General features: G+C 41.0%; 2 protein-coding genes across 2 annotated transcripts; both read left to right on the top strand.

The window, feature by feature from the left end:
- The first annotated feature begins 321 nt into the window (after window positions 1–321).
- On the top strand, window positions 322–15,330 carry bnip3la (BCL2 interacting protein 3 like a). Its single transcript, XM_017702767.2, has 6 exons — window positions 322–478; window positions 7,395–7,656; window positions 8,815–8,896; window positions 11,083–11,189; window positions 12,040–12,195; window positions 12,608–15,330. The coding sequence occupies exons 1-6, from the start codon at window positions 424–426 to the stop codon at window positions 12,654–12,656; spliced, it is 711 nt and encodes a 236-aa protein (XP_017558256.1). The 5' UTR covers window positions 322–423; the 3' UTR covers window positions 12,657–15,330.
- Window positions 15,331–21,599: 6,269 nt separating this feature from the next.
- dpysl2a (dihydropyrimidinase like 2a) lies at window positions 21,600–51,784 on the top strand. Its single transcript, XM_017702768.2, has 14 exons — window positions 21,600–22,143; window positions 38,481–38,569; window positions 38,849–39,033; window positions 40,078–40,242; window positions 41,501–41,562; window positions 42,147–42,227; window positions 42,341–42,409; window positions 43,912–44,032; window positions 45,010–45,166; window positions 46,539–46,680; window positions 46,943–47,113; window positions 48,194–48,373; window positions 49,287–49,452; window positions 49,585–51,784. Exons 1-14 carry the CDS (start codon window positions 22,102–22,104, stop codon window positions 49,674–49,676), a joined length of 1,722 nt encoding a protein of 573 aa, XP_017558257.1. The 5' UTR covers window positions 21,600–22,101; the 3' UTR covers window positions 49,677–51,784.
- The last annotated feature ends 7,655 nt before the right edge of the window (window positions 51,785–59,439 follow it).

Below are 59,439 nucleotides of genomic sequence, written 5' to 3'. Positions count from 1 at the left end.
AAACAAAGTCATTCAGGTGTGATTTGAACTGCTTTTGGACGGGAAAACGATTTTGCAAGTCTGTCATTGGCGGAGAGATAGAGAGAAACAGGGCGTTATCAGGGGAAAACAGCACCCGAAGAAAACCCATTTTACATTTACATCTCGGAGGACGTTTGTAAGGCTCATTGGTCCTTTTGGACGGATAAGTAAAATGCCGAAGTTTGCGTGGCCACCGTGGGTCCTCGCCGCCACTCTGACGCCGCGTACATCTTACCGTCGTTAACCGATTGTGCGAATCAGTGAATCATTGAGTCGGACATTCCGAAGGAGTCGGCTCGATGAACTGAACCGAACAGCCCGTCAACGCCGGTGACGTCGCAGTTCAGGTGGGGCCGCGAAGGCTCGCGTGCAGGAGGGCGCGCGAGTGACTGGAGAGGCAACATGTCCGCCGCAGCCGCCGCGCAGCAGAACAACAACGAGGAGCCCGGGCTGAACGGTAGGACTGTTTATGATGTGCCGCGACTGCAGGACTCGCCCAGATTTAAGCCGCAGCGGGTTGTTTTTCTCTGTCTATCGCTGCGATTCTCTGACTCGAGGTTTTAAACGCGATTATGCAACGCCTTTTGTTTCCCTTCGGCAGTAGCTGGAATTTCCTCCCCGCGCAGGCAGGGCGGGGTCGAGGCGGGAAAGCGCAGTCGCGTCATTCAAGGGCACCAATAGGAATGCGTAGCGTGAAGCCTGGGGCGGGAAGGCGGGGTGATTGACAGACCGTAGACCAATCGTGGTTCAAATAGTGTATTAGCGGTTTGCGGGAGGCGGAGCCAACAAGATACAAAACAAGGCGGGGGGGGGGGGGGGGTGTTGTTGAGGAAAAAGGGGGCGGGGGCGGGGAATTGTAAACAACTAGGCGACTGTTCCAGTTTCATGGAGAAGCTTTAGGGATTGGTTGGATATGTGTTTTTTCTCTTGAGTTAAATGTTCTGTACGTTACTATTCTGACTTCTAACCTACACGTTTTTGTGTTTTGGTTGCATTTACTGTCTGACAAAGGCTTTTTTCATCCCAGCATGAAGCTTAGCAGCGCAGAACAGTGAGATCTAATAGCGTTTTTTAATGTTCATGCAGAATATCTCTACAATGTCTGGGGGAAAAATAAAAACATGCACATAAGAAAGTGTTAAAATGCACGTTGACTTGCTGTGGTTTGGTGCGACAGACACAGCCGGTTTTATGATGTAACAGCGAGTTATGTAGTTAGTCTCTAAACTTCGTCCCTCCGCGGCCTTTAAATGAGCAGATTCTCACTGTTGCCCTCTGTTTCACCCAGCTGTCTGCTTTTCGTCCCTCCTCGTATAAGCCTACCTTGTTTCCCTAGACATGTAAATGATAAAAAATCTGGCTAAATGCTGATTTCAGATCAACACATACACTCACCTGCCACTTTATTAGGTACAGTAAAAGGTTGGACCCCCTTTTGCCTTCAGACCTGCCTTAATTCTTCATGTCATACTTTCAACAAGGTGTTGGAAACGTTCCTCAGAGATTTTGGTTGGTTATTTGAGTTCCTGTTGCCTTTCTATCATCTGGAACCAGTCTGTCCATTCTCCTCTGATCTCTCACATCAACAAGGCATTTTCGTCCACACAACTGACCGCTCACTGGATATTTCCTCTTTTTCGGACTGTTCTCTGTAAACCCTAGAGATGGTTGTGCGTGAAAATCCCAGTAGTAATAAAGTGGCCGGCGAGTGTATGTGTGTGGACATGAGTAGACGTTTTGTGAGGGGGAATTTGAAGCTGCTAAAAGGCTGAAATGTGCCCATCAATATTAGACCTCACCATATGAGTTAATGAGTTAGCTCTGTCAGTAGTTTTTATGCTGCATCTTTGAATAACGCCACACCGGCAGGCACAAAACACGGACATTTATTATCCACTATATTAGTAAGTCAGCACTAATCCTGAGGTTAATCTGCTACACTTCATTTAAAGCTATCAAGGACAGTTTTAGAAAGTATTCTGTTTCTCTGCAGTGGCAGATTACATAAACCAAACATGAATACTTTATGTGAGAAATGGACCTGAATAATAAATTGTTGTATCTGTCTGTGTCTGTGTTTAGTAAGAAGAGGTCTTTATATTAAACTGGATTACACAACATAGCGTCTCATCTTGTTACAGATGCCTGTACTGACTTTAAACATGTAAACAGATGTTTATTAGCGACTCATTTTCAGTCTGTGTGGCCAGAGAGGAACATGTCTACACATGTTTCTGGCTAGAGCTTAAAGTCATTAGCTCTGGCTTTTGTTTACTCAGCCTGCATATGGTCTACAAAGTAATCTCTTGTTTTGAGATGGGAGAGCCTTTGATGACCGTTACTGGGTCGTTCTAACGAAAGAGGACGATTTGTGTCCTGCAACTTCTCAAAAAAAAAAACTATTTTTTTTCTGCACTGTAACTGATTAGGTATCATCAAATCTAATCAAATTTATTTGTAGCGCTTTTTACATCTGATGTTGTCACTAAGCAGCTTCACAGAATTCCAGAAAAGACAGTTTTAACATGAATGTAAAACCCCCAGGTGAGCAAGCCAGGGGCGACGGTGGCAAGGAGAACCTCCCTCAGAGCTGAGGAAGAAACCTTGGGAGGAACCAAGGCTCACAACCCGTCCTCCTCTGGTCAGACTACCTAGAGAGTTATTATACTATTAATATTAATAGCAGTAGTATTAGTAGTAGCAATAGCGAAGAGTCCATGAAAACTTCAATGCAGTTTTCCAGGCAGCTAGTCCAAGGCAGGTGGCGGAAGCAGGAGAGCTCAATGGTCAAAGTCGACAGGTACCCACTGACCCTCCAGAAACAAATGATTACTCACCTCAAGCACTTGTATTCTTAAAGTAGTATACATTTGTAATGCAAATACATGGTGTAATGCATCAACCCTGTTACAGTAGTTGCTGTAAAGACCAAATCTATATTTCCTTAAATATCATATATCCCTAATGCAGATTTAAAAGCAAATCATTCCTTTTGGATAACAAGAACCCATTTAATGCAGAATTTAATAGAACAACAATAACAGGCTTTAGGTTCAGTCTAAGGTCCAATCCCATTTCACCCTTTGTCTCTACCACTTAGCCCTCTGTTTAGTGAGTTCACGTTTAGGGGTATGGTGTCCCATGTTTTGTTGTATTATAACTGTATTGTATTAGTTTAATGACGTTTGATGTATTATGGTCTTCATAACAATCATTAGAAATCGCTAATAGCATGCTTATGTGTCGGTAGGTAGAGAGCTAGCTTTCCTGTTCCACCTTAAATAGTCCAGCAGTTCTGAGGTTTTTGCAGAATGTAACTTTTACACCGTTTAAGGTGGAGCGGGAGAATTTGAACAAGAAGTTGACTTCAGCTTCGTATCACCAAAGAGTTAACAGTGGGCGATGATAAATGATTGTCTTTGAAAGCATATGATGCCCTAAATGTGACCAAAACCCAGCAGCGAGGTTACTGAGCTATCCCCTTCTCTGAAGTCGGGCCGGGTCGCCTACAGAGCACCGCTGGTAGCTGTTAATGAAGCAATGCTTTTGGTTTTTTGTCCCATTTGGGGCAAAGGTGACACTGGACAACGAGGGGTAAAGGTAAAAGAGAAGAAATGGGATTGGGCTTAAGTCAGCTATTACTCAGCTTGTGTTGAAAGCTGTTAAACCATATGATGCCCATGTGGTAATGGACATAATATATGTTTATTGTTATGTTTGGAAATGTAATAAAATAACACTTAATCTGTGTTAAATTAAAATAACAGGGACAACATGATTAGATGGACAACACTATCCAAAAATGGACAAAAATAATACAAATAGTAAGACTTCATCTTTTTCATCAGATTCAGATGATGACATTTCACGGGAGTCATCCTAAATTTAGGAGTTATTAGAACATTTGGAAGGGACAAAGACGCATTAACAGGGCCGACATCGTGTGTGTGGATGCAAACAAATGATCAGTTGAATACATTTTTTGTTACTAATATTTAATTCATTTTCATGGCAAAAGAGGACAATTTGTTGGATTTAAAAGCAGGAAACAAATGTTTAAACTTAAAAATGTTCGATATATTTTTAATCAAAATGCAGCAAAATGAAATGTAATGACGTTAAAATCAGAGTTCATGAATGTATATGTTCTGTAAATCCAAAAAAGGAACTTAGTTTTGTCCTAAAATTGAGAAATATTGTACATTAAATCATTAAAAAAAGTTTTTGTTAAAAAAAAAAACACTGCGCAAAAGTAACACAGTTTTCTTTATGTAATGGATGCAAATTTCCTTGGTAGAAGAACCCTAACCCATGTCATTGGGAGTGTAATAAGTTCCCCTGACCTTTCCATCTAACACTGGAGAGCTTTCCATAAGGGCAAATCTGTAAACATGACATGTCGCCATGCTTCCCAGCCTGAACTGGGTGTCGAGACACACTGTGGGAGGCTTAGCGACCTTCGTGGCACACACAGACAGAACTGGGTTACAGAGATAGTGGGGGTTGGATTTAGGGAGAGAGAGAGAAAGAGGAAAAGAGAGCAGTTTGATTTACCTCAGCACAGCACGCCAGAGATTACATAATCCTCTTCCCCTCCCCGTGCTGATCCTGCGGCGGATTCCGTTAAAGCTCGTCTGGAAGCTAGGCAGTAGGGCCGTCGCAACCAGTAGCGACAGAAGCCACCAAACAGGCTGTTGTGTAACTTGACCCACATGGCTTGAATTGCATCGGAGTAATAATATATATTATGTATTGGCCCGAATCTGTTTGCAAACACGGAGTTAATATTTCTCTGTAGTGATTTTATTTGTATTGTTCAGGAATTTGGCATTTAACCCTTTCTCCTGAAGCTCCTCAAGCCTCCTTTTGAGCAAATTGAGCTTTCACCCAGTGGACTGATCTAGCCATATCTTCGCTCATATTGTCATCGCCGGCGAAATCTAATGCAAGAAAATAAATAACTAAATAACTTCAAATGTGCCTGATGTTTGTAGGACTTAATTGTAATATTGTATTTTGCCCAGCTTTGCTATAATTATCTCAGTCAGAATCAAGAGGGCTGTGGGACAGCTAGGTCAGTAAATGAGCACAGCAAGGCTCGGCTCCATGGTCTTTTGTGAGGCAGCTGGGCGGAGTGTATCCCCGAGGTTTTATTGTTTTAATGCAGGGTGACAAATGATGCCTCTCTGATGAAAAGCCTGTGGAATGTTGGACTCATACACTGCCATGGCAACTGGTCTAGCTGTGGGTAAATACAAGAAGGCCCTACAGTAGTGTTGGCTGAAAAAGACAAAAAAAAGTGTGAAGAAATGAAGGATGCGGTCTTATCTACAGGATCAGATCCGGATGTTGAAGCAGAGATGGCGGCCCAGTGCTTAGTCAGTGGAAGCTTGCCAACTTTTCCTTACTGTTTGTTCCGAACTTGCACCAAGACCATGGGATAGCCCCTTTTTTGTTGTTTAAGAAGCATTGGCCTTTCATGTAAATGTCAGGTCCTTATTGTTTCTAGTCCAGTCCTATTCATGTTCTTTGTGGTTGAAGGAAATATCCGTCTTGTGCCCGTACTTCAGTATTGTTTTTTTGAGGCGATTGTGTCTTGGTTGTTTGATCTCAGTAATATCTTAGGCCAGAATTGAATAGCCAATGGAGTCATTCTAAAAGGATAACATACCAAGAAAGCAACCGCAATATAAATGACATTTATAAAACATGTCTAAAACATAGCTTTGCCAGTGACTCTTATGTAAGAGGTGCTTCTGCCCATAGACAGTGTTGCTTAGCAACAGCAAGGGTCAGGCGGTACCCAGACATGTCTCATGTATATGCTAAAGCACACAGCACAGTGTAATCTCTTGTTAATTGACTTCGTATATGAACAATGTCTCGTGTATACTAGCCTGCTTTTAAGGGTTCCTCCCCTTTTTGGGCAAGTTTGCAAATAAAGTGTCTTTGTTTATATAACATCCTGGTGCTAAGACGAGTGGATCAGGCACAGCAGTGCTGCTGTAGTTTTTAAACACGGTGTCCACTCAATGTCCACTCACGGTCCACTCTGTTAGACACTCCTACCTTGTCGGTCCGCCTTTTAAATGTCGAGTCAGAGACAGTAGCTCGTCTGCTGCTGCACAGTTTGTGTTGGTCGTCCTCTATTTCTTCATCAGTGGTCACAGGACACCGCTGGCTGGATATTTTTGGTTGGTGGACTAATCTCAGTCCAGCAGCGACACTGAGGTGTTTAAAAACTCCAGAAGCACTGCTGTGTCTGATCCACTCAGACCAGCACAGCACACACTAACACACCACCACCACGTCAGTGTCACTGCAGTGCTGAGAATGACCCACCACCCAAACAGTACCTGCTCTGTGAGGGTCCAGGGAGGACCTGACCAAGAACAGGGTAAAAGGGGGCTAACAAAGTATGCAGAGCAACAAAGTTCACCTATTTAGTAAGTGGAGCTGATAAAATGGGCAGTGAGCGTAGAAACATGGAGGTGGTCATAATGTTACGCCTGATCGGTGTAAATAACGAATTGATTATTATAGATAATGGCACTGAGGTGGGCTAATATCCAATCAATAACTTGTTACTATGCAGTTTATCCATTCACACTGGTTCATGTTGTAAACAGGCTCTCTATACTTGGTCTAAACCAGGGGTGTCAAACTAAACCGCCATATAAAAAAATCTTAACAAATCTGTGGGCCAGAGAGCGCTCTTCTTCATCTCTGCCACTTTCTGATGTCTCTGCTTAGCACTTAGTGTGGTATTCGGCCACACCATCCCCCGAAAATGAGGAAGATCCTTATTGAAAGTTAAAAGACATTTGCATAGCTCCTACCTGTCTTCAAATCCCCAGCCTTTGCTGTCCATTTTTAGTGAAATAGGTGTTTTTTGGGTTTTTTTTTAAAGCAAGCTGTGTGTTTATATTGGTTGGGCTGCTGTGGAAACATAGCTAGTGTGTTTGGTATAACTGGTGTAGTGAAATGGTGGTGTGACTGCTGTCCCATAGATTGTTTTGGGGGAAGGGGGTTGGAATATACATCATATTGCAGTACATGCCAGATTTTCATGCAGCAATTAGAATAGAAAATAAAAGTTAGAAATATTTGTTTATATTTAATGGATAGGCTTGTGTTATGGGCCTGACCTGGCCCATGGGCGTTGTGTTGCACATGGGCTCTTTTAATATATGGAGTTGTTCCATATTTTATAATTACTGACAATATACATGCTATACTCGGAAAAGTTTATTGCCTGGTAATTTATCATTGATAACATTTTGTTATATTGCCTACTCCTCTCTTCACGTGACCCCTGTTGCTTGTTACATAGAGGCATGTAAAATTCAGCCTTTCCTTGGTTGGTTTCTCAGGCTCGTGGGTGGAGTTGGAGTTGAATGGGAACACAGGGCCTGTGTCCCAGCAGCTGACCCCCAGCCTGGCCTCCTCTGCAAGCAATGGAAATGAAGGCGAGGCTTCAGCTCCCCTGCAGGCTGTGCAGGAAGTGGAGGAGGAGAGCCTGGCTGGCGGCCTTGAGCATGTCCCTTCATCCTCTTCCATCCATAATGGAGACATGGAGAAGATCCTGCTGGATGCTCAGCATGAGTCCAGCCCCAGCAGCTCCTCCTGTAACAGGTAAGAGAACAGAGAGAAAAGTAGCCATGTAGGCAGACCAGTTTTATCAAGAAACACAAAGGCCACATGTTTTGCCATGCAACAGTACTTGTGACCTATAGTGTAGATAAAGAGATTCATGCCTGAAGTGTAGATCTGAATCAACAGCACCTTGTTTGGGCCTTTTTTTTAACAGAGAGGTGGTCAAACGACCACTACATCAGTCATAAATTAGCTCATTTGAAAAAGAAGAGAGCAGTGAGAGGAGAAGGCACATAGATTGCCCACTGTGCTTTTGGGGCAAACTTGTTTTTGCCAATGAAGCCACAGGCAAGGCCAAAATAAAGTACACTCATTTAGAGTTTGAGGTTAAACCCTGCCAGTGGATGCATTAAACTCACTGTCAGCACCTCAGACAGCCCTGTCAGTGGATTTGAAGGATTTCAAGGGGCCATAAGAGCTTTTAGGAAATCCTTTTGTTTCTTTAGATTAAATGATGTACCACTAACCAAGAATCACTTCATATTTCTTTGCTGTAAATGTGCTGAGGGTAGTCATATTATTGTTAAGTATGTACACTCACCAGCCACTTTATTAGGTACACTAGTAAAAGGTTGGACCCTTAATTCTTAATTCTTCGTGGCACACTTTCAACAAGGTGTTGGAAATGTTCCTCAGAGATTTTGGTTGGTTATTTGAGTTCCTGCTGCCTTTCTATCCCCATTCTCCTCTGACCTCTCAGATCAACAAGGCATTTTTGTCCACACAACTGACCGCTCACTGGATATTTCCTCTTTTTCGGACCGTTCTCTGTAAACCCTAGAGATGGTTGTGTGTGAAAATCCCAGTAGATCAGCAGTTTCTGAAATACTCAGACCAGCCCGTCTGGCACCAACAACCACGCCACGTTCAAAGTCAGTTAAATCCCCTTTCTTCCCCGTTCTGATGCTCGGTCTGCACTTCAGCAAGTTGTCTTGACCACTTCTACATGCCTAAATGCACTGAGTTGTGGCCGTGTAATTGGCTGATTAGCTATTTGTGTTAACAAGCAATTGAACAGGTGTACCTAATAAAGTGGCTGGTGAGTGTATACAGGTTTGCTTGTCATGTCTGATCACCTTTGTTAGAATATCTGTGATTAATATATCACTCTCTCTGTCTGTTTTGTGTACTTTACAGTCCTCCCCGACCCCACAGTCCTGAACATGATGAGGGTCTGATCACATTTGATGTGGAGATGCCCAGTGAGAGAGATTGTCAGGTAAGAGCAAGAGGCCTGAAGTTTTAGCAGATGACTGCCAGATAAATAATTGCAATTAACACTTGAATTGTCTTTTTAAAAACTCTTGCTTTCTATATGTTTGGTATGAGGTACTTTTGTTTGAATGCAGTTTTCACCAAACATGGCTTCTGGTACTATGGCCATTTTTTCATTTTTGATTTGCCTGTCCTAAGCACATTGTTTCAGACATTGTGGTCCTTTCTACACATTGATTGGCAATTTTTAGTCTTGCCCTGATGTTCTTTTTAAACAGCAAATGCTTCCTCCTGGCACACTTCCCATGTAGGCAAATTTGTGTTGTGTCATTCTAATGGTAGATGCATACACAGCTGTGATGAAATCTGATGTTCTTCAAGACCTCTTTTAGCATTTTAAGATTAAGATTAGTCCCACAACAGGGAAATTTCACCTCCACATTTAACCCATCCGGGAAGTGAAACACCACATACACTCTAGTGAGCACACACACACACACACACACACTAGGGGGCAGTGAGCACCCTTGCCGGGAGCGGTGGGCAGCCCAATCCACAATGCCCGGGGAGCAGTTGGGGTTTGGTGTCTTGCTCAAGGACACCTCAGTCATGTGCTGTTGGCTCAGGAGCTCGAACCAGCGACCTTCCGGTCATGAGGCTGGTTCCCTAACCTCCAGCCCATGACTGCCCCAATACGATCCTTATAGTCCCTTCTTGGTTTATATTTGCTGGGGCCACCTGACCTGGACATGTTGGCAGTGGTCTTAAATCATACATACTCATAGATGATGTACCAGACAGTGGAAGGATTGATTTCTAATGTTTTAGAAATACTTCTCAAACCCCTTCCTAAACTTGTCAACATCTGCAACCTTCTTACCTTAAATGATTTGCATCCCTCCATTTACCACTTTGTGCAGCCTGTCCTTGCAAAGATAATAGCTCTGACTCTTCTCTCACAGTGCTTAATGAGAAGAAAAAACACACAGGAAGGGATCTGAAACCATTCCTCTTTACAGAATCTCTCCAGATCTTTCAGATTCCCGAGGTTCATGCTTGTGGATTCTCCTCTTTAGCTCATCCTACTATTTTTCTGAGGGTTTAAGTTACTACTGGGATAGCAAAACCTGATTCTGTGGTCAGTGAACCATTTTTATGTTCACTTTGAGGTGGGCTTAGTTTAAGCTTCCTGACTGAGGCAGTCAGGTTTTGATTTTTTATCTGCTGGTAGTCCATTGTACCATGCTTCTGAAGAAGTTGTCAAGGGCCTTTGGAAGAAGAACGCCTCTACGACATCACAGATCCAGCTCTATACTTATATAACAGTAAAGATGAGGTACTTTTCTGCATGACTGTCTTTGTGTCTATGCTACCTCTAGTGTTTTATGCTAAAAACAACTGTAGATGTCTGAGTTTGTAGGTCCTTGACAGCAGAGGCTCACTGCTGGCAACCCACCTTAACAACTTTTGACTATGTACATGATGATTGTAGTTTGGGAAACATTCTGACCCCAAAACGTAACTAACACCTGCAATTCAGCTGTGTTCTTTAGAGATTCTTTGGCCACTCATGGCTTAGAGAGCTAGTAAAAGGTTGGACCCTCTTCTGCCTTCAGAACTGCCTTAATTCTTCGTGGCACACTTTCAACAAGGTGTTGTAAACGTTCCTCAGAGATTTTGGTTGGTTATTTGAGTTACTGCTGCCTTCCTATCATCTGGAACCAGTCTGCCCATTCTCCTCTGACCTCTCACATCAACAAGGCATTTTCATCCACACAACTGACCGCTCACTGGATATTTCCTCTTTTTCGGACCGTTCTCTGTAAACCCTAGAGATGGTTGTGTGTGAAAATCCCAGTAGATCAGCAGTTTCTGAAATACTCAGACCAGCCCGTCTGGCACCAACAACCACGCCACATTCAAAGTCCCTTAAATCCCCTTTCTTCCCCGTTCTGATGCTCGGTCTGCACTTCAGCAAGTTGTCTTGACCACCTCTACATGCCTAAATGCAGTGAATTATGGCCATTTGATTGGCTGATTAGCTATTTGTGTTAACAAGCAATTGATGTATTTATTTATCATTTTGTGTAGGTTGTGATTATTTCCTGACTGCACATAGACATGTGTCTCATCGTTGTCAGGAAACATTGCAGATGGTCTCTATTTTTCTGTTGCTGTTCTTCTATGCAGTCAGATGACGACAGCCTGGAGAAGGACAGAGAGGACGACATCCTCATGAATAAAGGCGAGAGCTGGGTGGCAGACTGGTCCAGTCGACCTGAAAATATACCTCCCAAGTGAGTGACCCTGAATGTAAAACCCTGTTTACAAAAAACAGAATGTAATGATGTGCCAATCGTTTGAACCCTATATTTAATTGAAAATAATACAAAGACAACAGATCAAATGTTTACACTGAGAAATGGTACTGTTTTTCAAATATATGCCTGTTCTGAATTTGATGCCAACAACACATTTCAAAAAAGTTATGACAGGGGAAATAAACAGCTGGTAATGTTTATAAAAACAAAAAAACCCACAGATTATGCATGTATTGCAACAGCATATCACACACTGAAAATATTTGGCACATTATAAAACGAAAAAAATAAGACAAAGGAGACTGAAGTGTTGAGAGCTGAACCCCTTATCAAGCAAGAATGGGGAAAACGTCATTTCACTTTCAAGGCTACAGCAATTGGTCTCCTCAGTTCCCGAACATTTACATTAAAAGTGTCATTAAAAGAAGAGGTGATGCCACACAGTGATAACATGCCCCTGTCCCAACTTTTTCGAAAATTTTTGCTGTCATCAAATTCAAGATGGGCATATATTCTTCAAGAAACAATAAAAATCTTATTTTCAACATTTGATTTGTTGTCTTTGTACAATTTTCAGTTAAATATAGAGTTTATTTATTTGCACATTGCATTGCATGTTTTTATTTACATTTTGCAGCATATTTTGGACTTTATTCAAACTCAAATGCATATTTTAAAATACTACTTCAATTTTCTATTAATGGTTGCGTTTCCAATGTGAGTATGGATTATTTAAGGCAAAATCCATTTTCCATGCATAATAGTTGTTAAAGTTAATATGGATATTCCCATTCGAAACTCATTCGAAATGGTCTGCTTTTCTCAGGGAGTTCCAGTTCCGACACCCAAAGCGTTCCGGTTCAGTCTCTCTGAGTATGAGAAAGACTGGTGCCATGAAGAAAGGAGGGGTCTTCTCAGCTGAGTTCCTCAAAGTGTTCATACCCTCTCTGCTGCTCTCTCACATTCTCGCCCTGGGACTGGGGTGAGTGTCAACACAAGTTAGAAAGCTGACTGCTTTATGTGACCTTAAATGAGCATAAAATCAGTTTAAGCGAACATTAGAGAGAGCAGTGAGGTATTACTGAGAAAGACAGAGCCTTAACTATGGAAATCCATCTAACTAACTATCTATCTATCTAACAGAGGTTTCAAAAAGAGGTGATAGTTCAGAGGTCTTTAAATCTCGACCTTGAATCCAGTGTCCAGTGCTGTGTTTTGTTTTGAGTGGTACTTAATTGAACCACTGATGAAACTGATTGGCCACCCAGTGTCATACCTATCAATGAAACCGAGGAGTGAATACTGGAATCGAGGTCTCGATTCGAAGACCTCTGGTTTAGATACAGTTTATTAATCTAAAATATTTATAAATGTATGTACTCTGTTCTTTCTAGGGTCTACATTGGGAAAAGGCTGACCACACCTTCCACCAGTTCATTTTAAGCCCAAACTCATACCAGTGCCTGGAAATTCCATCTGACGAAGTTGTGTCCAAACACCTCTAACTTGTTTGTTAGATACTCTCTCTCCTTCTCTGCCTCGTCCTCTTCTCCCCATACACTTTCTCTCTCTCTCAACTTCCCACTCATGTTTCTCGTGTTTATGACCTATCACCAGAAGAAGCTGGGAGATCTATTTGTCAATCTAGTCTTGTGTTGATGTTTTACTTTGCATCTTATGCTGTGGGTAACTTAGTTGTTTTAGGTGTTTCATCTTGCTTTCCTGTTTTAACATGTAATTAGTACTTATTAACTGACCTTTCTTCCTTTCTTTTACACTGGTATGCAAGGCAGACAGGGGTAACACCTGTGGTTCCCAAAACCTACACAGCAACTACTACTACAACCACCAGCACATTACCAAACTGTCACTTTTTATCTTCACAGTGTGCTTTGTACCTATGATACAGGTTTGGTAGTCTTGTTAGGTTTAGTAGTGCATAAGATTGTGAATGGATGATCTTGCAGTTGCATTTGGAACTTGCCTAGAATATTCAGTACTCAGCTCCCCTTTATTTTCCTTTTAAGCGCCTTTAGACAAAGAGATTGTGTTCTGTAAAGCCAACCAATTAAGATAGCTGTGCCATCTTTGGAGCGAATCTACTCCCAGCATGTAGTTTAATTCTGGTCTTAAAACTGTGGTCTCAAGTCAAGTCTTAATTTAATCACTCCCAATACAAATGTGTCCTCCAGGAAAGACAAAAAGGCACACACATTTATTTTTTAAATTATTACTTTGGTACACTTTATTAAGCGTACCTTAAAACTGAGAGCTTTATGTAGACTGTTAAAAGCAGCTTTACCTGAACATGGTGATTCACCAGAATCAAATGCTCTCTGCTTTACATAGCATCATGTTAGCTTGTATTAGTTATATGCTGAGACAACTTCTTGACCACTCCATGACTCTGGAGTACAGGTCAGTTTTCTCAGCATTTCCTCACACCAGCAGGAAGAAGCTTACAATCCGGAAGTGAGCCTCATTTGGTAGGGAACTGGAGCTCCACTCTCAGATTTTCCAAAATGGAACAAACTTTTGTATTTTTGGGGGAAATATGCTTTAGGTATAGACAAAGAAAGGTTGTTTTGTAAAAGAGATAAGCGAGGAGAGAAACTGAGGACGTAGGAGTTATTGGGGAAATTGTTGACATGCATTTCCTCCCGTTGGATACAACCTTGGATGAGTGATATTAATGAAGTTCACTCCTGGTCATCGCAAAAATAGGCGGCGGAATTGATGAGCCTTACCTTCCACATGCAAATAGAGGACTCAGGTAACGTTTGATAGGTTAATCATGGTACCACTCAGTGGAATGTGTGCACACTCTTCCTAATTTTAAGATACCTGACTGGTTAAACAGTACTGCAGATGCAACATACGTAATACGTACTTGCCTTGGATGCATATCATGCTGTCCTGGCCCAATCTCACAGAAACAACATACTATGCTTCTTAGTGCCAAAGGGTCTCCACTGTGACGCTTATATCTGTAAGGCCCGACGTCAACACACATTCACAGTACATCTTACATTCAAAAACCCTTCAGTCTCGTATCATTTTGACATCAAACATCATGTAAGGCTTTTTGGTTTTGTTGTGATGGCCCATTCATTTTGTTGTGTGGAATGTGAAGCACTTCTGTAACCATTTGTCATATAGCAATGTACGTCAAATGTAGGTATGTTTTTTCCTTCCCTTAGAATTCACGATTTTCAGTGTTCGAAGGTACAGCCAGTGTTTCCTGCTTTGTGTGACTTAATTTAAATACCATGGTTGTCAGGACAAAGTTCTGCCGTAGTGATCTTTTTATGATTCCTAGCCAAGGTGTAATGCTAAGATCCTTAAGATCTTATACGCTTACATTGATATGTCATTGAATATCATATATTACAGATGACAATATGTAGTTTTGTTTTCTATATTTACAAAAATCACTGATTTTGACCGTCTGAAGGTTTAGAAGATGACTGTTCAAAAGATTAAGGCTCTTTGACATCACATTGTACCCTCTAATGTATGTGCTGGGTAGATCTCGTCAGTTCAAAGCTTTTACCTCAGTCGTTTTCCCCCCTCAGCATCAGCCACAACAAATACAACTGTGACAACAACATGGCCCATCATTACTCTGCACTGCCATGATCCCTCGCACGTTTGTTCTGGTCCTGAGGGGGTGCGGCTGACATGAGAGGCGCCTCAAGCTTTCACACCTATTTTGTCTCCCGTTGCATGAATACGATGTTTCTAGCTTTGAATCTGCTTTGGACGATGGAACTGTTCCTTGAAGTGGGACAAAGAACTGTGAATGAAAAAAAAAAGTTGTAGCTTATTACAGTGAGATAAACTAGGCCTGCCCTGTCTCGAAAGGGTGGAATTACTATATTGTACAATTTACGCACATTATTTTTTTCTCTTTCTTTTTTGTTTTTGCTTAGCTCATCAGTAGAGCGACTGGAATATGTTCAGATTGGAGGGCGGGGCCCTCATGGTTGGCATCCCCTGGCTGTGTTTTATTTGAATTCATGGTAGCTATGGAAGTAATAAAGCAAAATCTTTTAGTTTCTTTTATTTTTCACGTATTGGAGAAAGCAGACATTAAAGAATTCCAAATACAACCCAACATTCTCAAGAATGCATGGTTTTTATTTATCATTCCATTCATATGTGCTTTGTGTTTCTGTTTGTGGGGTGAATATATAGATTATTACCAATAATATGCAGATAACTATAAATTTCAGATTAACCTGTTTTAGACTGACATACACACAAAACCAATCCAGTGGTTAGAAAGCAAAGGCTGGTAAATTGCTCTTATTTGTGTCCAGCTTTAATTTTCAGCATGTAAAATACAAGTGATAAACTTGGTTCAAATCCAGTGATGGACAGTAACTGAGTAAATGTAATTCGTTTCTGTACTTAAGTAGTTTTTTCGTGTTTCTGTACTTTACTTAAGTTTTTCCATTCTGGGCGACTTTTTCCTTTCACTCCACTACATTTCAGAGTCTAATATCTGACTTTTTCCTCCGCTACATTTTGAGAAATCTGTCGTTCCTTTTGTTTTCTGTGTGTATAAAAACGTAACATGTCAAAACAAAAGAAGCTCAAAGTTCTGAACTTGTTTTGACCCGGTGCAAGCAGTAAAAATACATACGTCTACCTAAATGATGAACTAACCTAACCTGTAAATAGAGCACAATATAGAAATATGTCCACATATGCAGTCGTGACTGGCGCGTTTCTTTTTTTCTGAATTAATACAAACACTTTCATTTTATAGTAAATTAGTTTGGGTTAGTTTGTGTTTATGAACAGAGGCCTACAGATCAACACAGTAAAGGAAAACTTATTTGTGATCCTGAGTTTAAAGCCAGTTTTTATTCAACTTGTAACTAATTTACAAAGTAATCTGAAACTGAAACTTTGCTTGTGTGTAAAAAGTGATTTCAGAGCCACTCGGTTCTCCCTGATGGAAACTGTTTACCTTCAGTGTTTTGTGCTTCTGATCATTTTAATAGACGTCAGCGTCACTAATTAATGACGTTCTATTAAAAGACTGGTTTACCAAGAGAGTCGCTGGAGGACCTTCACCTGAAATGAGTTCATGAAGCCAGTCTTGTTATAAAAATTATAATCGGACATCAGAACCAGAATTACTCTTTTAGTACTTTTACTTTATACTTAAGTACATTTGAAGGTAAATACTTTAGTACTTTTACTCAAGTGGAGTTCTAGAGTAAGGACTTCTACTTTTACTGGAGTAATATTTTACCTTGGGTATCTCTACTTTAACTCAAGTACATGATTTGTGTACTTTGTCCACCACTGTTCAAATCTAATTTCAGGACCAGAGTTTAGTTAAATTAATTCAATTTATAATCCCAGAATACAAGCAGCCAAAATTCCATCCCATAGTAGTATGCTAGTATGTTATTTTGCCCTTTGTCACATCTCTCACCCACATTTCATTACATGCTTAATGTGACGTTAAACCCACACAGATAAGTTTTTTAAACGGAATAATGGGAAGTCTGTTTAGTTGAAGTTGTAAAGAGAGTCTTATCTGAATAATGCATGCTGGATGTGTGTGGTGTGTGTGTGGAATGTGTGAAAACTTCCCCTCAAGCGATACGAGTGTCCTCCCTCGAGCACTGAGTGTGAATGCATGGCTTTGTCGGTGCACTGTGGCATTGAGGTTGTGTTTTTTGGTACTCTGTCCCAGCAGACAGGCAAGCATGTGTCCTGAAGTCTGGTGGTGGTCTCTAGTGTCCAGATGCATGGAAAAGGTGTGGAGAACACATGGTATGCATGGCACAGGAGGAGCACTCTTTTATGTACAAACTTTCAAAGTGAAACCGAACCAGTTATCCAGTGGTAATAAACGCTTCTGTAAAATTGGAGGGAAAGTTGAGATTATTGTTCTTCAGTGAAATTCTCAGAGTTCTCTGATTGAAACGTGTTTAAAGAGAATTTATGATGTTATGGGCCCTTTCACGTCACTGCAAAATAGACAGGGGCACAAACTGTGACTGGAACTGAGACTTCATCTCTTGTATGGGCTGCGTTTCTGTTTCTTTTTGCTCTTCTACCAACTTCCAGAGGAACTCTGTCCATTATTAAGTCCATGGGTTGAGTAATATTTACTCTTTTCAAGTCTAGTTTCCTTTACTACCAGCACCTCTGCCCCACTTTCCTCAGCTTGCCTTAATTACTGCATGCTGGATTTCTTTTTGTTCAGAAACGGAGTCTTTTAATACAAACCTTTTGACAAACACTCCAAAATTAGATTAGTTTACACAGTACTCCTGTGATTAAGACACTTGCACATGTGCAGCTGGCCGTCACAAACAAGTAACCCCAGAAAGATACACTATGTGTCCCAACATTTGTCGGCACCTGCTTCTTCTAATTGGGCAGTTCAGCTCCCTACTTTTCTGGAAAAGCTTTCCACTAGATGTTGGAACAATGCTGTAAGAATGTGATTGCAATCAGCCACAAGATAATTAGTGAGGTCAGGTACTGATGTTTGATCTTTTAGCTCTGCATCACAAATGCCACTCTAACCCCCTTCCAAAGATATTGGCTGGAGCTCCAAACACTCCAAAGAACAGAAATCCACTCCTCCACAGTGCATTGCTGAGGGGCTTTATACTCCTGTAGCTGATGCTTGGCACTGGGCATGGTGACCTGGCTTTTGTAGGGCTGCTCTAGAGTATCCCATTATATTGCCAGTGGTTTTTAAGAAGCTATGTGTGCACAATTGAATGTCTTTGTGAGCAATTGGTGCACCTCAAAATAGCTGGACTCACCAATTAGGAGTGTCTGGATACTTTTGGGCATAAAGTGTATTTGGCAGTGCATAGGATTTGTGATTGTTCAATTGATCTTTTTCTTGAAATCCTATTTAAACATGGACAGAAGCTTCTGAACTTTCCTTAGCCAAAGCGTTTTTAAGGCCGTCATTTGTAAGATATGTAACGAATGATTCACTACACTTGTATAAAGACTGTATTTCTTGTTTTGATTGCATTAAAGGTAGTCAATATGGTGATTTTCTACTTGTCTCAGCATGTATGTTGTGGGCAGATAGGCTAATATACAACTGCAAATTCTTTATAACCCAGCACAAAACATATAATGATGTACAATAGTCCTTCAGGGAGGACTTATTAGCAAATCATTACCTGATTGTGATACATGATCTATCATATGAGGGTCGAATAAGAGTTTCAAGTCTGGTGGTTAGTGTGTTTTGATGCTGTGAACAGTGAAGAACAGTGTGTGACCATGGTGGTTTGGGTTTGGGTTATTACTCTGGCTTTCCCGTGACAGTGGTTAGTCGAGTGACCAAGTGGATTTTTATCTCAAAGCATGTTTTGGTTCAAGGTCAGCTTCTCAATGCAGAAGTTGGGCAGTTTTGTATGCAACAAAAAATGTAGACCAGCACATTACTGCCTCCCTGTGGCGAGACAGGGAGAAGGACAGACCCTTTGTCTGTGCAGCTGTATGGAAACGAATTGGTAAATGTACCATAACAGACATGTACGCAGAACCTAATGAAACTGTCTGTTCATGCAAATGACGTCAGCAGTAAAAAATCTCTCAAGCATATATTAAGCTCTGGTCAGCCTAAGGTAACAGGGAACACTTCAGGGCACGAGCCAAGGTTTAGCACACATCGATTGCTTTTGCTCGTCTTTGTACTAACTTTGAATGCACGGTTATTGAAGGCCTCCCCAGGAACAGGATACCATTTGCTGTGCCGTGGCCAAAATTAGTCTTAAGAGCTGCCTGCTCTCAGAGTAGCACTCTGCACTGGCATAGCTGTTAGCCATTAAGGATGGCCTAATTGCATTGTTTTGTATGGCAATAGGCCTAACAGAAACCAAATATACACCATGGGTCCATTTCGCATTCTTAATGGAGATTCTCCATCAAAAGGAAAATGTAGTCTAGCTTGAGGCTGAATTCCAGAATCCACCCTATATGTTTGTAGACATCTGCTTATCCGACATTTCTTCATGTTATAAATAGGGGTATTAATAGGGATTATTTTCCCTCTACTGGCTACTCTTCTGGGAAGGCTCTGCACTATATGCTGAACATTGCTGTGAGGATTTAATTGTATTCAGGAGCATTAGTGAGATCAGATACTGATGTTGGATGATTAGTTCTGGATCCCAAATGCCACTCCAACTTATCCCAAAGGTACTGGATAGAGCTCCATCAATCCAGTGAGTGCAGTTCCACTGCTGCACAGCCCGATGCCTGACGGCTTTATACCCCTTTAACCACCATTTGGCATTGAGCGTGTGGATTTTAGGCTCATGTGCATCTGCTCCATTCTGTTGGCAATGCTCTTCTATACAGATTTTACTAGCTGTGGGAGTGCAGTGGAACGCCTGCGCCAGTAATGAATGCACCTTAAAAGACCAATAATCTTACATTTTTCTTGTATTTTAAAATTTCCCTGACATCTACTAATGGAATTTGTGAGATTATACACCAAAATAGTGGTAAATTTGTTAATATATGACCCTTTTTTGAAATTCTCATCATCCCTTAGAATCAAAGTGGCTGTTTTTTTTATTTTGTTTTGTGCCTTGTTCAAAAAGCAATCTGAGCTGAAATATTCCAAATAACTTTAGTGTGAATAAAAATAAAAAATCAATTTTTAATGAATATACAATAGGAAAATACAATTTTCAGCGATATGGGCCTTTAAAGCAGCTAAATTCACTAATTTAAAAAGTGGATACCTTTAGAAATGTAGTGTATATTTGAGCCTGTGCACTTTTGTATCTATATTTCTTGACTACTGTCCCATGAGAACAGAGGTCTTGTGTTACTGAATCACAGAAAGACAGAAAATGTCTTTGCATGTGTCCATTGATGTGAGGCTGGTACAGAACACCCTAGCAGCATGCCACGTAACCCATGGCAACCACAGAAGCCCAATGGGAGGAGCCTTTTGCGTCGCATCTGAATGATTGGCTGATGGCAGGTGTTCTGAGGTTGCATGTGCAGGCGTGGTGGAGATGGTGCTGGTCCGACCCAGGTTTCTCTGTTACATAGATACTTAGAGAAGCTTATCTCTAAATAATTCCTTGTTTCACTTATGAATTCAACAGCACTGGCCTGCACATACACTGCTAAGCAAAAAAAACACTTCAATATTAAATTATGACATATGAACAATAGAATTAATCATTTATTTATATCAAGTTATGTACCACTGTAAAAATGCTTTAGATACAGCACAAAACTTAACAGTCTGATACATGTGAAAACTGTGATTCATGGCAAAATGTGTGGTCTAAAAAGTCCAGTTCTGAGAACTAATGTGTGAATGGGGTATTCACATTTCTTTACAGTTAAAGGGGAACTCAAAAAATTTCTGTATAAGCCAGTGAACAGTCAGTCAGAGAGGTTTGACATGAAATGGTTTATTGTAGAGAAACGTAATGATCACTTTAAAGTGGTGGTGATAGGAACCAGGGGTCACAGTGTCTACAACTAAAATCCATTTAATCTCTTATCCAAAACTCCCAGTGCCTCTCTGAATTTTATAGGTAATAATGTAATGATAGTAATGATAAAATAGTGGCGAATCTGCATGTACTCCTCTGGATTGGAGTTTTAAAAAATATATGTTTAATGTGTATGTATACGATTCTGAATTAGGGGGCAGTCATGGGCTGGAGGTGAGGCCCTGTGACCGGAAGGTCGCTGGTTCAATCCCCAGAGCCAACAGTACATAACTGAGGTGTCCTTGAGCAAGACACCTAACCCCCAACTGCTCCCTGGGCGCCGTGGATAGGGCTGCCCACCGCTCCAGGCAAGTGTGCTCACTGCCCCCTAGTGTGTTTCACATCATGGATGGGTTTAATGCAGAGGTGAAATTTCCCCGTTGTGGGACTAATAAGTATCACTTAACTTAAAGCCTGAACTATCATAAAACACTGCAATGTCTCAGGCACAACCACTGTGAGCAATTCTATAAGTTTCTCTGAAATAGAGCATTTAACCGCAAACCACTCTGCATGGCTTTGTTTGCGTCTTAATCATTTAATTATGCAGAAATTTAGAAAAATCGGCTGATTTTCCCCATAACCGACCCACCACTCATCCGGAACTACAGGTGTGCCATTGAGGTATAAGAAGCCATGAGGTTTGTTGCCATCCAGACAGCAACCTACAACTGGTCATCACACTTGATGAATAACCCGCCTGATACCTGATAAATAACACAGCCCTCTGATGTGAAGCGTATTTACAGCTGGGCAAACGAGCCTAAATAAAGAACAGCCTCTACCTACGTGCACATCCTCCCTCCTACAGATCAGCGCCTGTTTTCCTTCAGCATCCTCCATCACTCTGCTGGCTGCACAGCGCTGCGAGCAGGAATGGCACAACAGCAAGGCTGTAGTTTCACTCGAGAAACAAATGACGCCAAATCGGCTCTTTTGGTCAAAGGCTGGTGCACTAATTGTTAAGGCAGCATTCCTGGGGCCGATTTAGGATTTAGGATTTAGCGGCTCTACGGCTCCACAACTAAAACTAATGTAAGGCGGCGAAGCAGGGCGGGGCGCTGCGCATGCGCGGTGGGAAATCTCCGCCGTGCAAATCTCTGCTCATCGGTGAAGCGTTCGAGTCGGACTCGCGTTGGCGCAGAGCTGGAAGGTGGAGAACGGGGGAAAAGGTTGGCAGCGGAACCGAAAGGGGCTGGTTTCTCTTTATCGACTTTATCGACGGAAAACGCGTCAGTGAAGGCCACCGCCTTTGGGTTTTCCCCCCTTTTAGCGCGTTTTGCGAGCACCGGCGACGCTGAGCATCAGCTCCTCCACGGCTAGCGGCGAACAATACAAACGGAGCCACTGCAACCACCGTCGACATGTCCGGCTACCAGGGCAAGAAGAACATCCCCCGCATTACCGTGAGTATTCTGGGGTCTGAAATTGTAAAACTAGCGAGCATTCTGGGGAACGAAATGATGACCCCCCCCCCCTCCCCTCCCCTCATTTCTATTGAGTGAGACCGCTAGAAGGGGATTAATCTCTGGGGGAAGCAGTGGAGATGGTGTGGGAATGTGTCTCTCTTGCAGCAGGTAAAGCTACATTGACAGCCAGTGCCGACCCCCAGACCCCCAAAGAACCCGTTCTAGCTCACCAGTTAACCGCTTGGTGGAGTTTTTGTGTCTGTCATGTTCTGTAAGGCTTCCAGTGATTTGCCATATCCTCTATTACTTACCCTTTGCACCAGTTATGTCAGTGAAATTGCCTCAGATGTGAGCCGTGTGGAATATTTCTGTTTCAGAATTTCACAGCCGTGCCCTGTTTCAGCTCCTTTAGGCCTGTTGTCACATCCTTCGCGTGTAGGATCTTTTTCCCCAGTGCTAAGCCTGAAAACAGCTGCCTTCCAGCGTCGACCGTAACATGTAACCTGCCTGGATTAAAGCTGAACATCACTGGACTCTTCTGCAGTGCTTTCAGATGTTCTCCTTTGATGTACTGCTTTATGGAATTTCCCAGCTGATATTCCCGCAGTCTTAATGTTAAATAAGCGAAATCTCTCCAGGTGCTATAGTGCTATAGAACAGATTCGCTGCTGAAAATCCTCCAGAACAGCGGCACTGGGTGTGCTCGGAGCATCCACCTTTGAAAGAACATCGCTTTATATGTGACATCCAGGTTCTGCTTAAGCTGCTTCTCGTACAATGGTTTCCCCGCTGGCCCCCCTGCGCTGTCGAAAAACTGCCACGCACATTTGATAACCATGTTAAATGGAGAAAACTGTCTCTGGAGTAGTTGAATGAAAATCCTCTTTTGAAAAGTAGGTCAGTGGATGTGAACTATATCTCATGGAGCGAGCTGCAGTCTGAACAGTGCTTTCTATGGTGACTAGCTGTTGCCATGCACACCGGTGTGGATCTGTGCCGAGTGAAAATGTCCTGAGCATCAGGAATGATTAGATTATTTTCACAAGAGATGCTGATGATGGTTAGATCTTAAGAGTGAGAGGGGAGAGAGAGTGATAAAGGGCAGATGAGAAGGGCTTCTAGGCCTGTGCTGTTAAATCTTGCCCACAGCCATTGGACACCCAGCTAAGCTTCTGCCATCTTAAGGCCTGGAGTTGCGTCTCCTCAGCGGGTTGCTGCCAGTGATACAGTCTTTATGCTGCAAATCCTAATGCAAATCCTACTGAGTCACTGCTTGATGATGTGCAAAAGTATAGGCATTATATTTGTAGCCAACCTAATGCATTAATCTGTATTAAGGTTAGCCAGAAAGTTATTGAATGGGCTCAATTGAAGCGGCAACACAGCAGAGGCTAAAAAATACAAAATAATAGTTCTTCCCTGTCTGAACTAAACCTTATATCTTCCGAAAGGTCACTTCCTGAAGAAGGAAAAAAATTCAATGGGAGTTAATGCAACATAATTTTATCTTCAAAGTTACGTTGTTCATTCATTAGGAAATTTTGACACAGTGTAAAAGGTGCTCTCACATGATGTGTAAAAATGAAAAACGAGCGTAATAATGTTAAAATAACCTGCATGTGACCGCTAGAGGTTGACAGTACAATTGAGTTGGTGTTAAAACAGCTCCTTTCACAAGCATAGCACTTTAGAGCATCGTTGTGTGTCTGAATGTCTGCCCATCTCTTTCTTTCTGCATCATTCTTTCTTTCCGTCTCTCTCCCCTCTTCATTTTCATTGCTCTCTGTCTGCGTCTGACTGACTGTCTCTCTTTTTGCCCCTCTCTCTTTTTGTCCTCAGCTGCCTCAGCAGTGTCTGACAGTGTCACCCTGTCACACCGCAACAAATGCAGCATGAACACTGCCCTTCACTCTCCAAAACACATACACACACACACACACACACACACACACACACCCCTGGCCCACATTTTATGCATGTTTTTTCAAAGCCAGTGTATTTGTGCACCCCATACATTGTTTCAGGATGCCTGTCTACTCCATCTGCAATTTTTTTGCATTCACTCGCTCTTTATTAGGAAATGAAACTCACTGGTTAGATAAAAGTCCAGTGGGTGTATTTCTTATTCATATAGCCAAATTAATAAGTACTTTAGGTAAACAACAGTTTTTAATGACGTTCTCCGTCGCCTGACAGATAAACTACAGAGTAAAAAGGCCAACCACAGGTCACCTCAAAACAAGCCATAAGTGGTGTGTCAATCTTTTGAGAAGCTTAACCACTGCAATGTAGCACCTCATCAAGAGCTGGCGTATCGTGGTAAATAGTGCGGTGTCTCTGCATAACAGTGGTTAAGAGGCCTCAGTTGAGTTAATGAAACGCCAATAAAATTGCAGAGTATTCGAAAGTAATAATATAGCTTTTTTGTAATGACAGCTGTCAGAAAACAGAATGTGCCAGTTAAATCAGATGCTGCTGTACATCAGTGGCAGTTGTTACGGCTATTTAGGACTGCTGAAATTAAAAAGTGCATTTTTACCAACATTCACAGCACATTGGTTTTACTGTTTATTATTGATAATGCGTGTCGTAGTCAGGAGACTCATTTGACTTACACCTTATCATTAACGGAGGGGTTAAGTCAATGAGGGACAGTATAGACTTTCCACAATTAGACAAGCTGACATCATGTTTATATTAAAAAAGTATATAGAGACTTCTTGTTCCTCAGCCAAGTGTTCTTTTCCATGAAAAATGACTATACTGTGATCAACCTTTTATGCTACCTCTGCTGTTAGTCAGGGTGACATTATTTGGGAAGAACTTATAAGATCATATATGTTACGTTATGCTTTAAACGTTTCGGTCTGTGCTTTTGATTCTGTGTGAGTTCCATGCAACACTACAAAAAGCCGTTTTTTCTCCTGGGTGACACTTTTGCCTTTTATGGGTTGAATTTTGCTCTTAGTATAGATGAACCCCGAACTGCTACAAAATTCCTCTGAGATGTCTGTCCACCTCTCTTAAGCTGAGAAACAACATCCACTGCTTCAGAGAGTCCTAATTTTCTCTGCTAGACTACAATTGACCCCTGAATTACGAGAGATCCCTAACTTTTATGATTTTCCATCTTGTAATGAGTCTACCAAAGAGACCAACCACAATGATTAGTAACGGATATATGTCTTAATTATGGCTGCGTGTGGTAAAAAGTGGTTCAGCAGATGATCTTTTTCCGCTACACGAAATGTCTCCGTTGCTGTGTTCTTTAGAGATCTCTGATTTCATGAGCGTTTGGAAAAAGAATTCAAAATATCCTTTCCTGTTGAGTTGATGTCTTTTGGGTTGCCAGTTCACTTATTAATCATGTATTCACTTTTATAGCCAGTTTAATAAACGTCTGAAGATTATGCCTGGATTTGCGGATTCATACGACTCCCTCTTCTTGCTTACGGCATGTTAAAAGATACATCTTTCTTATGGCACATTAAAAACTTAATAGATGGGAAAACAACCAAAACCTGCTTTGGAGTTTTTCCCAGAACTCCCCACTGCTTCACTGGGCATGTTCGGAGAGTTCCATAAACTGTGACATATTTCAGCACACACTCTACGGGAGTTATCTCAGGACACCTGGTCTTACACTTTAAATGTCTTGAGTATATATGCCAGTAAATTACAAACCTGAGTGACCAGTTAGGAAATTACAGTATATCAGCCTACAAAAAAGGAAACGGGTGATCGTGATCTTTTAAACGTGTGCTGTTGAAGACATTAATTTGTCAGGTGACATGTGCGTGGGATGGCCAGAGGTTCTGTACTTCGTCTGCGGACGAGTACAAGCTACAGATCCGTTTGTAAGAACAAAACCAGACGTGTCTGTACGTTGTAATGCATCAGGAGGAAGAATAAACCTGATCTGGCAAAGGAAACACAAAGCCCTCAGAAGATTTGTGCAGTTCCGAAGAGGAACGCCTCAGAGCGTACGCGAAAGACAAAGTGTATTAAAGCTTTCCCTCTGATCGACCACAGGAGCTCTTCTGCAGCGTATCCATCAGTGCTCAGGATGACTCTACATTCAGGAATCTCAAAGCGCTTGACCTAGTTAGTAGCCTGGCATTCTCGTAGATCACATCAAATCTCCACTGCTGCTGATAGCAATTTGTGTCATACATTCAGAACTATATCTTCCTTTTCCTTAGTAGACATTAACCTGATTGCAATGGCATGGGTTTGTGTTTTTGGGTGAGTTAAGGAAGTTTATAATGCTAGTTTTCCATTTAGTAGGGCACAGAGGAGTTCAGTATAGAATGGGTGAATCTCGGCAGGCCGTCATTAGCAACCCCCCACGTTCCCTGGGGAAGCTTGGCTAAGAGAGGATGGGATGTGAAGTAGGCCAGCCATGGTGCAGTGAGCTACAGGAAGTCCAGCTGAAAATGGAGTTAGGGCAGAGTTCATTATCCTACAAATGCGTCTTCATCCACCACTTACCACCACTCTCACTGTCTGGACACTCCACAAAGCTCTATTGGGATCTATTAACAGTCTCCCTGATGGACGCTGTTGCAACATACACTCGCCAGCCACTTTATTAGGTACAGTTGCTTGTTAACACAAATAGCTAATCAGCCAATCACACGGCCGCAACTCAACGCATTTAGGTATGTAGAGGTGGTCAAGACAACTTGCTGAAGTGCAGACCGAGCATCAGAACGGGGAAGAAAGGGGATTTAAGTGACTTTGAACGTGGCGTGGTTGTTGGTGCCAGACAGGCTGGTCTGAGTATTTCAGAAACTGCTGATCTACTGGGATTTTCACGCACAACCATCTCTAGGGTTTACAGAGAACGGTCCGAAAAAGAGGAAATATCCAGTGAGCGGTCAGTTGTGTGGACAAAAATGCCTTGTTGATGTGAGAGGTCAGAGGAGAATGGGCAGACTGGTTCCAGATGATAACTAGAAAGGCAGCAGGAACTCAAATAACCAACCAAAATCTCTGAGGAACGTTTCCAACACCTTGTTGAAAGTCTACCATGAAGAATTAAGGCAGTTCTGAAGGCAAAAGGGGGTCCAACCTTTTACTAGCAAGGTGCACCTAATAAAGTGGCCTGTGAGTGTATGTAGCCAAATCAAATCAAATCAAATGTATTTGTAGCGCTTTTTACAACGGATCTTGTCACAAAGCAGCTTCACAGAATTCCAGAAAAGACATAGTTTTAACAAGAATGTAAAAAATGTAAAAACACAACTGCAGTTGTCATATTGAGTGATGCATATTTGACTGATTTACAGTGGTCTTGTAATGAAAACTGTAATGTTTGAAACCTTTGTGCACTTTGACAAACTGCAGACATACCTCACTTCTTGGTTTACATTTGCTAATAATGTCCTTGAAAACAAATGCATCATGATGAAAAGTGTTGGAAATGGCGGTTACAATATGACATCATCTGGCCAGAGCAAATGATTGTTTCCCTGTCAACTCTTTCTGCCTACAACTTCAGAATGAGTCATCAGATGGTGAATCTTGCCGCAGTACCCAAATAGCAGCCTGTGGATTGTTAGCCAGACCACCAAATAGGGGAACTAGACAAATCCATGATCAATTGAGAACATGTTTTGTAGCACTTAATTTGTCTTGAAAAGTCCATTTGACATAGATTCTGACCAATACATACCTCCAGATGATTTCATGGTTTATGGTCCAAAATAGCTCTGGTTTGAGAAAACATGCTATCTTATCTCCATGAATGTGCTCGGACACAGAAACACATTTTTTTGATGAAACCTCTGCTTAAATCAAATCTTATCTGCATAGCAAGGCTGAGGACATGACAGAAGCTTTCTCCAGAAACAGGAAGTCATTGCCCTAGAGGAACAGAGTTCAAGCGGTCACTTTCCACACTTACGTAATAAGTCACTAAGCAAGCATCTAAGACCTACAAAGGATTACCACGATTACTACAGTGTGTACATTTGACTTGGAGGTTCAGTATTATACAGTATTAGCGACGAACTGTGACTGTTAGAGCTAGGCCTTCAGTTCGGGACCTAAATGTCAAAACTTGGTCAAAAACCAGATAAAACAGAAATAAAAACACTTATACGATAATGCTAATATCTGCTAGTTTTAATTTAGCAAATCACACAAACATTTTTTGGATGTTCTAGATTACACATATACATGTTGGTTAATCATTTAACCCTTTGTTTCCAACAAAACTTAACAATAAATAACAGTATTACTACAGTGCTTGCAGAGATGAAATATGAAAAGTATGATGATTCCATGAATAATGAACTACAAATTACAGACATGCATTTTTGTATATTTCTCAAAAATCAATAGGCCTTCTCTGAAAGCCTAGAAGGCCTTAAGGGTTCCCTACTGCTCAGTGTTTGAAACTAAATCTCCCAACTTATAACGTTGTGGAGCGATGAGGAGGCGGATGCATATGCAAAGACAAGCAAGATTTATTTGGGGCAAATTTCAGGGTCGTGGTCATAACAGTCCAGGGTCATTGAGCCAACATGGATTGAATGAGGGGCAGACATGACGAAAAATAAACACAGACTAGAAACACCACGGAGGCCGGAATACACAAAACACTGCAGGAGAAAACGTACATCAAACAATACAATACAAACTCTCATCGAAACATCACATCAACCAAGACCAGCAAACAGGGCAACACCACGGGCAAACACAGGGCTTAAGTATAACCGGGATAATTAGAAAAAACAAGGTGGAACCAATCAGGGGTGGAGTCAAGAAAACAAGGAGGCATGACAAGGAAGACACCTAACAAAAGCACATGGAAGACTGAAATGTAAACATAAGCACATGGATGTCTGGGAGGGGCCAATCGTGACACAACTACTATCTCCCAATTTTTATTCTGCATGACAGCTGTTTCTATGTTGTAGTTCACAGAGAACTGCAAACCCCTGAACTAGTCACTGTCATGCAACATTTTAAATTATTTTTTACATTAAAACTAGTCAGCGTAAACAAGTTGGAGTTGCAGACTGGAATGTGTTGAAATGGTAAATTCAATTCAAAAGTTTATTTGTATAGCACTTTTTAACAACAATGTTGTCACAAAGCAGCTTTACAGAAGTTTGAAAAGCGAGCCAGAGGCGACGGTGGCAAGGAAAAACTCCCTCAGTCTGGAGGAAGAAACCTTGGGAGGAACCAAGACTCACAAGGGGAGACCCGTCCTCCTCTGGTCAGACAGTGTTTACAGTTTAATAAGCTAAATACCAAATAAAAGCTAAGAGGATCTCTGTTTGAAGACTGGATGGTAAAGCTTTAGAAATTGCACTGGTAGAGACTCTGACTGAGGCAGTTTCTGACTGAGGCGGTCTCTGACTGAGGCAGTTTCTGACTGAGGCAGTTTCTGACTGAGGCGGTCTCTGACTGAGTCTTTATGAAAAGTGGGAGTGAGCTGAAACAGTCTCATCCTAACTCAATGCTGGTACATCTGGATGGCACAGTGATGTAATTGAGGGTGTTGCAGCACAAATGAGCAGGAGAGCAGGTTGGTGATGGTGAGGAGGAGGCCCCAGTGGTCAGTCTTCAGCAGGATGGGAGGGCAGTCATTATCAAAATCAAATCAGTAAATCAAATGTAAAAGTAATTCATTGCGTAACATTCTGTCTAATTGAATGTGTACTTATGCAGTTACTTTTGGATCGTTTATTAAAATGTAACTAACAGCTCTCGTCCTCCGTGGGTAATACTCATCTTAACTATAGAGGTCAGAAAGAGCAGCAGAGATCATTGTTTTGGAACCAGAGCAGCCAAATGTGTCAGTGGAGTGCCGGCACACATTTGGGCCATGAAGCTTCATCAGCACAATATCGCTGTGTCTCATGACCTCCAGTGGTTTTACCCACTCTCAGTTCAGGACAGATGAGTGACACAATGTGACAGTCACTTCAGGTTTAGACTGCATGGAATCGTTTTCAGTTTGGGGAAAAAACAACTAGTTTGCTCCTGTCATGAGACATGATGCGATTTAGAGTTCAGTGAAACTCTGTCAACACTGTAAAGATTTATATTTTTTCCCTATTCTATTATCCTATTTCCCTATTCCAGTGATGAGATGTGCATCCGTAACCATGTTGTGTTTTGTATGTCACCAAGAAGAGATGTTTGCTGGCACAAAGGGTCGTTTTGTTGTAAGATTGTTATTATGTATCAAAAGAGCGTCTAAATAAGCGCTCTTTGGCTTTTTAAAGATACTGTCACTTAACTTCCATCCATCCATCCATCCATCCATTTTCTAAGCCGCTTCTCCGTCAGGGTCGCAGGGGGTTGCTGGAGCCTATCCTAGCGGTCATCAGCCAGAAGGCAGGATACACCCTGGACAGGTCGCCAGTCCATCGCAGGGCAGACAGACAGACACACACTCACACCCAGGGGCAATTTAGCATGATTGTGCCGCCCTACATTGATATCACATGTACTTTAAAAAAATATTCAGACCCATTCACCTTTTCTACGTTTTGTTACATTACAAACTAAAGTGGGTGAAATACGATTTTTCCCGTCAGCTATAATGATGTGATCTGCAAATGTGAAAATAAAAAATTGAAATAGCGTAGTTACATAAGCATTCAGAGCCTTTGCTGTGACGCTTAAATTGATTTCAGGCGCATCCCGTTTCCATTCATCATCCTTGAGATATGTCAACAGCATAATTAAATTCACCTGTGGTCGTCTTCAGAAAAGTCCAAACAGAGAAAGTGCTACTGGAAGGGAGATAAGCATTTCGGCTTTGCCAAGGAGGGCAACAAACAAAGACTACTGTCCTTGAAAGCTCTTCCTTCACATTATTGTCCAGTAATTTAGTGATGGCCCCTTGCATTGAAGCAGACACCAGAGTAAACACATTAATAGTGTGTGAGTGTGGCTTAGTCTTTGTCAAATAGAAGAACATAACGACAGCATTGTTCAAATACATTTGGACATACGAGATGTGGTTATAGCATAGTCATCTTTAATTTCGCTGCTAAACTGTAATTTATCTAGCAAGAAAGGGCAGCAAAGTCACACAAATCATACCGTCAAAGAGTCTTTAGTCGCTTAGTCTGATGCTTTCTCACCCAAAGCCATTTTTTCCTGAGGCCATGTGTCTAGAACTTATATATCGCTTTACTTTTAATGTGAGTCAAAGGAACAAGAGTTTTTCCATGTAACTTTGGGCCATTTCTTTTGCTCCATTCATCATTAAATTGACACACAATGTAAAGGGTGACAGGTCATTTCAAATTATGTCAAAATCTGAAAAATACGAGACACGAGGTTTTGTCTCAACAGCAGCGATATGTTGTGTTTATGTGTGGGAATAAGTAACTTGGTAACAACAGGCACAGGCCTGCCTTTCTCTGTATAAAGCCCCACAGCTGAGAGCCAAAAGAACTGAATTGATCAAAGGAATTGTCAGTTGACCTCCGTGACAAGAATTTGTTGTGGCACAGAATAAACAATATATCATGCAGCGCTACTTTCATAACTCTCCATGTATGTATAATGTGTAATTACAGAGTGCATGATTAGGTTGTGAAATGCTGTTCATGAAAGCTTCATTGTGACCCTCTGTCTCTATCCTGCTCTCATAACGGGACCTTATATGTATTACGTAATATGGGAGCAGTGCCACTCATTCTCCGACAGGCCAATGTGCATAAGGACAATAAACAAGCAGCCCTCCAATCCACTAAATTCTCCATAAATGCCGTGGCAAAGGTTCATTATAATCAGACATGAGACATTTTTCCCCTTAAAGCTGTTACAGCAAGTCAGTACAAACAGGCTAGCCAAGAGACCAGACTTTTGAGTGACGGAGAGCGATTGTGATCAGCTCATTTCTGAATGAATTGTTATGCAACAAACCCAGACACAACTGGGTACAATCCTGCAGCCTGAGCTCCAAAAGAAAGCAGAAAATTATGGGTCCATGTAAACAGGACATTCTTGACTTGCCTGGTTTTACTCCTAATGAATGAGGGATGGCTCAGGATCAGAATGTAAAGAATATGTGTGATCTGCTTCATGAGTTTACATAAGTAAACTTCGAAACCTAAGCTGGCTACAAAGTTCAGTAATTCCAGCCAAAATGGAGTAAACAAGACAGGTTAATATAATTTGAGCTGTTTATTTGTATTTTAGTGATGTCATAATGTGTTTATTAAACTTGACTTAAAGAGTATGCATTCAAATGGAAGTTCTCATTAAATCTTAAATAAGTTGACAGTTTGCGTGATGATTTGGCATATTTCAAAGTCTATTATTGGTCTATCTTACAGTAAGAAACTTCAGAACTGCCTTAGTTCTTCGTGATATACTTTCAACAAGGTGTTGGAAACGTTCCTCAGAGATTTTGGTTGGTTATTTGAGCTCCTGTTGCCTTTCTATCATCTGGAACCAGTCTGCCCATTCTCCTCTGACCTCTCACATCAACAAGGCATTTTCGTCCACGCAACTGACCGCTCACTGGATATTTCCTCTTTTTCTGACCGTTCTCTGTAAACCCTAGAGATGGTTGCGTGTGAAAATCCCAGTAGATCAGCAGTTTCTGAAATACTCAGACCAGCCCGTCTGGCACCAACAACCACGCCACGTTCAAAGTCACTTAAATCCCCTTTCTTCCCCGTTCTGATGCTCGGTCTGCACTTCAGCAAGTTGTCTTGACCACCTCTAAACACCTAAGTGCATTGAGTTGCAGCCATGTGATTGGCTGATTAGCTATTTGTGTTAACAAGCAATTGTACCTAATAAAGTGGCCGGTGAGTGTAATTTAAAATTGACTAGTATTTTTGTTTACAAGTACAAAAAAGTTTGAGCACTACCTCTGATCCTCATAGGATTTTAATCATTAATTTTTTTTTAAATGGAAACATTGCCCACGAGAAAACATTGCATACTTAGATACCAGTTCTCTGTGAGTACCGCAGTCCAGAGCTGTGACTAACAAAGTTAAGGCAGTTTGGATGTTCACAAAATGTTTTTCTGCTAACAGCATCAGTGGCAGCACTGTGGGACAGCCAGCCATGACGCTATATAAGGGATGGATTTGGACTTGCATGCATATGTGTGTGTGTGTGTGTGTGTGTGTGTGTGTGTGTGTGTGTGTGTGTGTGTGTGTGTGTGTGTTGTAGCAAAAGCAGCAAACAGAGAGGCTTTGTCTTGTTGAAGATGAGGCCTCACAGCCTGTTTCCTTTTGGAAGTCTCCGCTCAGCTCTAGTAATTGGCAGATCATAACTCTCCTGTGCTTTGCACTAAACCTAAGTTTCATTGCTAAATTCAGTCATTAATATTTGGAAAAGACATTGGTTTCGCCTGTTGTCTGATACCAATATTAGAAACTAGAACACTAAACACAGAATCATTAGAACAATGGTAGAATGAAATCCCCACATAACATGTAGTTGATCCAGTGGATCAGACTGAGCGTGGCAAAACTTTTAAAAGGCCCATTTAATGGGAAACAGAGTTCTCTTCACTTTTTTTATGTTTTGAATCAGAGCCCAACATTCATTTGTTTAGATTCCAGTCAAAATGTCAATTAAGTGCAAGTTATTCATTTTTCTGCATTAGATAAAAAAAAACAAGAAGTTGATAGAAGTTGGTTGCATTTCTGCTTCTCAGCATCCAAGTAACCCAGACATGTTCAATGGTGTTGTGGTCTGAGAGGCCAGTCCATTGTTCTGAGACCACCAGCAGCTTCTTTCATTTTGACAGCTACACATCCTTTCAGACCCATAGTAATGAGTTGTCTTCTCGCAGTGGAAGGATGGACAGAAACACCTGTAGATCTTTTTGTGTCTAAAGTAAGGGTGAAGGTTGAGTTTGTCCTCTCTCATAAAGATGAATGTTTTAAGTACTGTTTATCTGATGTTGACAGGTTTGATGGTCTGCCAGGTTTCTTTACATCTTTCAATTTTTGAAGTTCAACTTTGGAATTTCCTGTTATTCACTCTTTTACCTTTGACTGTTCCATTATTTATGCATCTGGACCATCCAGTAGGGTTGGTGACATGTAATGGGTATCCCCTTTACCCTTCAGACTGAGGTTTGATCCCCGACCAGGCGAGCGCCTGAGGCTATACCAGTAAGATTCATTGGGCAAGACTCATAACACTACCTTTGATTACCTATGTAGTGATCAAATTGTAAGTCACTCCAGATAAGAACATTTGCCAAATGCCATAAATATAAATATAAAATGTCACATCTCATCTTCTAAAAAATATATCTTGAAAAAGGAATAACCGTTTAGACTAAAAATTAAATAAATAAAATGTGCTCTCTCAATTTTTGTACAGGACTGTAGTTTTGTAAACATTGTTAAAATTGCAAATACGGTTCACCCCCCAGTCCAGACAGTCTACATCACCAATTCAAATGATTGGAAAAACTGTTTATACTAATCTCTTTGTAAATGATCTGCCCTGAGAATTGATCATCACTTTCCAAATACAAAGTGTTCTGGTCTTGCTTTGGTTACAGCTTGTATTTGTTGTCTTTGTGATGTCATGTAAACCAGCGCATTTACATAGAAACCAGTGTATTGACAAAATACAGGCTTCAGGAAGGCTGTTTTAACTTGGCCCTATAGTAAATTTCTGTGGATAAGAGAATGTCATTGTGTCAGAAACCATGTAAACAAGTCTGTTTGAGATTACTTAATGCAGTTTCTATGGCTATTCAATTTACATCATGCTAAATGATAAACATTTCAGACAATAAGCATGTCTTGGCCGATGAGCTGTATTGGGGGGGGGTTAAGTAACTTGGAACTTTTATTCAGAGAGTCCTGCTGTTGTTACAGCTGGTTCTGCATAGCACTGTAATACCTCAGCATCCATCATAAAGGCATGTGAGTGCAGCAGGGAGATTAGAATATTGAATTTAATGAGTATTCAGTAATTCTGGTCCTTTGATGTCTGTTAACTCATGGCAGCTGATGATGAAATCAGAGGCTGACATCACAAACCAAGCTTTTGTGGTGAACAGAGAGCTTGCTGTGAATGTTCCACCTTCTACTCTTCTGCTGATTCTCATACTATCCTGAGAGTGGATAGGAACACTCTCCTTTGCACAAGCGCTGATTTCCTTGAGTGCAAGGTTTTTTGCGTGGGTTTCAGTTCTGTTCAGTAGGTCTCTGGAGAATAGCACACGATAACTACTTATTAGTACCCGTCCAGCCTTAGATTAACACTTATTCAGCAATTATCTCATCTTGTCAGCGCTTAATTACGGGCTGTGATGCAACCAAGAGCGGACTGGCTCTTAAACCAGCCCCCTTTTATTCTGGAGTGTGAGTGGTTTTTCTGCTGGGGAAAATGTTGAGGGTTGGTGTTCTCTGGTGTTGATCTAGAATGGAATGCATGCCCAAGGCTGGGAGCTCTTCAGTGAGGTTTTGATGACTTCACACCACTTTCTCTCTCATTCTTCCATGCAGTGTCCATGTCTTGAGCATCAGACATGGATCATGGGGGTAACTAGTGACTCCTCACATTGTACATTCAGATATACAGGACTGTCTGCACACTGCATGCAAATGCAAACAGGAGAACAGAGAGGTACTGAAAATAAATATTCCCTCAGTGGCTTGCAAGACAGAGAAAAGCACACACTGGCGTCCGAAAATTCGAAAACTTTGTTTTTTAATGAAGGTCCACACGCCGGTGCTGACATGCAGCGATGCTGGCAGCCCCAGCGGGCAGTCTTTTAGATAAACAGACGAATGCTAATGGTAAGTTACCTCAGTTAATATTAGTAGTCTAGCCTTTTTCAGCTCAAAAACAGCCAGTCTGTGAAGAGGTAGTAAACAGATGCCAAGCATGATAAGTGGTAAGTTCAGAGTAGAGTGTAAAAATGAATTAGAACAGTATGCGATTGCATCAATATGAAGACTATGTCACCATGTTGGTAGGCAAGCTGCAACTTTGACTGTGCTTTGATAGAGCTCGTCTCGTCATCATTACTGCTGCTACAGCCCTGCTGGTGCAAAATAGACAAGAATGACCACAGAAAAAAAAAGATGAAACCATGTGGACAATTTAGATGCAAATACATGGGTTAATATGCTTTATAAATGACATAAAGTAAGTGTTTAAATGAAAAACATGGTATACTGCCTTTGCTGAATCAGTTATGGCTCTAGTTATCTCATTACTCACCGCCACAGCACTGCTGAGTGAACCTGAAGTTGCCTACCAAAATAGTGGCAACTTGACTGTGACATCATCATAATAGTACCAGTTATCATGTGGAAGGTTTTATTGGTCTATAGGCAAAATAAAGAGATCATTCTTTAAAGTGTGATGTGTTTTTTATTTTCTTAAATATAAAGACACTGAAACCATACCATTACCATGGCACAAAACTGATACATGCCAAACTGTGAGCCCACTAGATGCACCCCTCTATATGGCAGATGTATGACGATATTACAAGACAAGCTTTTAATTCAATCGATCACAACATTTGGTTTTTCTGAGCTTTGAGAAGAACCAGCGGTTCCACATTTAAAAATAATATCCAAAACTGTGGGTACAATGATGTTTATTCAACACACACTGTACTGTACTAAATCCAGTCAAATGTAGTAATGATGCTCTGTTTGTAATGAAGCATGTTAGTTAGTGTTCTTTAAGATCTGATGATATCCAGGATTTGCTCAGAAAGGCATTTTCTGGCATAATGTGACATGATTCATCATGACACTCCTAGTATGGGTGTAATTTAATCAGGCTGTACCACACATTTCCATTCATCTAAGAGCAGAATTAAAGATAAAATAAAAACGGAAGCTAAACTTACAATGCAGTTATATTTCATTTGTGTTTCTGAGCAATGGAGTCATTGTATTGCAACATAAATTCCCTGTGAATGAAATTTTACAGCATTCATTTGTATCCAGCTGGGCTTTACTATAGATGTTCATACACTGGGGGATATTGTTGTGATAGATTGTAGGCTTACAGCCTTTATGTTGTTTTATGCTGTTGGATTGAAGTCATTACTGCCGTGATGTATTTTGTTCTGATGTATTCTGCGTGTTTTGCCTGTAGTGGCATTTGGGTAAATATTGCATATAAATTAGCCTTTAAGAACTTCAGCATCTCTTCAATTTTCTGAAGATCTTAGCTTTCTGGGTTTTTTGTCAGCAGGTCAATATGAGCGATGCCTGTCAATCTAATTTGCCAAACTATTTTCATATAGCAAATAATGTCCATAAGCTGCATAATGAATAATATAACCAATGAGGAAAGGTTAGTAAATGGTTGATCAGCGGTGGAGTTTATATAAAAAGATTTGACTTGATGCTTACTTATTACTTTCTAATATGTATATTTTTTCAAATCACTACATTTCACTTTATTTCAGTGAAACCGTAGAAGACTTGTTTTTGTTTCCTTAAAGCAGTGGTTCCCAGGTGTGGTCCTGAAGGCACACTTCCATGCACATTCTAGCGCATTCCCTGCTTTAAAACGTTGACTCAGTAAAGGGTTGCTCCTGAGTTGGACCAGATGTGTTGAGAGCAGGGAAAACACTAAAACGTGCACCCTGAATGGGTCTTGAACATTTTTAAGATATCAAAGTTTAAAGAATCTCCAAATGATGTAAATGTTCCAGCAAGAACGCTTAACTTAGTTTACATTATGTGAAGGTTCTTTATGCCTTTAAAAGATTTTTCACTCTCACACATCTCATTACAAACATGGTTCTTTATGGAACTAAAATGGTCAATCTTTGGCAACACAAAAAAAAAACCTCGTTGTGGCACTTTTTTCAAAGGGTGAGACACTTTATGGTATGACATTGACGTTGCAGGGTGGGACATTTCTTTAATAATAGGCTTTCTTTGTGTATTTTAGAGAGTAATTACAATTTTCAGCTGCTGAAGCATTAAATAGGCAGGACATCCTCCAGAAACACCGTAACACTACCAAATTATGATTGCAATAAAAAAGTCTTCAATAAAGTGGAACCAAGTAGACACTCAGATTTTGGAAATATACATGTAGCCACAACCGTTTTATTGATGTTGATGAGACAAAAAAGAACAAAGTGTTTCCGCAGTTAATCTGCTACCGTGAGATTCCAAGTTGAGCTTGGTATGCGATGGTATGACATCAGGAGATTTGTAGTCGTGCTGAATTAACAGGTGTACACAGCTGTTCTGAATCAGAGTGAGTAAGAGCAAAGCTATATTACAACCCCCACCTCTTTCTCTCTCTCTCTCTCTCTCTCTCTCTCTCTCTCTCTCTCTCTCTCTCTCTCTCTCTCTCTCTCTCTCTCTCTCCCTCCCTCTACAGAGTGACCGTCTCCTCATCAAAGGGGGTAAGATTGTGAATGATGACCAGTCCTTCCATGCAGACATCTATATGGAGGATGGAGTCATTAAGTAGGTTTTTGTATTTTTTCCTTTGTGTTTTTGTGCGTTATTTTTGTTAATTCATGCCTCTTTCATATGAAGCACTAAAATGTAACATTTGATGTAATATAAAAAACACAAAACCCAACATTTTAAGGTCAGATATTTTCCCTCAACCATTTTTATTTTCTGCAGTCTGCCTGTTTTTCTGAGCCTCTGAAACTCTTTTTTCTACCCTATTTCTCTTCTTTCTCACTGTTTTCTCACTACTCACTATTCCTACCTTTCTTGTCGCTCCCTCCTCCTCAGGCAAATTGGAGAGAACCTCATTGTTCCTGGTGGGGTGAAAACCATCGATGCCCATGGCAGGATGTTGATCCCTGGTGGCATTGACGTTCACACCCGTTTCCAGATGCCCGACCGGGGCATGACGGCAGCTGACGACTTCTACCAAGGCACCCGTGCCGCTCTAGCTGGAGGCACCACCATGATCAGTATGTGCAAAACAGAAACGCGCTAGCACATAAGTGCACCCCTGAAGTTGCTCACAAATCGACATCATCTCCCCCACCATACTGTACCCATTTCTTTCCATTTAGCCAACTTTTTGTTTTTAACAATTTACCAGTACAGATGTGGTAAAATAATTGAATGAAAAATGGGTTACTAGACACCCAGGATATAACATAGTAATGTGTATTAGCACACAATATTTTGTATCCATTTAGTTATTATCAGGGATATATTATTATTGTTGTTGTTGTTGTTGTTAGTATGATAATTTGTTTTGTACATTTAGTGTCTTATGAATGGCCAGCAAAACATTTATAATGAATTTAAAGGATGAAACAAAAACATTCCAGCCAAGAAGTGGACAAGGCCACTATTACTTAAAATAACTTAAAGTCATTTACAGTAACAATTCATTCCAACTCTATCCTTAATTTTACTGACTTGCTGAGCTCTAGTAGGATTGCCCGGTATGTGCAAGGCTGCAGCAGATGTCATGTCTGGGTGGATGTGTGAGATGATTTGGGGTGCAGAGGACTGGGAGGCCAGCTGGCTCATACAGACAGTCTCAGCAGTGTGCATGTGTGTGTGTGTGTGTGTGTGTGTGTGTGTGTGTGTGTGTGTGTGTGTGTGTGTGTGTGCGCATGATTCGGTCCACTCTGTCAGGCCCAGGTCTGCCACGCCAGGCATGTGCAGAATGCGACAGCAGAGCTTCAGCTAGCGAAAATGAGCAGGATTTGGAAATGGCTGCCAATTAGCTGTTTCCTGGAGCTCTCCCAGGACTGCACTATATCTTACTTTCTCCCACTCACTGTCGGCTACACTGTATTGTTGCTCTTTGTGTTCTCTTGTCCTTTTGGCTCTCACGTTTGATTAACCTTGTTTGGATGGTGTGGGAGGGAGGGTGAGAGAGATTAAGATGTGACTGCCAGTGTTGTGAAAGGTAACAGAAAGAAATGAACCTAAACACTGATGTACTGATATCACATGCTCACAATGCTGACACTGTGTGTTTGTGTGTTTCACAGTTGACCATGTGGTGCCCGAGCCCGGTGTTAGCCTCATAGCAGCCTTTAACCAGTGGAGGGAGTGGGCTGACAGCAAGTCATGCTGTGATTATTCTCTCCACATTGACCTTACTGAGTGGCACATGGGCATGCAGGAAGAGATGGAGGCCCTGGTGAAGGACCACGGTATCAGATACCAACCACTTTATACCCTCTCAGACTCCTTAGATGACATAAAGCTAGACCTTTCACAATTATTACAAAGAGGCAAATAAATATAAACAAAACTAAGCAGTAAATGCTTTCATTGGGACATCAGGGGGCTTATGAAAAAAATCTTTAACTTGGTGCTTTTACTTGTTAGCTTTGTAGGTATTTCTAAAGGTATTTCTTTTTAACGTGTGTACTAGCAGAATTAGTGTCTTATTGTTTACATTTTCACTCTCATAAAGAACTTTGCTTAATAATTCTGTGGAACCGTCGAAGTTTGTGTGAGTGTGTGCAGTAATGATTCAGCAGTACAATCAGTGTAGCCAATGAGTAAAGATATCTAGCAAGTAAGGTGGCAAATCAGCCAATTAGGCCCCTTTACTTGTGTTTTAATAGTTTCAGAAAATAAACAAGAAAATACAATTAAATTGTTAATTCCAATTATTTAAATGTCACCTAATTGTCCACTGAAATTTCATGATTGTGACAGCCCTACAGACCATCTTACAGAAATTTGATGTTATTATGGGATTTGAGATGCAGGCGTTAATTTGTTATAGTGAAGGGAATATTGTGTCAGATTATTATTGGGCAAGCTAAGTCCCTGTTTGTCAAGAATTCCCTCAATTTATATATTCTCACATGTTGGACATGTTGAATGTATGCATCTCTTTTTGGTCAATGGGCTTGGAAATGTAGTAAATAGAATCACCTGGCTTGTATTTAAACTCTACAAGTATTATGGGAAAATTCTTATTTCAGTGTTAAGATTTGTGAAGATTTTGACAAAGTTAAAATCTTAATCAGAAAATTGTTCAAGCTGAGATATGTCACTGACTGCCAATATGAGCTTAAGCAGGATTCAGTCAGTCATTAGAAATGGAAAGCAGTGGCAGCAGCTTCTTGCATGGCTCTGTAAAAGCAACAACATGTCACTGTAAAACTGCAGTATACAAGATAAAACATATGTCTGTTACAAAAATGTCTGTTACAAGCTTTAAAAAAAAACCCAAAAGTTCAGCATACTATTAGAAAGTTTCGACACCGATAGCCTGAAATTAAGGATTTGATTCAGTAGTCACAGTTTGTAATACACAATATATATTCTTAGTTTTGTTTTCCCAGCAGATTGTTTGAATTATTTGTATCTTTGTGTATATTTACTTTATCTGAAGAAGGATTTGCCTGTAATTGTGTTGAAATACTTATGCACCTCTATTCTGCGTCTGTGTAGGTGTCAACTCTTTCCTGGTGTATTTGGCTTATAAGGATGTTTTCCAGCTAAATGATTCCCAGGTATGAATGTGAAGCAGACAGTAACAGATAATATGGTATTTGTAGTTATTATGACTGCATATGCAGATGTGTTGATATTGCTACGGTTTTCTCATGTAGTCTCCATGTATAACGTAGCTGGTTTGCTGGTTACAGAAATACTGTAGCATGCTCTTCATGCAGAGGATCCTACATTAGTGTATTTGGCTGGTAGTCTCTGGGGAATCATCCAGCATGCAATAAAAAGCTCTATTTCCTGCAGCTGTAGATTCCAGCTAGATTCACTACAGATGATGAGAGCCACTTTCGTATCTACAGTATGAATGAAAACTACTGTCAGAAGTAGGTTGGATGTGTCTATGGGCATCACCTTACATTGTCTTGTGGAGCTGCTTTAAAGTAACTGGTGTTTGGCAGCATTACCTGCTCTCATCCTTTACAGCCTTCGGCTAGTGATCTTCCACGTTGCCAAATATGCATTGAGAGTATTTGATTTATGTTCTCTGGCTTAGATGTTACTGTCCTTTTATCTATACATCCTTGCCAAAAGTTACATTCCTGCTGGCTGACAGTTAAAAGCCTGGCTCTGTGTGTTTCCTGCATAGATGTACGAGGTGTTCAGTGTGATTCGTGACCTGGGAGCCATTGCCCAGGTGCATGCTGAGAATGGTGACATCATTGCTGAGGTAACACCTCCTTCCTTTTTCACCATCCCCTTCATGTGCATTGGATATCTCCCCTTGTCCTTCTGGAAATCACTCCATCCAGATACTAATAGTACCAATGTTTATAATTTAAGGAGCAGAAAAGGATCCTTGAGCTGGGCATTACTGGGCCAGAGGGCCATGTCCTGAGTCGTCCAGAGGAGGTAGGCCACCAGCACAACATAAAGACGAGAAATCGATAGATTGTATTGTCATGTCCACCTCCCCTCAAACATCTACATACCTCCTCAAACTCTTTAAAACCCCTGTCTGCTCATTTTCATGATATTCTTCTGTTATCTCTAGTTTTGCTTTTGCTATGAACTGGCAGAGAAATAAACATATTGGTCTTTACTAATGAGAGATTTTTGAATTTTTTTGTATCGTTTGTACCATGTGAGTTGGACTGGACAAATTTTTGCATAGTTGTCATTGTAATATGTATGTCAACTTCTTGTGTTGTTTTCCCTCACATATTCACATTGTTCTCCCACTGATCCAAGTTCCAGCAAATAGGTTATATAATATAAAATAAACCACCTTAACTGGTTGAAATTAAATGATACATTATCCTAGTATTAAGTTAGATTTCGTTGAAGTCACAATGAGAAACAAAAATGTAATACACAAAAAATATTAGATGGAAAATATTCCCTTCAAATGTACTTAAGTATAAAGTAAAAGTACTAAAAGAGTAATTCTGGCTCTGATCTGGTCCTGTTATCATTTTTATAACAAGACTCGCTTCATGAACTCATTTCAGGTGAAAGTCCTCCAGCGTCTCTCTTGGTAAACCAGTCTTTTAATAGAACGTCATTAATTAGTGACGCTGACGTCTATTAAAATGATCATAAGCACAAAACACCGAAGGTAAACAGTTTCCATCAGGGAGAACCGAGTGGCTCTGAAATCACTTTTTAAACTCCTTTAAAAGTTTTCCTTTACTGTGTTGATCTGTAGGCCTCTGTTCATAAACACAAACTAACCAAAACTAATTTACTATAAAATGAAAGTGTTTGTATGAATTCAGAAAAAAAAGAAACGCGTCAGTCACGACTGCATATGTGTACATATTTCTAAATTGTGGTCTATTTACAGGTTAGGTTAGTTCCGTCATTGGTGCTCTTGCTTTGCACTTCTTTTGTTTTGACATGTTACGTTTTTATACACACAAAAACCAAAAGGAACGACAGATTTCACCCAAAAATCACCCAAAATGGAAATACTTAAGTAAAGTACAAAAACATGAAAAAACTACTTAAGTACAGTAATGAATTACATTTACTTAGTTACTGTCCACCACTGCTAAAAACACAAAATCAAAAATGTTAACTTGTAACCTAAATTAGAACTCATGTATGAAACTAGTCTACCATACTATATTTCATTTTAAGATATAAGTCGATGTTTTTCTCCCTGGCTTAAAAACATGAATGCTTATTTGTGAGGCAGAGGGTAATGTACATTTAAAATCATCTTTTATCTTTTTGACTTCAGAGCTGTTGATCACAGTACACTGAGACTGCTTTAAGCTGCTTTTAAATCAGACTGTTGGCCTGTGGACAGCGCAGTCAGCATTTGGGAGATGCTGAGTAGAGGCTTAGTGAAAGCCTCAGGTTTTAATTCAGCATGAATGTCAGTGAATAAGTCGGTGCTGGTTTTATAGGTGGAGGCCGAGGCAGTCAACCGCGCAGTGACAGTGGCCAATCAAACAAACTGCCCCCTGTACATCACCAAGGTGATGAGCAAGAGTGCTGCTGATGTCATTGCTCAGGCCAGGAAAAAAGGTGAGCTCATCATTCAAGACAAAAATTCAAGACATAGCCAGAGTGCAGTTTATACACTGAAATTCAGGGGTGCTTTATTTTCCCAGAGTGATTACACATCCAGTTTCTAGATGCATAATAAATGTGACCCTGGCATGTGCTTACGGGAGTTGTAAACATACCTGTTAAATGTTTTGCTAGAAGACCAGCTGCGTAGCCAGTGAATTAGCTATTATGCATGTGAAAGTTTTATTGCTTTTCAGTGAGAAAAGTCCCACTCAGCTAATTCAAACCAGTTAAGAAAATAACATCTTAGATAGCAAATATGAAGTAAAGAAAGCAGTGTAATTTTTACCAGTAGCACCAATAGCATATCGCTGTTGTCGGAAGAAAACCTCATATCTCCATTTTTGACGTTTTTCAGTTTTTGGCATACATTGAAAATACCTGTAGTCCTTCACACTGTGTGTAAAGTTCGTGATGAATGGACCAAAAGAGATGACCAAAAATAACTTGGGGAAAAAATCTGGTTCTATTGACTTACATTAAAAGTAGAGTAGGTTTTTTCCTTCTCCTATAAAGTTACCATTTTGGAGATACAAGGTATTCTCAACAGCGATATACAGAATCAATATACCACAGAAAGTAGCTTAACTACAAATGAGAGAGCGGGCAATAGCCATTGAGGTATCGGGCAACTGAGTGGCTAGCTTACCAATAAATGTTAGCAGATAGCCAGTTCTACCTGGTTTTATACATTTTCTCTTTACAGTGAATGGATATTTAATGTACTGGAGTGTGACCTGTTTAAAATTGTGTGCACGTATTTTCAGACACAGCTGGGGAAACATGTAATGTTTAATGAAAACAAGCCATTAAGAGCAGGCCCTTTATCCTCAAGAGGATGGGGGATGTCTTTGATGAAGCACGTTTAGATATTGAACATAAGTGGCTTGCAAGTTGTTCCTGAATCTTCGCTCTTCTCGTCTCTCCGGCAGGCACCGTAGTGTATGGGGAGCCCATCTCTGCCAGCCTGGGCACGGACGGCACTCACTATTGGAGCAAAAACTGGGCCAAGGCTGCTGCTTATGTCACATCTCCACCCCTCAGCCCGGACCCTACCACCCCGGACTATCTCAACTCCCTGCTGTCCTGGTGTGTGCTGTATAGTCGCCCCACTTCTCTGGCCCCCTGTCATAATCATAAGTGCAGTGGCGTGCATGCATACATGTAGCTGATGCAGTGGGTTATGTAGGACAGGTTCTAAGCACTAGAGGGAGCCATTTATCTTGATGTGAAATAAGCTGTGTCTTGGAAAAAGCTACCAGTCCCGTTATCACATCTTGCAAAAAAAAAAAGAAAACCTCATTTGATGTTATCAGAAAATTGTATTCAAAGCTCTTTGTTTCCAAACACTGCTTAGAGGCAGCTTCGTATTTATGATTAGCATTCATATTTATGGTTCACTTATTCTGTGTTAAGTAAATGCCAGTGTTGGAATTTAACATACGCAAAACATATTGTCTTTGGGTTAACACTATATATACATACACTATATTGCCAAAAGTATTCGCTCACCCATGCAAATCATTGAATTCAGGTGTTCCAATCACTTCCGTGACCACAGGTGTATAAACCCAAGCCCCTAGGCCTGCAGACTGCTTCTACAGACATTAGTGAAAGAATGGGTCGCTCTCAGGAGCTCAGAGAATTCCAGTGTGGTACCGTGATCGGACGCCACCTGTGCAACAGTCATGAAATCTCCTCACTACTAAATATTCCACAGTGAACTGTCAGTGGTATTATAACTAAGTGGAAGCGATTAGGAACGACAGCAGCTCAGCCACGAAGTGGTCAGCCACGTAAAATGACAGAGCGGGGTCAGCGGATGCTGAGGCTCATAGTGCGCATACTCATAGGTCGCCAACTTTCTGCAGAATCAATCGCTACAGACCTCCAAACTTCATGTGGCCTTCAAATCAGATCAAGAACATCACCAAGTGCAATGCAAAGTATCGAATGCAGTTATGTAAAGCGCCACTGATGAATCACGCGTCTCTGTCTGGCAATCCGTTGGATGAGTCTGGGTTTGCATTGGGCCAAGTGTAAAGTTTGGTGGAACGCCTTTGGGATGAATTAGAGCGGAGACTGTGAGCCATGCCTTCTCGTCCAACATCAGTGTCGACCCCACAAATTTGCTTCTGGAAGAATGGTCAGAAATTCCCATAAACACACCCCTAAACCTTGTGGTAAGACTTCCCAGAAGAGCTGAAGCTGTTATAACTGTAAATGGTGTACCGACATCATATTAAACCCTATGGATTAGGAATGGGATGTCACTCAAGTTCATATATGTGTGAAGGCAGACGAGTGAATACTTTGGCAATATAGTGTATATATTCTGTTGATATTTAGGTTTTACAATCAAAACTGCCCACACACAAAAACATAGTTTTGTGATCGTACAAATGTTTTGTTTCCCTAGTGAAAGTAACTGTTTTCTGTTGATTGTCTCTGTGGTGTTCAGTGGTGATCTGCAGGTAACTGGCAGTGCTCACTGCACCTTTAACACCTCTCAGCGTGCTGTGGGCAAAGACAACTTCACCCTCATCCCAGAGGGCACCAACGGCACTGAGGAAAGGATGTCCGTAATCTGGGACAAGTGTGTGGTGAGCATGAATAGGTGTTGTTTTAACGGCCTACAGCTTCTGTTTATTCTAAATGTAATGCAGTTTGGGATTGCCAAGAGAATCTGAATGTTTCAGACAGACAGTTGCACTTCAAGTAGATTATTGTTTGTATTCACTGGTATGCACAACTGTCATTTATACGACTGTCATTGTTAAGTGTTATCTATGCCGAAACAACGCACGTGTTAAATTTAACTTCAATGTATTTACTCTTGAAACAGATGCGTGTTCTTGTTCACAGGTGACAGGTAAGATGGATGAGAATCAGTTTGTGGCTGTGACCAGCACCAACGCAGCCAAGATCTTCAACCTTTACCCCCGTAAGGGCCGCATCGCTGTGGGCTCAGATGCTGACCTGGTGTTATGGGACCCCGACGTCACCAGAATTATTTCTGCCAAGAGCCATAACCTGGTGCGAGGACATACATGCACATACACAGATACGCTGAGGCCCTGATCTTACGTAATATTAACCTCCGTCTAAACAATAGTGCCTAATATGTCTAAGCATCTTGATTGCATCTTCAGTAACCGCTTTTGATCAGATTTTGTAAGTGCAGAAAGATGAGCACATTTACCACGTCAGTCTCCCGTTACGTTTTTTCTTGTTCTTATACACGATTTAGCTGATATAAACATTTAAAACAAACTAAAACAAGGTAGTTTTACTTTTACCATGTTGCTATGCACATTTAGTTTAGATCTTTTGTTTTATGTTAATTAATGTATTTCTGCTATTATCTGATGATTTTATTTTGTAAAGTTGTGAACGTACATACACTCCAAACTTTCGGCCTGTAGTGTATACTGTAGTGTCTACTATCTCTCATACACAGATAGCACATTTAGTTATACCAATCTAACAAGATTGACTTGAATAACGGTGCTTGTCTTTGGTACAGATCATTTACAGCACTGTATCTGTAATTCATCCAGTCTTTTGTCCAACATCTGTCTTAAAACAGCACAGCTGTACAAATGTTTTTCACATGTTTGACAGCTGGGCAAAGCAGCACATGCTGCTAGTGTTGTTGGGCCCTCTGTAGATGTCCGTTAACATTGTTAGCGTGATAAGGTCAGGCCTGGTTCTGGCACTGTTTCTCTCTTCACTGGCCTCTGTTATGTCCCACTGACTCACCATCACTGTCCAGTTGGGTCTGCTGGTCAGGCTGACTCTTAGGGGCCACGGTGATTTCATTTGCTCAGAGCTGTTGAAATGCAGACTCCATCAAATACAGACAGACTAAATTGGTGCATAGATGAACAGTGCACTGGAAAATATACATCACCATAATTAAGTTAATGAGCCAGGCAAGCTCTTAATCAAAAGCAGTTATGTATTCAAATTCAGATTCTGTTGGATAGATGTGGTTAGACAAGCCTGTTCCAGCTCAGTTATGTTTCAATTGGTTGTCATTTTTATGGCTAAAGTCTTTGCTTCTGTCTTTGTTCACTACTTTTTAATTCTGTCTCACTCTCCCTCTCTCTCTAGGCAGTGGAATATAATATCTTTGAAGGTGTGGAGGTACGCGGAGCTGCCTTGGTGGTGATCAGTCAGGGCAAGATTGTGCTGGAGGATGGAAACCTCCACACCACCGAAGGCTCGGGGCGTTACATCACCCGCAAGCCCTTCCCTGACTATGTCTACAAAAGGATAAAGGCTCGCAGCAGGGTGCGTCTTCATCTCTCTTTTGTCGTGGCCCCATTCCAGATTCTTTGTGCCACAATGCAGAATATAGATTAGGGGTTGTTGTATAGTTTGTTCACAGTATCAAACTGTGCAATATTGATATCACAGAATTTGCATATCAGTGTGCAAATTATGAAAAAAAAAATTTTTATTGTATGTTGTAGGGTCTAATCATATGCTGCTTGTTAATCAGTAGTGCAATATTTGCCTTTGTGATACTGATATGAAGAAGACTGCAGTATTTATATATGCTCTCTAACAAATTCCAGTAGTTTGCTCTGTGGGATTTTAATGAATTAAGGCCAGGGTTTAACTGTGTCCCATTAATGGGTCTTTTTAATACATGAATAATACATTGTGTTTTAATACATTGCACTGGACATTGTAGTTATATCTGGTGGAATGATCATGTAACATTTAGTTCATGTCATGCAGCTCTAGAAATCCAAGAAATGTCCTGATTGATTTTAGGCATTCCTTTGTTATCTGGGTTTTTTGATGAATGTACAAATTCTAAAATTACATACGTAATTCATCCTGCAATGCAGGTTAAGTCTTAAAGTGTGTAATTTACCTTTACTGTAGACTCTAGTGAAAACACGCATATTGTCGCTGTTGGAATAAAACCTTGTTTCTCCTTTTTTTTTCAGAATTTAAACTGTGTTACTGTGTGCTCCAAAACTACTTGGAACATTTTTTTTTCCATTATTCCATTCAAAGTTTAGAGAGTTTTTCCTTCCTCTGTGAAGTTACCATTTTGGAGATACAAGTTTTTGTCGCCATAGTGATAATATGCCTGTGAGAGTATATTTAAAAATAATACATCTACTGTTTTTGAAGAGCAAAGTTATTTATCATTTTATGTGTAGTAGTAAGACGTCTACTCTGTCCTCAGCTTGCTGAGCTGCGTGGGGTCCCGCGTGGTCTCTACGATGGTCCGGTGTGTGAAGTTACTGTTACCCCTAAAGTAATGACCCCTGTCACCTCCAACAAGGCCTCTCCAGCCAAGCCTACTCCTCAGCCCATCCGCAACCTTCACCAGTCTGGATTCAGCCTGTCTGGTCAGATGCTTGACAAAATCATAACCTTATGCCATTCTAATTTTCTTTAAGCTCTTTGGTGTTACTGCATAGTTTCTTCACGTCTCACATTGAGTCTGTATATTTTACTTTCTTTCCTTTCCTTTCCCTCAGGAGCTCAAATTGATGACAATGTTCCTCGCCGTACCACCCAGCGCATTGTGGCGCCCCCCGGTGGCAGGGCCAACATCACTAGCCTGGGTTAGATTACCCATATGCCCAACCCAGCAAGTAAGGGGTGGGAGGGGGTTAAGAGAACCATGGGCCTGTGATGGGCTCTGGTACCACTCCTACCAACTGGACCCCCACCAGGCCCCCTGCAAGCACACCTCCAGCTCCCCATATTATGCATCCCCACACCTCTAATTCTCCCCACACCTCACCTCACTCCATTCACTCCATTTTGTCCCCCCCACATTCAGGCTTCATCCTGAAAATACATTGTTTAATTTTCAGTGTTCGACACAGCCGAGTATTAGCCTGTATTTCGCTACATTCATACTCCTCCTCAACCACTTTTATTTCCTTGTAGGAAGAGTCAAGTGAATCAGAACTGAATTTATTATTTATTATTGTTTACTGGGACACAACTCATACAGGAAAAGGTCTTCTTCCTAATTATAGTTCAGTCAGTGGTGTCCATTCCACACAAAACGTCAACACATCGGCAAAAGCCTAATCGTCCAGACGTTTTTAGAATGCTGTTTTATAAAGAATTCCGTTAACTAGGTGTTGTTTTGCTGTCTCTTGTGTTTTTTATCGTGCTGCCAGCACTCTTGCAGAACATTCACTTTGGTCTTCCCTTTGCGTCACATTTTTGCACTTCTGTACTCGTTCTTGGCATTATTTCCTTTTATTTTCACTCTGAGAAAAAAACAAAAAAATAGTGAACGCCTCAGTCATTTTAAACAGGTTGCTTTGGTCAGAGAGAACTTGGCTAGTGTCCACAGTTTTAGGGTTAAACCATTCACCACCTCTCACTCTTTTCACAGTGTGGGGGGTTCACTGTAGACACACAATACAGTTTGGGCAACTCTTGGCTGAATGAAAGGAGAAAACAAAAAAGACTGGAGCCCTATTTACTGCTTTTGCCCCTTTTACAGATGCACCCCCCGCACATACATCTCTAGCTGTCAATGTGTTAGAAGGTTACCGTGGCAACTGCCCATCAACACTTGGCACGGCTGTTTATTGGACACGACAGCCGTGCTGTGGGTGGGTAGTGCCCCTCCTCTCTCTACGCCAGGTGCTATTTGATCAGCGCTGCTGATGTGGGAATGGCCAACACACGCCTGTCCCACAATATCACAGCCTGTACCATTTTTGTCCCCAGCCCCACCACAGGGGTGCGTTTAGTCATAAAGAAACTCCTTCATACAATCCCTACAGGATAAATCTCTCCCCCATGACCTTTACTGTAATGACATTTTTCGTGGCTTCTGCATCGACCATAGTAATCTCCAAAATAACGGTTTCGTCTGGCATGTGTAGAATTGATCCTGTGGAGATGAGATGTTGATTTGACTTATCTGTTTAACTAAGAATGTTTTTTTTAAAACTGCTGTTTTTTTTAAACGTCACATTCACTTGCCTGCCTGTTCGCTAGATGATACAGTTCTTAATGACTGTCTGTGAGTATTGTTATAATGAGCTAAGCATTTCTCATGAAAAAAAAAAAAAAAACATGTACAGAATTCATCCCTCTGCCTCGTTCCGTCCTTTAGAATGAAACGCCGTTGGAGGCTCTGGCTTCAGCTGTCAACTTCCACATAAGTGATAGCAGGTTCCTTAACAGAGATGCTAATCTGAGCTAGGAGGAAAATGTTAGAGAAGACTAAACACACCCACATCAGCGCTAGATATCCCTCACACACTTTTGTGCAGTATTGCTCCTCGCCTTTTTACACAGACGACCGTTTCATGTGCTTGGGAGAAGTCACCCTGAGCTGTAACTCCGTCCCATCTCGGTTAACTACTCACAAACACCCGTTTGTAAATCAGTGGTATATGCTATTCGGTGAGCGGAGCTGGTGGTTTGGTGCCAGTTTCGTACTACACTCCTCCATGCCTTGTCATCTAAGGATATGAATTTCTGCTAGTTGTGATGTCTGTGGATTGCAGAGGGGGGAAGTATATTTTAGTGTCTTTTTTTATTTTTATGACTTGTTGTTGCCCTTTGCCATCCATTGTTGAAGGTAAAAAATGTTGACAGTGTATGTTTTGTAGGCTTTGGGGATCTGTGAAGGTTTTCTCTCGGAAAGCTTTGCGTCCCATAAGTGTTTAATGAAATGATTTTAAGTATTAAAAAATGGAACAAAAGTTCAAGTCTTCTGTCGCCTTTATTTGATCAGCATGAGGGTCACTGCGCCAAGTGCATGGCATCATTTGGAATGTATGGTGCACAATCTGTAAGGACCGTTTGTATCCAGTTCAAGCAACTTATAAATGCAAAACTAAGATTTAACAGGTCATTTTCATGGCTTCTTAACCATTTCTTTTCAGTAGCTATAAATTATGCATAATTCACATCTAAGTGTCACTAATGATCTGCAGTACACTTGTCTGCACTCATGAGGGTGCCATAATTCTGCAAACTAGATTCTACAGAACAAGTCGATTTTGGACACACCTACTGGAAGAAGAGCTCATCTTTACTGTTTTACACCTTAAACCAATCAAAGGTGAATACATTCAAAGCTATTACATAATCTAAAAAGCTTAGATTTTAAATTCTAAGTAGCCATGCTACAGTAGAGCTAGGCAATCTCAGTCATGCACGCAGCTTCATGAGAAGTAACCTGGGATACTTTTCCACTTGTTTCTCAAAAGCTAACACTAGATTTTGGAAACCACTTGTTGGGGGCATTTAAGATCAAAAAGCCTTTAAGAATAGGAAAAAAATTGGAATCAAAAGTGTCCCAACTTCTGAATGGCCACAAAGGAAAAATGTTTCTCAAGAGGAACAAAGCAGATTTTATGAATGAAGGATCTCTGATTTGTGAATGATTTCTCGTGGGAGAAAAGATGCGGATTTGTTGAGCAGTTGTCAAAATTTGTGATGATGAATGAGAAAAGTTGGAGGTCTCTCTGCGCTGACAGACTGCTGAAAGAGTTCTGGGCCATATAATAGAACTACATAAGAAAATGAGACCTTACATTTTTCTACAACCCCCATTCAGAAAAAATGGGATAGTATGTTAAATATAAATATATATATATATATATATATATATATATATATATATATATTGTTATTTAATTATTTATTTATTTATTTTTGTTGCACACTGCTATGCTATACATAGCATAGTCACTGCTTGAATATTGAAGAAGCCAAAGTCTGTTGCCGCGGTGATGCTACACCCCCACCTCTCCCCCTGCAAGGAGAACATCGCAGCAGAACCACGCGCTGAGCCAGGCTACTAGCCATCCAACCGCCGAAACATGGCAGCGTCAGAATGTGAAATGTGAAGCCAAATGAAAATATGAAGATGAACACAGAAGCTTCTTACCAGAGTTGGAGGATTTGTATGTTTTTATTGAGCAGAAAGGGAAGCCATTCTGTTTGATATGCCAAACGTCGTTATCCAATTTTAAAGCTTCCAATCTTCAGCGCCACTTTACCTCACTGCACGCCAGAACTTTGAGGACAGATTCCATGATCTACAGCTGAAAAGACCACAGATTACATTCCTTGTTAACCCTTTTGCTGCTGATTTAGACTGTTTGAAACCCCTGTTGGTGACAGATGAAGCTACATCTCAAATGAAGATGACTGAACTTCTTGAAAATGACAGACTCAGGTCTGTTCTGAGTGAGGGAACCCTGTAATTTTGGAAAATCGTGCCTGTGGAGAAGTATCCCAACATAAAACAAGCTGCACTGAAGCTCCTGTCAATGTTCGGCTCAACCTATGTTTGTGAATCAGTATTTTCCACCCTGAAACACGTGAAATCAAAGCATCGATACACATGTGAAAGAACTGCTTCGAGTAGCACCAACTGAATACAAGCCAGATTTTAAACAGATTGTGGAAAACAAAGAATGCCAGAAGTCCCTCTAAACTCATCCACATGACAGGTAGTAAAATAGATTTAAAATCTATAAATGTTTGTGTAATTATAACCTGTGGCTGCTAGTAGTAATGAGCAATTTTTTCTGGCTCTTGGTGTCTGAAAGGTTGGCCACCCCGGTCTAGATGGCTTTTGTCTTTGGTCCATTGCACACATCGTCCATTTCTTCCAAAAAAGACCTTAAATATTGACTCGTCTGAGCACAAGACGCGTTCCTGTGTGAGGTTCCGTCCCAGATGGCGCAGAGCCCAGAGAAGTCTGGACACAAGTTAACACTTGGGCTTCCTTTTGGCACAGTAAGGTTTTAACTGGCATTTGTGGATGTCAATATGTGTTGTAGTACCTGAGAAATGTTTGCCAAAGTAACCCTGAGCCCATGTGGTTTTATCACCTGTAGAGTGACACTTCTTGATGCAGTGCCATCTGTAGGATCAGAGAGCAGTTATTCAGATTAGGTTTGCGCTCCTGCACCTTACGCACTGACATTCCTCCAGATTTTTTTAATCGTTTAATTGTGTTAAGCACCGTAAAGAGTGAAATATCCAAATCCCTTCCTAACTTTGTTTGGGGAAACACTGTTTTTAAACATTTCGAGAACTTTCTTACGCAAACTGGTGATCCTCGGCCCATTAATGCTCCTAAAGGACTAGGCTTTTCTTGGACGCTGCTTTTGCACCAAATCATGATTACAGTCTCCTGTTGGCATCACTTGTTTCAACTCACATCTGTATTTAATTATTTTACTTCATTACTAGCCCTGATTTGCCCTTTTCCTAACTCCTGAATGGCAGGAATTGATGTATTTTCACAAACGAAATGACCAGACAAAACATGAAATGTCTTTTTGTCAAACTGTCTGCAGTGAAATATGAGACAAAGTAAATTATAAAAATCACTGCTTTCTTTTTTATTTGGATTTTCCATACCATCCCAATACTTGTCTGATTTGGGGTTGTAATGTAAATATTATTCAGAGGTGGATGAAGTACACAAGTCATGTACTTGATTTAAAGTAGAGATACCCAAGGTAAAATATTACTCCAGTAAAAGTAGAAGTCCTTACTCTAGACCTCAACTTGAGTAAAAGTACTAAAGTATTTACCTTCAAATGTGCTTAAGTACCCCACGACCCTGACAGAGAAGCGGCTTGGAAAATGGATGGATGGATGAAAGTGTTCGTATGAATTCAGAAAAAAAGAAACACGCCAGTCACGACTGCATATGTGGACATATTTCTATATTGTGCTCTATTTACACAAAGTTAGGTTAGTTCATCATTTAGGTGACGCATGTGCTCCCAAAGTTTTACACTGCTGCGCTGACGTTGAACCGTGTGCTGCACTGGGTTGGTATGACCAACAGGTCAAAACAAGCTCAGAACAAAGTGACCGCTGGGCCCTGATTGGTGCTCTGGCTTTGCGCTTCTTTCGTTTTGACATGTTACGTTTTTATACACACAGAGAAACCAAAAGGAACGACAGATTTCTCAAAATGTAGCGGAGGAAAAAGTCGGACATTAGACTCTGAAATGTAGTGGAGTGAAAGAAAAAAGTCTCCCAAAATGGAAAAACTTAAGTAAAGTACAGATACATGAAAAAACTACTTAAGTACAGTAACGAATTACATTTACTCAGTTACTGTCCACCACTGATATTATTTGACTGCGACTTGAATAAGAAGAGTCAGTAAGAGTTAAAGCCTCTGTGAGACATTTTGATCTGTGACTGCAAGTGACAAAATGGGTTGTTTCTCAGGAACTAAAATTCAGAAACAGGTGAAAATGACTTAAGTCTCAAATCTATTTTAAGCAGAATATTATCCATGTCTAGTAGTAAATGAGATTAGTAATAATAATAATAATAATAAGAAGAAGAAGAAGAAGAAGAATTTTATCATATAACACTTTTCACGCTGGTGGCAGGTCAAAGTGCTTTACAGATGTCACGATTGGCTCCTCCCACTCCTCCATGTGCCTTTCTGTTTACTTTCTGGTCGTCCATGTGCCCCTTTGTTTGGATTCTTTGATGTCCTGCCCCCTTGTTTCGCTACTCCGCCCCTGATTGTTTCCACCTGTTTCCCACCGTCATCCCTCTGAGATATAAGCCCTGTGTCTGGCCTGGTCTGTGTTAGATATGTTTGATGTGGTGTGCTCATTAGTATTTGATTAGCATCGGAAGAAAAAGATTCAATTACAAGATAAAGATAAACGCCATGAGATGTTCAGTTTTAGTTAAATCCTGGTTTAAAGAGATGTTTTAGGCGCTTCTTATAAGTGAGCACTGAGCTCGGCCGTCTGACAAAAGGTGGAATTGAGTTCCACAGTTCAGATGCATAATAACTGAAAGAGCCTCTCCAAGTTCTGTATGTGTGTGTGTAGAAGGCCACTATCTGCAGATCTTCGATCACGTGCCGGAACATAAACAGAGACACTCTGTGATGTCAGCAGGTGCTTTAGCATCGTTCTGAGCTTTTAAGACCAGCAGCAGAGCCTTGAAATCTATCCTAAATAAAACAGGCAGCCAGTGCAGTTCCTTCAAAACAGGAGTGGTGTGATCTCTCTTTTTAGCTGTTGTTAGGATGCTGCTGCATTTTGTACGAGTTGTACGGAATGTGCAGTTTTCTTAGTAAGTTCAGTAAGAAGATCATTACAGTGATCAACTCTGCTGCAACAAATGCATGAACAAGTTTCTCTGTGTCGCTCTGAGAGCGAAAAGGCTGATCTTTAGTTGGTGATAAGATACTTGAGTGACTGTGTTAAGCAAATATGCTTTACAGAATGTTTCTTTCTCTGCAGCAGGTCTATTAAATCAAGAAAGGCTTTAATAAACATATCTGCCACTTTCTAAAATGCCTCATTTTGTGCCTGTCGCTCTGCAACTTCAGTGGTAAAGTGGTCAATATCAGCTTGACTCTGAGCTGCTTCTGGAATGATTACTGCTAAAAGCAACACTGGTATACTAGCCCATCACACAGTTTAAATGGATTTCATTAGCAGTGTTTGTAGAGCTTTTTCCTAATGCTGCCTAAACCTTAAAGTGGAACTGTACAGATCTTTTTCATTTATTTTTTTCCATAATGCCATATTAGAGCTCTAAATAAAGCCATTCAGTGGTTTGTTATTGTTCAGACTGGTAAAATAGTGGTGAACCTGAAACACACATGGATTATATATGTTTATATGTTTTCTTCTGGAACTATTTTGTCTTTAACTCTCTGTTTAAATATATATTAACATTTAGGCCAATTCTTTAAGTCAGAAATGGCTTACAGTGTCTCTGGCATCACGCAGTGTATCCGTAACCTTTAGTCTATCAGCCCTCTGTGAAGCAGCTTTTAGGCTTTAAGAGCCTCAGACGTTTCCATCACCATCACTCTGAATAAGGCTCTTTAGAACAGAGCACTTCACATCAAACCGCTCTGAATGACTCGGTCTTCATCTTAGTAACCAAATAATGCAGACAAAGTGAATACGACTAAAGGAACAATATGTAATACTGACAGCAGGCGTCCAAGCTGTCCAAGCTGAGGTGCCAGATTGGGGACACTGAGGCTACGTTTACACAGCAGGTAAAAGTGGCCCAAACCTGATTTTTTAACCAAATCTTTTTAACCACATTTTTTATTTGCCTGTTCACACTATCTTTTAAATGTGATCTCTATGTGACATCAGTCTGAACAGATCAGCTCCTAAACCGGTTTCCTGTTCGCCAGCATCTCAGGAGCGATTATGAAGTTCCAGTTGTTGACAGCTGGACTCATCACCCGCAGTGTGTTCGAGCTCGCCTTATAAAGGGCACGTTATCTTTGGTTCGGGTCCTCGGATTCTTTAAACGCTGCAGCCTCGAGCTCCTCCGGCCGCGCTCGGGCTCCTCCGGCCGCGCTCGGGCTCCTCCGGCCGCACTCGGGCTCCTCCGGCCGCGCTCGGCCGGCTCGTTCGAAACCTCTTCAAACACGGAGCGGCTGCGATGTATGAAAGGCAAATCCAGCCAACAAGGAAATGAAAATGAAAACAATAAAATGTAAATCCAAACCTCTTTTTGCCATTTCTGTTTCCAAACATCTGCGCAAATATCCTGCCAAAATTGAAAATGAAATGAAATGCCTTCATTTGCAATTTCATTTTTCAACGGCACGAGCCGTTTGTGACAAAAAATAAAAATAAATTGAAAAACGGTGATTTGTCATTTAATTTTAGTTTTTATTCTGTTTTTTCACGACCAAATCTAAAATGAAAAAGCTAACAGACAAAAGAAGACACAAGCTTAACTTTGGCTTTGGCTTTTCTTCATGAAACGCAGAATATGTGTCAAAACTAAAATCAAAACGCAAAGTTTACTTTCTTATTTCTTTTTCATAGCGATGAAAAATGAAATGCAAATGAAAAATGAAAATGCAAAATAAATAAATCAACAGCAGAGTGACCGTTCGCATTTCGTTTTCGGCGCTGACGCGCTTTAACTGTCAGGATGAAAAGGAAAGTGAAAACGAACATCAGCGCCGCCTGCTGGAGACGCACTTTTCATTTTCCACTGTTCGATTTCTCTTCTAACTGACCGACATGCAAATATATGTTAATTAGCACTAGGTGGGGCTACGGGGTACATTTTAGGACATCCTCAGGGATCCGAGGAAAAACACGTCATGTCTCAGATCTGGTGACCAAACGGCCCCAGAGAGAAGGTATCAGACCAAACGGCCTCAGAGAGAAGCTCTGTGATACACCAGTGCTCGACCAGGCTTGTGTTTGGACTGAGGCAGTTTGGTCTGATATTCAGTTTCACCAGATCTGAGTCATGACGGTGTTTTTTATCTTGAGGAATGATGGCGATTCTGACGCAGACGGCTGAGGATGTCCTAAATTGTACCCCGTAGCCCCACCTAGTGCTAATTAACATATATTTGCATGTCGGTCAGTTAGAAGAGAAATCGAACAGTGGAAAATGAAAAGTGCGTCTCCAGCAGGCGGCGCACTGATGCATGGCTGACTATGGTAGTTAAAGCCAAGCCCGTTATCCTGACCACAAATCTCTGAAAATACTCACTGCCTTGAATGAAGTCTAGGTCAGCTTCTTATTCGCCAGCCTTAGATCAGATTTCTGCATTCCACCTTATATGGTGCACCAGTTACATTCCAGCCCCTCAGGCTATTATTGTTCAAATTTTCCTGTTTTGCCTTAAAAGGGAATTTCGAACAAGAAGCTGTCAAATACACACCTAGCTAGGTAACTTTAGCCTCGTCTAATCTTGACCAGCTGCACACCGACCACTGAGGATGAGTGCGAGTACTCAAATGTTGAAGTGACTTCCGTCTTCAAGTGACGCCCATCACTAACAGTTAGGTAGGGTAGCTAATCTTAGCCGTCGTTCAAAGCTTAGCTACCCGTTGGGGAGAAATTTAGTCCCCATCCATCTTTACGTTTTTTTGGGCTCTAAGCTGTCTCTATCTTTCAAATGCATCATCAATATTTACCAATATTTACTTGTAGTTTTTATACGGGTGGAGAGGCTTATTAGGTTTTTTACGGCCCACTTCAGGTTTGTTAGCCCGCTGTCACAATTGGCCCCTCCCAGTCATCCATGTACTTTTGTTTTGGTTTCAATCTTCCATGTGCTTCTGTTTACTTGTCCATGTGCTTTCTTTGTTTTGATTCTTCCCTGTCATGCCCCCTTGTTTCTTGACTCCGCCCCTGATTGTAACCACCTGTGTCATGTTAACTGTCGTTATCCCTGTTGTATTTGAGCCCTGTGTTTTCCCTAGTCCCTTGCTGGTCTTTGTTTGATGTGTAGTCCTGTGTTTCTGTTCATTATGTCTGTACCCCGATCTTGGCTCCTTGACCCTGAACTATTCTGACCCCGAATCTGGATTTGCCCTGAATAAATCACACTTATCTTCGCA

This window comes from Pygocentrus nattereri, chromosome 28 (genome assembly GCF_015220715.1).
Source record: "Pygocentrus nattereri isolate fPygNat1 chromosome 28, fPygNat1.pri, whole genome shotgun sequence".
Taxonomy (NCBI): Eukaryota; Metazoa; Chordata; class Actinopteri; order Characiformes; family Serrasalmidae; genus Pygocentrus; species Pygocentrus nattereri.
This window is presented reverse-complemented; position numbering and strand designations above follow the sequence as displayed.

Bases quoted from the DNA above. Each gene is read 5' to 3' on its own strand.
- bnip3la (XM_017702767.2), top strand. From the start codon at position 424: ATGTCCGCCGCAGCCGCCGCGCAGCAGAACAACAACGAGGAGCCCGGG. The intron at 479-7,394 runs GTAGGACTGTTT...TTGGTTTCTCAG, and splicing joins CGAGGAGCCCGGGCTGAACG to GCTCGTGGGTGGAGTTGGAG. The intron at 7,657-8,814 runs GTAAGAGAACAG...TGTACTTTACAG, and splicing joins AGCAGCTCCTCCTGTAACAG to TCCTCCCCGACCCCACAGTC.
- dpysl2a (XM_017702768.2), top strand. From the start codon at position 22,102: ATGTCCGGCTACCAGGGCAAGAAGAACATCCCCCGCATTACC. The intron at 40,243-41,500 runs GTATCAGATACC...GCGTCTGTGTAG, and splicing joins GGCCCTGGTGAAGGACCACG to GTGTCAACTCTTTCCTGGTG. The intron at 48,374-49,286 runs GTGCGTCTTCAT...CTCTGTCCTCAG, and splicing joins GGATAAAGGCTCGCAGCAGG to CTTGCTGAGCTGCGTGGGGT.